The 60,948-nt window shown below is 34.2% G+C and overlaps 2 protein-coding genes and 1 long non-coding RNA gene across 5 annotated transcripts; all 3 read right to left on the bottom strand.

Moving 5' to 3' along the window:
* Positions 1 to 1,032: 1,032 nt before the first annotated feature.
* Positions 1,033 to 11,441, bottom strand: LOC128035988 (uncharacterized). Of its 2 annotated transcripts, XR_008192706.1 has the most exons (6): positions 7,950 to 11,441; positions 7,425 to 7,509; positions 1,818 to 1,961; positions 1,489 to 1,733; positions 1,207 to 1,407; positions 1,033 to 1,126 (listed from the first exon to the last, which is right to left on the bottom strand). It is a non-coding gene; the product is annotated as an uncharacterized LOC128035988 (long non-coding RNA). The 2 variants fall into 2 exon arrangements; XR_008192707.1 differs by lacking the exons at positions 1,033 to 1,126; positions 1,207 to 1,407; positions 1,489 to 1,733; positions 1,818 to 1,961 and having other exon boundaries at positions 6,986 to 7,509; positions 7,950 to 8,035; positions 8,122 to 11,441.
* Positions 11,442 to 16,057: 4,616 nt separating this feature from the next.
* On the bottom strand, positions 16,058 to 18,554 carry LOC105784054 (probable aminotransferase TAT2). Its single transcript, XM_012609831.2, has 7 exons — positions 18,124 to 18,554; positions 17,627 to 17,966; positions 17,329 to 17,547; positions 17,116 to 17,175; positions 16,679 to 16,834; positions 16,503 to 16,599; positions 16,058 to 16,316 (listed from the first exon to the last, which is right to left on the bottom strand). Exons 1-7 carry the CDS (start codon positions 18,387 to 18,389, stop codon positions 16,198 to 16,200), a joined length of 1,257 nt encoding a protein of 418 aa, XP_012465285.1. The 5' UTR covers positions 18,390 to 18,554; the 3' UTR covers positions 16,058 to 16,197.
* Positions 18,555 to 23,603: 5,049 nt separating this feature from the next.
* Positions 23,604 to 28,446, bottom strand: LOC105784230 (mitotic checkpoint serine/threonine-protein kinase BUB1). 2 transcript variants are annotated; one of them, XM_052626174.1, is made up of 14 exons: positions 28,278 to 28,446; positions 28,042 to 28,189; positions 27,472 to 27,629; positions 27,281 to 27,371; positions 26,652 to 26,762; positions 26,472 to 26,559; positions 25,925 to 26,028; positions 25,777 to 25,848; positions 25,594 to 25,683; positions 25,362 to 25,519; positions 24,748 to 24,802; positions 24,526 to 24,664; positions 24,321 to 24,435; positions 23,604 to 24,127 (listed from the first exon to the last, which is right to left on the bottom strand). In XM_052626174.1, the coding sequence occupies exons 1-14, from the start codon at positions 28,343 to 28,345 to the stop codon at positions 23,938 to 23,940; spliced, it is 1,587 nt and encodes a 528-aa protein (XP_052482134.1). In that variant the 5' UTR covers positions 28,346 to 28,446; the 3' UTR covers positions 23,604 to 23,937. The 2 variants fall into 2 exon arrangements, with proteins under 2 accessions (XP_052482134.1, XP_052482135.1); XM_052626175.1 differs by lacking the exon at positions 28,042 to 28,189 and having other exon boundaries at positions 28,278 to 28,417.
* Between the last annotated feature and the right edge of the window lie 32,502 nt (positions 28,447 to 60,948).

Raw genomic sequence — 60,948 nt, 5'->3', positions numbered from 1 at the left:
TTTTTTTAAAATAAAATTTTCTGTTTTTTTCAGCCCTCCTGCAACAACAAATCAAAAGCAACCAGATCTAAACTAACCAAAAACAATAAATTTATATAATATTTCAAATTAAATGACTAAAATAATATTAATATCAATAGATAAAAGTGAATTCATACTTTTCTTTACAACAGCGTTAAAAGTTAAAATGATAAAAATATTTATGCAATATACACTATGACGACGGAAGTTGCGACTGCTGAAACATCTTCATCATAATCTGAAGTTGCTGTTGAAGTTCGTCGTACTTTTTGCTCTGCTCTGCTTCTCTCGATGCCGCATCTGCTTGAAGTCGTAGGTGTAGTTGTTCATATTTCTTTTGAACCTCTGCTTCTCTCGCTGCGTCCTCTGCTTTTCTCGCTGCAGCCTCTGCTTCCCTCGCTGCCGCCTTCATATTTCCTTTGAACCTCAAATGTGGTCGCTTGCATCTGAGCCATCTGGTATTTTAACCTCTGAAATTCAGCTTGAGATTGACTCCCCGAAGCCATGTATTGGTGCGAGCTGGATCCAAAATATTAGATTGGGCTGATAAAAGATTCTTGAAATCGAACCCGACCATACCTTTCAGGACCCAAAACTTCAGTAATAATCCGGTTATCAATGTCTTCAAGATGAACAGAACTATCACTAGAAGCAATCGCTTCAGACTCAATCTTTTATCCTTTAGTTTTTCCTAATAAATAAATCACATAGTTAGGAACGCAATATATATTAAAAAAACAAATGCAATATAACAATAGTCGCATTACAAGAAATAAATTAAACCACTAGAAAATAAACACTATAAATAACTAAAACAAGTCAAATCGTATTAAGTAAACGTACCATAATTTCACCACTTCAGAGTCATAGCAGATCCATCTTTCTTATGTGTAATTTCAAAAGTTGAAGGCGTCCAACTTTTGACCGATTTACCGTTCCTACAATATAGTAGTAAAAATATTATTTAATAGAAAGTTATACATATTTGAGAATATTAAAAAATTAAAAATACCTCCGCCTCAGCTACACATGCAAAACTTCTCGACCCGGCTGTGTGAGTGAATTTTTGTTGTTGCCGGATGCTTTTTCCAACTCGTTCACGATCCTACGTTATAAAATTTTTAGTACGTAAATAGTAAATACTATAAAACAAAATAATTACAATAGTTTGGAAGTACGTCGTACCTCGCCTTTCTTCGAATGCCAAAATCTAACCGCATCTTCCCATTGGTACCTCAACATACCTGGTGGGACATTTTGCAATTTCTCATCGAGGGTTGTTTTTGTCTTATAATAATTTTTCTTCAAAGTACTTTTATTATCTCTCCATCTTTTTTCCAATGCCTTCTTTACATAAGCATCCGAGACCTCTAAAGCAAACCTCGCCTACAAAAAACACAAGTTAATAAAGTAAATATAAATGAAACTATTTCCCAAGCATTACAGATGACATTAACATTTTGTTACCTTAATATTACCGAGGGCTTGGTTTTTGTTGCTATCAGGCATTTGATGCCATGACTCGTAGTTGATAGGCAACATATTCGCATTTCGTGCTAAAATGCCCATGTATCTTGCTAAAAGTCGAGCTTCTGATCCAACAGGCTGACCAAAACTGTTTCTACATACCTTAACACGCTCGACTGGATCTAACTCGTATAACTCTCTAAGTATCGTACGTCCTCGACCTTTGCGCGTCCCACCATTTTCAGCTACAAATGGTATATTATAATATAAGAATTTGAAAAATAAATCAATTATAAGTCAACACGCATGTAAATTAAATGTAAAATTACTTTGAACTTCCGTAGGATCCTCAGGTGAAATCGGAACATTCGAAGATCCAATTGCTGTCTATTGTTCAGTACTATTTGTTTCTGTCGAGTTTGGATCATTTTGAACAATGCTTTCCCTTAGAATTTTTCTTCTAGGCATTTTATCTGCAATACACATAAAATGTAAGTAAACTTAATAACTAATTACAACAATAACAACACATATAAAATAGTTGAAATATATAATAAGACCAAGATTTAAATTATGATATTACATATAATTAAACAATCGTAAAATCTTACTACATCATTATTCGTAAATATCTTCATCCGTATCCTGACGAACCCATTGAAATTGTGCACTAGTACTAGGAATATTATCGTTTAAGTTTTGTTCTGGAAAGGGCAAAGTTTCTGATCTGTCGTCGATGTTATCTCTACTTCCACTGCCCATGTCAAACAAGTCTCTAGGGATGTTACAGAGTACAACGTACCAACCCTCATTAGTTGGATCTTTTGAGTAAAAAACTTGTTTGACTTGAGATGAGAATACATACGGCTCATCTATCAGTTGTTGTCCTATGTGAATCAATCGGTCAAAGTTCACCATTGTAAAACCAAATTGATCTTGCTTAATTCCACGAGCTGTATTAACATCGGCCCAATCACCTCGAAATAAGACAACTTTCCATTTGCCATAATAATCCAACTCAATTATGTCAGTAAGATGTCCGAAATATTCCACATTTCCCTCGACAGGATTATTGTCCCTAGCACTAGCATAACTTGTAACTGCAGAATTAACAACTATTCCACAATTTTGCGTTCTCCTCAACCTCTCGCGATATTTTGTATGAAATCTGAATCCGTTGATGAGGAACGCACTATATCTTTTAACCACTCGATTTGGACCTTGAGAGAGCCATTTAACTTCGTCGTCTACGTTCTTCCCACTCCAAACCTATTGAATGGAAAGTAAACTGAGTAATTAAAAATGTTATGAAAAATATTATTATTTTTAAGCGGAAGCTCTAACTGTGTACCGTTTGGCTTAACCATTCATAAAAAGATTCTGTAAACAACTTATTGATATCTCGATGTTGTGTTCTTCGGAAGCGCGAACGAGATGTCAATATTTGTTTGTACTTACTGTGTTAAAAAAATGTAAGTTTGTTAGAAGATAAACAATTATTAGTTTGATAAATATTTACAAAATTTGTAGAACTTACTTCCGTAAAGGTTCCAATGATTCGTGGTGAAACAGAACATATCGATGTGCTTGTACCCACGATAAATGATCTAATTCTACAATTTCAACTTTGCCGATTGGTTCTCCAAAACTTTGGAACAAATAAGTATCGGCTAAGTTATGGTCCGCGAGTCCAGCATTCCTATTTGGTCTTTTCAACCTTGTTTCCACATCTTCCAAATATCTTGAGCAGAAGGTCATACATTCCTCGCTAAGTAGCCTTCAAAGAATCGATCCTTCGGATATCGCATTGCGGCGAAGAAGACTTTAATTTGGATAGGAACCTAAACACAATATACAACATTATCAATAGTTGTAACTAAAGGCATAGAGGTGAATGAAGGAAAATTTTAAAAATTTTAATTAACACCTTTCTATGGGATACATCCATCGATAGAAAACGGGCCCGCCAAGAATTGCTTCATGCGGGAGATGGATTATCAAGTGAACTATAATGGTGAAGAAGGAAGGTGGGAAGATTTTCTCCATGTTGCATAAAGTCAAAATGGCTCGATCCTGTACCTTCTGAAGTTCTTGAACATCCAAAACTTTGCCACAAATGGTTTCATTATATTGGATAGTTCAATTATACAAGACGTCACCTTCTTGGACATACAACATCGTACAACAACTGTCAGTAAATCTTGCATTAAGATGTAATAGTCATGTGATTTCAGCGAATATAATCTTCGATCTTTAACACTAACACATCGAGATATATTTGATGCATACGCATCTGGAACCTTTATATCCTTCAGCACCATGCAAAACAGTTCTTTCTCCATCTTGGACATTGAGAAAATAGAAGGCGGCAACCGATATTTCCCATTCGGAAGTGGATTGGGATGAAGATCAGGCCGAATTCCCATTTGGACTAAATCAAGTCGACCCTGAAGATTGTCTTTTGATTTTTCGTCGACATTCAAAATTGTACCCACAATGTTCTCGCAGAAATTTTTCTCAATGTGCATAACATTAAGATTGTGTCGTAAAAGGTGATGCTCCTAATAAGACAACTGAAAAAAATACTTCTTTTTTTCCACAAGTCCGTCTCATTAGGATCGTCCTCTTCATCGGAGTCATCATCAGCTTCATCATTTAATCTTCTGTTTCTTTGCGTGTTTGGCGGTTGGTTCAGCTTCCCATAAATGAAATTCATATCTTCCAACGTGAACAAGATTTCAGAGCCACTGGTCTGTGAAGGAGCTTCTCTGAACTCTTCAGTACCGTCAAATACAGAACTCTAAAATCTAAATCTATGATTTTCCGGTAACCAGCGATGATGCCCCATGTAAGAGAACTTCTTCCCATTGTACAACCATTGCGAGCATGTTTGTGCAACACAACAAGGACACGCATAACGACCCTTAGTACTCCAACCGGATAAATTGGCATAAGTAGGAAAGTCATTAATGGTCCACATCAAAGCTGCACGTAAATTAAAGTTCTCCTTTCTCAGCACATCGTATGTCTCGACACCAGCCCATAATTGTTTTAACTCTTCAATAAGTGGCTGTAAATAAATGTCGATATCATTTCCGGGCCCTTTCTCTCCAGGGATAATCATAGATAAGGTAAGGGAAGATTGCTTCATGCAAATCCACGGAGGCAGATTGTAAGGAACAAGCACTCATCGCCAAGCAATCGTAGGCAGTGCTCATGATCTTGAAAGGATTAAATCCATCAGATGCTAGCCCAAGCCTCACACTCCTAGGATCGCTTGCAAAGCTTGGAAATTTATTGTCAAATGCTTTCCAAGCTAAAGAATCTGTCGGATGCCTTAGTAATCCATCATCGGTTCGTCCATCATGGTGCCACGTCATTGACTCTGCTATTTTCGACGACATGAAAAGCCTTTGAAGCCTTGGTATCAACGGAAAGTACCGCAAAATCTTAACTGGCTTCTTCCTCGACTGTTCATCATTTTCATCGTCGTTCCCATCTTCTGTGTTTCTATTTATCCAATGGGATTGGCCGCATACATGACAGCACTGTTGGTTTTTTCGATCGCCCCAATACAACATGCAGTCATTTGGGCAACTCTGGATTTTGTTGTACCCAAGGCCTAAATCTTTTATCATTTTCTTCATATCTTTGCATGACTGAGAGATTTTTGCAAACGGAAGCATTTCTCTCAAAAACTCTAATAGCATTGTCAACGAGTTTCCGGTCCACCCTCCCAAACATTTTAACTAAAAAAGACGAACACAGAAGGACATTTTTGAAAATTTTGATCCATCATACAGTTCTTCGTTCATGTCATTAAGTAGAGCGTAGAACTTCGCCGCTTCTCCATTTGGCTCTTCATGAGGTACACTACTTCCCGGTTCGGTAAAAGCAGTTCCACCAATATTACAATCATCAGATGCCATAAAATCCCCTGGGAACGATTGCACACCATGATTGTGCATATTAAATGCATCCCGCAACATACCTTCCATGTCATCCCCTCTATCAGACTGATGGTAAGCAGTACCAGGATAAGATACATCCATCGTTGAAGAGGAAGTACTAGGCGGGCATTCTCCGTGAAAAAGCCATTGCTTATAACCCCGAACAAACCCATCAACAATTAGATACTCGTATATAACCTCACGATAATGCCAGTTTATGTTGACACACTTCTTACATGGGCAAAGAATCATGTTCTCTTGGCTTGCATATTGAAATGCAAAATTTAGAAAACTCTGCACCCCATTTCGATAACCGTTGCTAACCCTTGACAAATTCATCCAAGACCGGTCCATTTCTTAATTCTTGAAGTCTGACGTTGACAATAATTTGCACGGGTTAGTCAAAACGCCAGTTATAACTATAAATGAGTTATGTAAGTTATGTACTAAGTTGTGTATTGAACAATAATGTAAGTTAGGAAGGTTATGTATTATGTAATTTATGTAAGTTATGTAAGATATGTAAGTTATGTAAGTTATTTAAGTTATGTAAGTTATTTAATTTATGTAAGCAATTTAGAAAAAAAATATGTAAGTTATGTACTAAGTTATGTATTATGTAAATAATGTAAGTTAGGAAAGTTATGTATTATGTAAGTTATTTAAGTTATGTAAGTTATATAAGTTATTTAAGTTATGTAAGTTATGTAAGTTATTTAATTTATGTAAGTTATGTAAGTTATGTAAGTTATTTAATTTATGTAAGTTATGTAATTTATATAAGTTATGCAAGTTTATATATAAGTTTATGTATTGTATGTTATTTAAGTTATGTATTATGAAAGTTTATATATAAGTTATGATATGATTGAAAAATTTGAGTTATGTAAGTTATGCTATGATTGATAAATTTTGAAAAAATATAGATTTTAAAAATATATATTAAAATGTATATAAATATTTATAAGTTATGTAAGTTATATAATTTATGTAAGTTATATAATTTAAAAATTGTTTACTAATAAATTTGAAATATAGGTTATATATCCAATTTACATTTATTCGATAAATTATAAAATTTATTATTAATAAAATTGGAATATAGGTTATATGTCCATATTAATATATGTTATATATTAAAAATATTTTGTCTTATAATATATGAGTAATATTTGTGTCCCAAATTGATTGCGTTTTTTGCACGAAAGGTTGCGTACATGGTTCAAATTCAAGTAAAGGAAAATATTTTCAGCGAAGAAAACCAAACCTCAACAAGTAGTACAATTTCAGATTTAAGCAAAGTCTAAATTCGGTATCCGTAGATGGTTGATTTAGCAGCAAAAAACAATAAAATGTACCATCTTAGCAGCAAAAACAGATGAGAAGGTACAATCTAATTAGCTGCGAAAGCCAATTAAAATCCTTTATATCCTAAATCCAAAACCATTTAAATTACAAAACCTAAATAATGTTTTGTAAACTTATGCATTATTTAATCATTAGAAATATATAATTACAACGAACCCAAATCAAATCTGAACCTGAAACAAATTTACATGAACTAAAAACTTTAAATCAATTGAGTTCACAATTGCAATTATATTTGATTTCAATTTGGATCTTTACAAACCATGGGAATACTGTATAATAGTTGCAATTATATTCCATAACAGAAATTAATTCAAACACTTAGTAGAAAGATGGAGCAAAAAACATCTTCAAGACCAGAACAATAACTAGAAATAAATACAATAAGCAGCAACATTAACCACAATGTGCAGCAAAAAAAGAACTCAATTGATTTTAATCCCTAACATTAATCAGCAACATTAAGCAGAACTTCCAGCAAAAAAGAACTTACAGCCGCATTAACCAAATACCAAATTATAACAGTCCCAACTACAAATATACCAATTATAAAAACAGTCCAAAATCACATGTCAATTTATAAAACAAAAAAACGAATAAGATAAAGGATCAACTTACCTTCTGGTTATCTACCCTTTCTATGTATTGTTTCAAACCAGTGAGAGGTACCAAATTTGCAGACTAGATTGCCAAAACTAAAATGCTGCAACCGAAGGAAAGAAAAAATTAACTAAGGAAAAACTAAACTTGTTCAACTTCATAACTAAAACAAATTTACATGAACTTAAGTGAAAAATCAACATCAAATTATCTAAATCAAAATATTATAACAACATTTTATATATAAAATTTTCTTAAATTTTATACTGATTAAACCTAAATAGAAAGACTTCACAAACGTCCTGACTCCTTTAAACAAAAACAATTAGAAATACAAAACAAGGTTTACAATATGCTACAAAATCGTTTTTAATTAATCAATTAACTTTAATCACAAACAAATTAAAAAAATATATACATACAAAAATTACTTAGGCATTCGAAAGCATACCATTCCTCTGTCAAAATGTAAGACAGTTACTGCTTAAAACCCTAAACAAAATAAATCCGTAAAGCTAGATTTAAGAGAGCCGAATTTCATACCTAAACGAAGACGGAGAGAAAGTAAATCGGGCCGGATGTGATTCCACCGTACTAAAAAATGACACTGTTTTATGTGTTCGGCAACCCTAAATCCATGGACGAAATGGATTGTTAACGATATTGAACCCTAAACACGAAAAAAAAGAGGGAAATCAAACCGGTTCATGCTTACCCCAAAAACTATTCCACTGTTCGTCTTCCTCTAAATGCTATGAAGAATTGAACGCACTATACCGACGAAATGAAGAACCGAATAAACTAAATGACTCCGTCAATTTCTGGAATTAGAGGAGTGGAGGAGATTTCGAAAGGAAATTAGGGATTTGGAAGGGGAAGGGGAAGGAAGCTGAGTTTAGGGGCTGGGTACGGGTTTTAGGGTTCGAAAGGGGAAAAATATGTGACGCCAAGCAGAACGACGACGTTCTGAATAACAGAATTGTTCCTCAACCGAAACGGCGACGTTCTGAACATTTTGTAATACACATTTGTGGCGTTTTCATACTAAACGCCGCTAAAGCTTATAGTTGCGGCGTTTTAAATACAAACGCCACTAACGAGTTCAAATCATTTAAGAAAACGACGCTGTTTTTGTTCACAAAAACATATATGGATTTGCGACGTTTCTATAAAAACGCCACTACTGTATACCTTCTGTGGCGTTTTTCATAAAAACGCCACTAAAATTCAAATTCATGTAACGAAACGGTGACGTTCTGAACATTTTGTAATACACATTTGTGGCGTTTCCATATCAAACACCGCTAAAGATCACAGTTTGCGGAATTTTAAATAAAAACGCCAGTAAGGAGTTCAAATCATTTAAGAAAACGACGCCGTTTTTGTACAGACAAACATTTATGGATTTGCGGCGTTTCAATATAAAACGCCACTATAGCATACCTTCAGTGGCGTTTTTATGAAAAAAGCCACTAAAATTCAAATTCCTGTAGCCAAACGGCGCCGTTTTACGTAATTTTAAACACATTTTTGCGGCGTTTCTGGCCGAAACGCCACTAGCGTAAATAATTTCCAAATATTTAATAATTTAAAAAAATGAAATATCATACAACAATATGACAATATTATTTTTAATTCTATTAAATGGGAAATTTGATTTTTAGTGATGGTTTTTTATTAAAATTTAAGGTAGGAACTTAATCCGTAGATAGTGTTTGTATTTTTCTAAAACATCAATTTAAAAATTAAATTCGGTAAAGTCAAGTTGTAATTTTCAAAAATACTAAATAACCTAGACCGTAAACCACAACCTCTATCCCCTAAACCCTAAATCGTAAACTCTATTTCTTAAACCTTAAACCTTAAACCTTAAACCCTTAACCCTTAACACTAAACACTTAACCCTTAACCCTAAATTAACCTAAACCCTCTTATCCCTTCAACCCTAAATTTTAAACCTATAAATCATAAACCATGACCCTTAACCCCTTAACACCTACACCCTAAGCCCCAACCTCAAATGATAAACCACAAACCATAATACATATATAACCTTAACCATATCCCCTAAACCTTCAATCATAAAACATTAACTATAAACCCCTAACCCTTAACCCCTAACCCCTAACCTTTAACCCTAAACACTTAAACCTTAGACCCTAACCATTGCACCATAATCCCTAAACCCCTAACTCAGCCATATTCCTTAAACCCTGAACCATAGAACATATAAACCCTAAATCATAAAACATATATAAACTATAAACCTTAAACCTTAAACCTCAACCCTTAAACAATAAACAATAAACCGTAAGGCCTAAATCCATAATCCCTAAACCGCCAATGCATTGAAAGCTCAACAAAAAAATATTGTTTTGCTTAACAATTTGCGGCGCTTCCCCAAAACGCGCCACTAATGTCTCTAAACCTCCACCAGAAAATGACACCGTTTGCTTAAATCTTTTTGCGGCGCTTACAACAAAGTGCCGCTAATGCTTAACTTATGCGGCGTTTTTAAAAGTTGCGCCGCTAATGTACCTAAACCTATACAACAAAACGACGTCGTTTTAATTAAAATTATTGAACATTGTGGCATTTTTAGCTAAGCGCCACTAATATCTCTAAAATCTGAAAAAAAAACCATTGTCGTTTGGCTAAAACTATTACCGCTAATGCTTGACATTTGCGGCGTTTTTAGCAAACCGCCACTAATGTTCCTAAGCACAACAGAAAACGACGGCGTATGCTTAAAACTTATTGCGGCGCTTAATTGGAAGCGCCGCTAATGATTGACTTCAGCGGCGATTTCTTTAAAGCGCCACCATAGTGTATAAAACTCAACACGAAAACGATGTCGTTCGGTAAAATCTTTTGTGGCGTTCCAGTAAAGCGCTGCTACTATTGTCCCTAAGACGGCGTATGCTTGAAACATTTTCCGGCGCTTCCGTTTTTGCGCCGCTAATGATTGGCTTCAGCGGCGCTTCATTTAAAACGCCACTATTTCTGTCTAAAATTTAACAAGAAAACGGCGTCGTTCGGTGAAAAACTTTGTGGCGCTTCGCGAAAACGCCACTAATGTCATCAAACGTAAATCAAACAAGTCGTCGTCTGTTAATCAGATTTGCGGCGCTTTTGTGAACGCGCCGCGAATACATGATCTTTTTCGGCGTTTACTTATAAACGCCACTAATGTCATCAAACGTAAATTAATACGGCATCGTCTGTTAATCACTTTTGCGGCGTTTTCTTTAAAGCGCCACTAATGTCTTTGAATCTGACCATGAAAACGGTACCGTTTACCTAACTCATTTGCGGCGCTTTTGGGTAATCGCCGCTGTTTCTTGTAATTGCCGGCGTTTTTTAACACTCGCCGCTATTGCTCGGTTTTTTGTGGCGTTTTGCTTTAAAACGCCGCTATATGCGCCGCTAAAGGCCTCTTTTGGTGTAATGAGCTCTTTAGACGAAAGGAATATCAGATAAAATTTTGCTAATGTTCTTGCAGGTTGGTCAACTAAACAATATCAGATAAAATTTTAGTAAATAGTAAGCAAAATAGAATACTAGCATTAGGGAAACACTCATGCAATAATCCAAAAGAACAATTAATTAATATAGCACAAATGAGAATACTGACTAGATAACATTCTACGATACTTAATTAGTAGAAAAACGATTAAACAATTCAAGTCATAGTTTTAACAATGAGAGATACTCATGGAAAAAGATGCATATGTAGGTGCCAAAATAGCAATCAATGTGTGTCGCGCTCAAATATGACACCCAAAGCATAAACAAGTCCTATTATGATTTAACCAGATCGATCTAAAACTCATATTGGACAACCTAAAATATGTAAAGTTGCCAACCACCGTAACATTTTTCACTAAATTAAGCAACCAAAGCTATAACAAAACCCCGCTATCCATATGAATAAGAAGTCAATATTCTGAAATGAACACCATATACTCTACTAAAAGAGATGAATCCACGCAGCCACAAAAGAATATTTGATAGGCTCATCAGAAACAAACATGGTTTTTCTTCTTTTACCTCTTCTCCCTCAATGTAACCAGTTTGTCGTAGGACGTACAATTGACTAGGAATGCAACTTTGTCTGCTATTGGAGCACTAGGATGAAATACGGTTAAAGAACACAAAAACTCTCCAAATTCAATAACCCCATTGTGTTTAACATCGAATAAATCAAATACTCTATCTGCAAAAAAGATTTTGCTTATTGTTGTTTCTAAAAACTGCATGTTGGAATTCCTCCTTTTGAATAAGACCATAATCAATTATGGAGCTGCTTACCCTCTTGAACAGATCATAAAGAGCTTTTACTTCATTCACAGTAACTCTTAAATTATAAGAAATAATGCTTTTTTTTCTTGGATCTTAGACAATTAAATTAAATACCCAAATAATAGAATCAACAAAATATTTGCAGATGCTATATTCAATCAGATATAAAATATAAAGGAAAAACCAACTTACAAGGTGTTTCAGATGCAAGAACGGCTGGATCTTTATACCCAGATTTGTTTTTAACTTTCTGTTTCCAATAAACTTTTTGCATGTTTTATACACTTTTTTTAGCTTGTAATTGATCTTGCAAAGACTGCTCCATGTCTTTTAAAACTTCTAGTGTTTTCTGATTTTCTTCTACTAAACTGTGTTGTTTCATCTCCACTATCTCTTCCACTTTTTCATCAATTTAATCCCTCTAAATTTTATAGCAGATGACACTCAACATCAGAGAAAATGGTGAATTCTGAAGGTGACAGGTTGGTTTCACACTCATAACACCAATTGTTGATAGAGTTGTGGTCCAAGAGAGGAGAGGAAGAAGATAATCAGTTTTTTTCCTATACCATCCCTCGTTTGAGTGTTTGGGACTATTTAAACCAAAATATTATCGATAGAATCTTGGGTTAGACCCCGGGTCAGGTTATTATATATTTTATTATAATTGTATAACAATATTATATACTACCATGCTCATTTATTCAGAGTTCTACTTATTATCCCCATATTGACTAATCGTATACCCTTTTTTATTTTGTTTTTACTCCTTGGTTGCTTTGACTTTATTTATACTATGAATGATACACTTAACCCCATACTTTTACTCATTGACTACTTTTGACTTGTTTTTTCTCCTACTACATTGTAATTTATGTTTTGCTTTGTAAATGTATAAAGTGATGTATGACTTTTCACTAAATAATTAACTATCTATTGACTTGCTATTGCAAAACATTTTGCTTTCAAGACCCTAAAATACTAAGATCTTCGAACCTCAATCTTATTAAGATCTCAAACCTAATAACACATAACACTTGGTTTGGGGACTCGGACTATTGATCACTTGACCTAGAAAATCAATCCAAGCCTCAAACCTCATACCCTCAAAAATCAAACCTCAAGACCTTAGGCTTGGCCCTTGGTCCTAGAACCTCACATTAACCTTAAACCCGAGGTTGTGGTCCTCAATTGTTGGAAACTTTTCTCTGGAATTTGATCCCAAATAGAGAATAGGAGATTACTTGATCTTGTTAGTCTTGATCAACCCAAGGAGAAGGAAAGCTTGATGTTGTACCTCGGCTAGTTCACCTATCTCAAGAACCCCCGATAAAAGAAACTTAAACCCAAGACCTTTAATCTTAAGAAAATGTGAATGAATGAAAAAATAATGGAGTCAATAGATCATCTTAACCCTAATCTCCAACCATAATACCTTAAAATTTGAACCTCAGAATCATTAATATATATTTTAAGATATTTTCAATATTTTGATGGTAAAACCAAGGAATTTACTTGTAACACCCTAAAATTTTTATATTTTAAAAGCAATTATAAATCGAGATAATGTACAATTGATTTCTCGATAAAATAAAATAAGGAAACGAAAGTGATAAAAGAGAAGGTTGAGGAGTATTAAAGAAATTTAAATTGAAAAGTATGTTGTAATATACTAAATTAAAGTAAGAATTAAATCGTAAAGATGTAAAAAGTTTTGATGTTTAAGTATAATTATTTGAAATTTGGAGGAATGAAATATAAAATGAGAAAAATTGAAGGAAAAAAGAAAATAATCCAAATTTCTTATGTCATGAAATTAGTGTGTAGGGACCAAATTGAATAAGTGAAGAAACATGAAGAACTAAATTGTAATTTTACCAAAAGTGAATAGTGACTTAAAGATGGAGTTTTGAAGAAACATGAAGGATAAAATGGTCATTACTCAAATTAGATAATTATATGGTGTAAAAATTAAGAAAGAAAAGTGTTAAATTATGATTGGTTGAATATTTTATTATTTTATAAGATATTTTATTATTTAATTAATAAATTAAATAAGATATTTGTATGGAAACATGAAGAAAATTCTTCATGCTTCCAACGCCACTTACATATACATGGAAGGGGACTTTCATTTCTTTACAAATTGGTCCCTTACCATGAAATCTCACTTTTTCTCCTAAATTCCTTGAAAATTTCTTTTACCACCCAAAAGGAGAAGTGAAGTAGAGATACTAGAGAGTTATAATATCATCTTGAAAGAAAGAAATTGTAAGTGGAAGTGGAGAAAGTTGTGGAAAAAATGAAGAGACTAAAGAGACAAGGTAAGTACTTCAAGGATTTTATTTTATTTTATTTTAATCAAGTGTAGGTTATGCTAAATAGTTGAACTAATTATAAATAAGCTAATATTATGTAATGAGTTGATTTGATATATTTAAATAATAGTAAAAGGACTAAATTATAATGTGTACAAAAAATATGATTTAAATAAGGTATTAAGATAAAGAGTTTAAATGATGTGTTAGGTGTTAGTGAATTATTTACAAAGTGATGTTAAAGTGAAATTATGGTAAATATTGAATTTTCATGATGCTAAGGACTAAATTGTAAACTTTAGAAACTTAAAATTAAAAATGATTGAAGTGAAGTCCATAAAATCAAATATGTGAAGTAAGAAATTATAATAAATCATTTGATTAAGGTGTTATGTGATAGTGAAATTGAATGAGAAGTGAAGTTAGCGAACAATTATAATAATTATTGAGTTTTATAATGTTAAGGACTAGATTGCAAAATAATGTAAATATTGTAAACTGTGAAAAGAAAGTGATATGAATTATAATATGGAAAGTGATAATGTAATTAAGTTTACATGTAAGCTTTAAGGGACTAAATCGAATAATAATCAAAAGTATAATGTTATGTACAATCAAATGATCTTGTATAATAATCTAATAGTTTGATAAATGAAATAAGTGTTAAATGTTGATATGAGTGATAATAAGTAAAATTTTCACTAAAATAGTTTTAGACAACAGAGTAGTTCAATTTTGAAAATTCACCAAAATTGTAGAGATCGATTTATAGGTTGAATTAAAAATTGAATTAAAATTTATTGAGTCTAGTTTAGCATAAAAGAAACGGTGTAAGTAAATGATTAGTATATTATGAGGTATATGATTTTTGAGAGACAATGTCGAATGATTTTGGGTTACCTTGTTTTGACTTTGAAAATTATCTCAAATTGTAAATAAAAAAATGTTTAGGAGATGAAACTTATATGCTTAAAATACTTGATGAGTCTATTCATAAGGAAATAAATTGAAACATTATACGAGTAGGGTCTTGAAAGATACTTAATTTTAGTGAGTCAAAGTTGTCTAGCAACAAAACAAGAGAAAACTAAAACAATTTATTGTATTAATTGACATAAGAAAAATTCTGAAATTTTTATGGTAAAAAGTTATTGAGTCTAGATTAAAAACAATAAGCATATCTTAATTTGGGATGTTGTAGACTAAGATATAAATGATTTAGTGACTGCTATTCAAGTGGACAATTTTGCTAAAATTATGTAAATAGTAAAATTGAAATTAATGTTGCATATAGGCATTCAATACTAAAAGCCATAAATTCTCGTATAATTACATCTACATAAATGATGAGGAATGGAGAGGAGGAGGAAAAATAATGAAGAGTTATAATCTTAAGAAATTGTTGCAAATGATGGATTTGCTAATATATAAGAGAAGTTCAAATGTATTTTTGAGGTACTAGGTAGGTGATTGTTATAAAATGAATTAAGAAAGTCTTAAATGATAAATTGGTATATATTAGCAATAGTTATGGTATGTAGAAGGATTAAGTCCTCTAAAGGACTTATTTGTAAAACTTTGATAATTACGTTAATTTTATAAACCTTGTTATCTTTTATCGAATAGCATGTTATATTATATGGACTTGATGTGAAATGAATTTGATCAGTTAAATTTTAATTTATGTATGGGGATTTAAGTGAAAAAATGTTGAAAAGTGGAAAAAAATTTTGAGATGGGGAGCGCGTCGCGACGACAGGAGAACCACGTGGAACCCCCGACGTTACAATGTTACCCCAAAAATTTTCAGAATTTGCATTTCAGTCCTTGTTCAACCGTAGATTGTGTAGAAAGCTATTATAAACCATATAAGACTTGGAAATAAATATGAAACATCTATTGACCTAAATTTGATTATGTAGACACTCAAAATAAATTGAATTAAATTGTAATCACTCTAACAACGGAGGTAGCATCTTGGTATCTGGACCCAGAGATCGGATCACATACAAATCAGACCTAGCGATGGTATCAGGTTCAAAGGTGTTATACTGAGATTCATATTGAGCGATATTATCCATGGTTTGCACTTTGTACAGTATGTTGGTATAATCAAATAGAGAAAAGTAAGACAATGTTGTTTCATCTGCCATTCCAACCACAAATAAATCTTACTGTTTCCTCACATGCCTTTGGTGAAATGCTTTTATCCTTCTTAGGCCGTCTTCAAGAGCTGAGATTTCACAAGCAAAAGTTATACGAAGCCAATTCTTCATTCCAAAAGCCATCCCTGTATAATTTTGTGGCACTTTTGTCATGAGATTTACACAAGCATAGAATCATGATCATCGAAATCCATCACCTTGAGCCTCAATTCTTTCAATTGTTCTTTACAACAATATTTTGATTTTGCACCAAATAAATGTAATTAGAAACCTACATTTTGTTAAAGAAACTTGAAATTTTCTTATCTTACCAGCTGGGACAATAATGACGGACTCCTCTTTAGCCAGCTTCATGCAGAAATCCAGGTCATCACTAATGTCTTCCAGTAGTGAAACATTCAGCTTCACCTGCAAAATATGTAGATATCTAGCCATATATACATGTCCTCTATCTTCTGCAGACAAATCGTAAGATTTATGGCCTCACCATTACAAACATTGATCCTTCTGGTTTCTTTGGGCAAGTAAGACAAGGTACCTCCCTAATTCCATCAAAGCATTTATCGGCAGCCTCCTTTAGTGTCACAATCACTTTTGAAAAGAAATCATCCTTTGTATTCTCCAGGATTTGGGGAATCGCTCCCTAATGCATAAAATACAATTATATATAACCAAGAGAGAAAAAACAGGAGAATTAAGAATAAAAAAATAACTCCCTTACATTCAAACCCAAGCTTATGAAATATTTTTCTCCAGTGTTAACATTAAAGCTATATAGTAAGGTGCTGGAGAATGATGCACCATAAACTGACAGTATTTAATGTCTTTTTAGCGTGAAAATTGCGATGCATTGACTTAAATTTGTTCTTGCTCTTTGAAAGTTGATGTATTTTTCGGACTAGAAAAGCATTTTGCATCACGAACCTGAATGAAGGTTGCAGGATCAGTGGAGATATTGAGAAAGCCTGTTATTGACTCCACAATCTGAGAGTGATGGAACAAGAACATTAACACCATTGATTATTATCTTATGATTTCTGTTTAGATACTTGAATAATGATAGAACTTCAAATTAAACATGTCCTTCTAATTGTCATAAGCCAGAGAGATGGTCAGAAAAAAAAAATGAAGGCTAACCCCAGACTTTTGAAGGATGCCATTAGGATCACTAGTTACTAGCCAACCAAGTCGCCAACCAGGAACAACCCATCTCTTTGATATAGACCCAAGAGAGAGAACTGGCACAATTGATCCAAATATTCCCATTGGCACAAAGGGAGTGCTTCCAAATGTAAGATGGCCATAAACTTCATCAGCAATAACCAAAATTCCAAGCTTTCTTGCTGTCTCTGCAACCTAATTCAAATAATCTTCAATTTTTATAAAATAATAGTAATAAAAGAAAAAAAAAATTCTAACCATTTGGATAATTTACCATTTTCAGATGGTCATAGCTATAGACACTTCCACAAGGATTGCCAGGGTTTATAATAACTATGGCAACGGTGTTGTCATCCGCTAGATCTTCAATGGCATCAACATCAACTTCCCAACCCCTATCAGGAAGGAGATCAAAATGACGGACTTGGAGATGTTCATATGCAGCTCGGGATTCATAGAATGTAAAGCCTGGTCTTGGGAGCAAAATGTTGGCACCAGGGCGGTTAATGGCTGCTAATGCAACTTCAATTGCTTGTAAGCATCCACTTGTAACATAAATATCATCCGCAGATAACTTATATGGAAGGTCACGATTAAGATAATTTGCAATAGCCCTGTTAGAATCTTGGAAGTATTATTATTATTTTTTAAATACATATAAAACAGACCATTCTTGATATTTTCTTAGCAAGAACAGGATTTTTTTTTTTTTGAATGAATATGGAAAATGTAAATATATAGAAACCGGAGTTAAGTGTCAATAAATATTACCTTCTGGCAGAGAGAACTCCAACAGTAGGTGCATAACCATTGTACTTGGCTGAATGGACGGCATCAACTATGGCCTCTTCCGCTGTTGTGGAAGTCCTAAAGCATGCAAATTGAGAGGGATCGCCGTTGCCAAGGGGAATGGTGGGTCTCGGATCATCGGTGCTGAGATTTCCAATTACCAGATCAAGAACTCCTCGCACACTGATTGCTGATGCCGAGTTCAGCCTTTTGTTCCCGAAACGCCATTGCTTTGAACTATTTTCCATCTTGCTTGTTACTGCCTCGAGTTGAGTAGTGGTCTGCAGCGCACTATCCAGGCTTTGCAGTTAACAACAAATAAGATAGCCAGATATAAAAGCTACATTACCCCCACTTACCAAAAGAAACGAAAAGAACAGACAACTGATATTGTCGAGCACTATTATTTGGATAAGAACATAGATATTTTTCCAACAAATGGAGGAGGGTAGCGCCTTTTGTTTTTTTTGTAGTCAAATGGAGTGGGGCTGAGCCCTACAAAACTGCAAATCAATCAACATGGCATTACGTAAGAAACATGATTGGGATCGTCTACTAAGAATCTACACATTTCCAGCGATAGATGTGTAAATCTTTTTATTTGGAAAATCTTGGGCAGGTCATAAAAAAGACTCATTTTACAGTTTTTATTGAATTCAAATGAAATATGGAAACTTAACTAAAACATAATAAAAATGTTTATATTCAAGCTCTTTTTAAGTATGAAAACTAGTTTAATCTGCTACATCAAATTACGATAGATCACCCTATTCGTTAAAAAGGTTATTCCTTTCTCATATGGTGCTACATATTTAAGGAGAGTAATAGGAATTAAAAAACTATCCATTGATTAGGCTCTTCCATCAAAGGTGAATACATTTAGGAAAAAAGTAGTTTTGAAAACTGCAAATCAGAGGAATTTGGCATTTTCAAATATTAACAAGGTCAATTACACTTTATAAGACAAAACAATAAATTTGTGAAGTAAAAACAAAAGTTAAACACAAAACGTGTGTGTAAGACCTTTGCCGAGCAACTATGCATGATACAAAACAGACAAATGGCTTACTTATAAACACAACTCTGGTGCAATCCCCCCTATGGATCTTCCTTTACTACTCAATTGCTTGAGAAAGAAAGGCAACAAAATAAGTTCATTTGAACTTAGTGAGTTCCCAATAGACACGACATGAATATCAGGTTACCCCTGATTGAATCAAAGATAAAGACATTTTTCAAACTCTGCCCTACAATAACATTAAACTAATCTGCCAATTTAGTTTACTAGCGCACACATCGTAATCATAACACAAAAAATCCTCAGTGGACACATGCCAATATTCAGACATACTTCTCTCAATCATGTATGTTTACCTGTGACCCAACCTCGTGCTAGCCTCAGACCCATAATTCATAAATAAAAATCGCACATCAGTCAAAATCATAGTATTATTCATTTTCCTTGTCATATTGAACACATGTTCTCCCGCAAGGTCGAACCATGGTCTGTTAGTTTGGTTTGTAATAAAGCTGCCCTCTAGAGGCATCAAAAAATAAAAATTATTTTCACATATCGCAGGTAGTTTAGTACTGAGCTAGCACACAATGTGGGTATTAACTGTGGCCATGGCCATGTACACACAACACTGACTCATTAATACATAACATATAAACATATTTTCAGTAGAGACAACTTACCTTACACAACTCCATATCATAGAGTTTTAAAAACCCAAAGGAAGCGAAAAAGAACTCACCAGAACCTTCAGGATAGAATCTACTCTATAGTCTATCATCCACTTAGGATTTAGATATGCCACACTATGAACGCCGCAAGTGAATAAATCCGTAAACGGATTCAGGATCTATTCTTCATGGGTCCTGTTTGATGTACTGTCAGTCAAATTAGTCATATCTATCTCTCTATCTTCTGGGAGTCATCCGTTCTGATGCCCAATACAAAGTATTTCCATAATTGGACTTGATAGACGACATATTAGTTTTTCAATCGGTTTGATCGTTTCCAATTAGACTAAGGACATGTTTAGGTTCATCTACTAATACAAGCTATCTTTTAGTATTACAATCCGACCGCATAATACCCCTTAGTATTAGTTTAAACGTTAGACAACCAATGAGAAACATTTACTTCCATTTTACTTTGCATGCAAGAACCATATGAGGACATTATACAAAGTATTAATGTAAATCATGAATGATTTTATTAATCAATTTGTTCAAAAAAATTACAAGTGTAAATTGAGGAAAATACTACACTTATGGCACCATATCCAACACTTCCAACCAATTATACAATAATGTTAGGAATTTCAGGCACAAAATGAGTTCATTTGGACTCAGATCCAGAATTACAAACGAAAAGAAACCCAAAAGAATGAAGAGCGAATCAAGGAAGAAGAAAATATGGTTCACAGTCAATGGTAGTCCCTAACCTAACAACATGACACCTACTCAGGAGAGCATTTGAACCATCACTTTGCCCAATAGAGGAATGACGAAGCCTTGATTGAGTGTTGCAATTATCATCACCTAAAACATTTAAAAGAAGTATTGCCCTAATAATGTGCTTAATTGACATGTTTTTTATGGTTCACCCTATTTATTAACTATTTTTTATGTAAGTGCAACACATGTCTAAAGTGTTAAAATATGAAAAGAAACATGAATTACTTGGAAGATTTGGCATGGGAGCAAAAATTGGCTAACAAGATTTATTCGATTTTAGAATTATTTTATTTTAATAGTTATTTTTATTTGTTTGTAAAGATATTTTATTAAGGGAGATTGATTTTAGGTCTATTATTTTATAGGTCAAATGTTCAAATTAGGGCCCAACCTTTTAGGGGTTGCTCACATAAGGATCAAACTTTTTAAAATGTTTAAAATGATCATATAAGGGTCTAACATTTACAAAAATGCTCAAATAAAATATTTTCACGCACTTCTATGAAGTTTGCAGTAAAAATTAGGTGAATGCTAACAAATTTAGAATAAAACATATAATAACTGAATCAAATATTGCTTGAAAAGAAAAAAAAATTATAATTTGAAATCTAATATACGACATTTGAGAAGCCCTTATTTGAGCAATTTCAAAAAGTCGTGTCTTTATTTGAGCACTTTCAAGAAGATTTGGCTCTTATTTGACCATTTTGAAAGCTTTGACTTTCATTTAAGCCTATTTTTGTAAATATTAAACCCTTATATGATTATTTTGAAAGGCTTGGGCTCAAATTTGAATATTTATAATACTTTGGTAGGGTGTGGGAACTGGGAAGGAGAGGAAGGCACATGGAGCCACCATGGTTGTTTTTTAGTTCTATTTTTTTTCAATAAAAATTTTCTTTTGATGATTATTTTTTCATGAGTGTTTATACCATTATTCTAGCTTTAGATTGATTATTAATTCAATGTTAAAATCATGAGATTTGGAATCGCACTTGCACTTTATACTTTGGTATTTGTTAATTTTTCAGTTTAGGAGGTAGACTCGTCATTTTAGCTTTTTAAATTAAAAAGGGTGTCCCTCGAATCAATGTTGGGCGACATGTTGTTGGTGATTAAAAACAATTTGTAATTGTTGTATTTGTTCCATTGAATCTTCCACTAAATAACAAATTGACATGATCAATTGAGTGAGTAGTTGGATCTGTTAAAGGATTTAACAATCAAGTTTGAACCACCCGCACAATTGATAATGTTGATTTGAGTCGAGTTCTTCTAAATCACAAGGATGCCAAGGAATTAAATTGTGGACGCTACTTTCAAGGTTATTTAGTTGGTGAGGGTAAACTGACAAGTTGTTCCCGCAATTAATTTACATGCATAAGGGTTGGTAGTTTGACCCAAGGGCGAAGCTAGAAAATTTTTTAAAGGGCAAAATTAAATTGTATATTTTTATGATAGTAAAAATGCAATTTCACCATTTTAATAGCTTATATATTTATAATTTTTAAAATATTAAATCATTATTTAGGGGAAAAGTGCAATTTTACCATTATTAATTTAAAATTTTATAAATTATAAAGGACCTAAATGAAAATTTTTCTATTTCAAGGAGGTTAGGGACCCTGCCAACCCCCTGGCTTCACCACTAGTTTGACATTGCTCCTTGATCACTATAACGACTTATTGGTTGGAAGAGAAAATCTGTTATTCAAGATCAGTTTGAAATCAAAATCAAAATCGCGCCTGAAGCTAGAGCTTTCGTATTATTGGTTAATTCATATTTAATTTTGATTTGTTTAAAAATCGCCTGCAAAACATCCTAATTATAACGAATTACAAATTTGGATAGATCAGTTCTCCTGAGATTCCTTATATATTGTGAATTTATATTCTGTTTAAGCATAGAATTTTTTTTTTGTGGATTTGGCACCCATCACGCTCACTCTTTCACCACTACACTCCTCTAAACAACTGGCAAGAAAAAATCTTTAGTAGAAACAAAAGAATATTAGGAACTTCATCGCTTGTACAATTCAACTCTAAGGGAATCCATGACAAAACACCTAAATCACGATGATACAAGACATGCCACCAAAGATTTGCCTTAGCATAAAAGACGCTATTGGGAAAGCTTTAAGAAAGGGACAATGGAAGAACTCGTAGAAAAGACACTACACTATGACCATTTTAAAATGTTTGATCCTTATGTGAATAACCTCTAAAGGGATATCGAAATATAATTGGTTGTTTTTTTATATGTAATGTGAGTTAAAATCTAAAATAATTCTAAAACTCATTACCAATATTAAAAGCTTCAATAAAATATCCAAAATTAAAAAAACTCAAAACAAAGCAAACAGAAAACATTTTAAAAAATATTAAAATCTTATTTAGAAATTAAAAAAACTTTTAAAATTTTGAAAAATTACAAATATTCAAAATATTCACCAAAAATCAAAAATATAAAAAGCTTCTCCCCAAAAAGTCATTAAAAACTATAAAATACTCGTATATATATAATATTAAAAATTCTTAAAAACATTAAATTACACAATTTCAGAAAACAAATTAGAGTTTTCCACTTTTTGAAAAAATGTACAAAAAATTCTATAAAGAAAAGTTTTTTGATAATTTTTTCGTTAACGGTATGATATCGAAATTTTAATAAAATCATCAAAACATATAAAATAGCATTTAAAATCCAAAATTAATCTAGAAAAGAAATGAAAATTTTCAAAAGAATATTAAAAATCATATAGTAATTAAAATTTCCAAAGTTTCAAAAATTTCAAATAAAAATAATTATATATTGGAAACTTAGAAATTTTAAATTATTTTATGTTCTTTATTTTTATAATAATATTTATAAAATGTTAATATTAATTAGATAGGACGAGCATAAGCACATGAATTATAGAAAAAATAATATCAATATTAATTACAAAAAAAAAAAGACATCATTTGGCTTGTCTTTATATCTGCATGGGCATGAATAACTACCAAAACTATAATATTAATTAGCATAAGGAGTTTAGTAGCAGTTCATTCTCAGAAATTTCAGCTGGATAGCTTGCAATACGTATCAGGAAATCAATTCTCTTGTAAGGTTTCCCTGGAAAGAGAGTTTTGCTATCAACTATATCCACCAGACTGTAAATTCTTCTAGTATACTAGTATATTACAGTAATACAACACTAAACTAAGTTGGATTTTATGCTCTGTACATAGATTATATAGTGAAATCAAGAGATTTCACAATTTAAAACTGTTCTGGGTTGCAACTATTGTTGCGAAATTTGTGCACGAATAATGATGATGAGAGGTGCACTAAGCCGAGCACAGGGTACCCCGTTGTTTCACTAGCAACCCTTTTAATTTCTTTATAAGAAGGGGATTGTCATGCATGTAGTCTAGGAATGACTTCCTCAAGCTACGCAACAACTCTATGTCATTGTTGCCTGGCTTAACATTAAGCAGCTTTGTAAACAGGGCCTTCCATAGCTCAACATTCCAATATCTGAAAGCAATTGTGCAAAATTATAATGGAAGTTCAGAGATGGCACCACCAAGTAAAAGAATAAAAAGGAAATACCGCTCTTGATTTATTTGTGAATTTCTAAGTACCGTTGCCAATGGATCAAAAGAAATTAATTAAGAAATCCGCGCCAGAACTAAAGTACAATGAATATGCAGTGATGAAAGAACAATACCGTTTAAAAGATGATTTTGGTAGATAAATGTAGCCACCATCTGAGGTTTTTCTTTCAACTTCCATGTAAGTATTATGCAGCATCATATGGACAGCAACACATAGGCCATATGTGTCTGTCTGTTGACAAATTACACAGTAAGGTCAAGGTAATCATTCTGGGGAAATTAAAGACACAAATTTCTAATCGTTCATGAAACAGAGACTTGCCTGGAAGGTCCATGGTTTTTTCTCTTGCATTTCAATACAACAAAACCCAGAAGTTCGACAATCACCGGTAAATTCTGTGTTCTTGGGAAAAAGTTGCAGATCAATCCCCCTCCCCCAATCGACAAGGTAAAGACCCTGCCAAATAGAACTTTTAAGTACAAGGTCTAATTGTCTAGTGCTAACTATAAAATTCCATAGTTTATATTCACACAGTAAACCTGATCAAGCCAAGAGTCAGTTCGATCTTTAAACCCTTCTTCTGAGAGGTCATCCCTGGAAAATGTTAGAAATCCATGTATTACATGTCAAACCCCAAAGTTAAATAAGTAAATAAAAATGCTCAAATGAATTCCATATTGTAACTAAATAATGTTAACAATCACTTTGAAGCCAGCTTTGGACTTTAGAAAATAAGTATTGAAAATGTTTTGCCTTTCTAAAAAATATATATATTTGAAAGGTGAAAAGCAGTGGCACAGCATAAATATCTCCATGACTTTTATGAACAGTTACAAATGGCTTATACATTAGTGCGTGGTCCGCTTACATGTAAATCGCCAGGCTACTCCCATTTAAGGCTTCTTAATAACATCAAGTGCAATGTCATTAACTTTTAACCATCAGGAATGCAGTGTTTACTGTGGTAGACTTAAAACTCAGACTAGAAAATAACAGTTCATACATTGTCATTAAGGTCATTAGTTTTCCTTTTATAAACGTCATTATTGTATTTACTGATTTTACAGAATACATCAAATACCAAGCTACAGTTACAAGAAGGCTGCACAAGATATTCAGTCATGACCTATAGTAATGAAAAGGAAACACTTACTTAGAATAGCGAATGAGAAGATTATCAGGCTTGAAATCACCATGAATGATGCCAACGCTATGCAGAGTTTCCAACATGTAAAGCATCTCTGTAGTGTAATAAATGCACAATACCTCTTCCATGAACTTGCCAGTAACTACATAAGAATTAATGGCATCCTGTACAACACAATGGCAAATGTTAGAGAAGCCTCCTTTGGCTTGGCTGGAGCTGTAGCAGGACATAAACCTACCTGAAGTGTCCCATGAGCTAGATAGTCACATATGAGTATGCTACAATCAGAATAGATATGAATTTTATGAGCAAAACCAAAGCTTGATCTCTGATACAATGAAATTAGAAAAACCAGAAAAGCTCATCAGGCCAGAATACACTGATAATGATGTATAATCATAAGCAACTATAATTGTTGGACCTGTTTGCCTGAGATGCGTTCATCAAGTTGACGGTACATATAGAATTCCCAAGGGAAAGCAGGCCTTTGTATCTGCAAGAAGAGTTTTGTAATGTTAGAACAGAGTCCAATATGTGAAACTGTGATCTTTATCAAAGGAGAAATTGACCTTTAATGCAACAGCATCATCAGGATTGCTATCGACATACGCTTTAAATACTTGAGCAAAGCCACCCTGACCAGCACACCCCTTGATCTGATACTTCTTTCCGCCTTTCGAAAATATAGATAAAAGAATAACACATACAGAGGAAAAAAGAATCCAAGAGATATATTAATTTTCCAAAAATAAAAAAGGCTTGCTTCGTCACTATGATACAGATTCTCTTCAATATTTCACAACTTGCATCAATTTTTAGAAGGGGTAAGCAAAAGACTAAGGAATATGACAAAATAGGTAATGATATGAAGCTAAGATAACCAAGAAAAGGTGAAGGAAGTTGCTTGTAAATATAGTCACGGTGTTAAGCAAAACAATAAATCAGTGTTGGCAGCAAATTTTGATCTCATAGTTTACTGTGAACCTTTTTCTCACCTTTAATCTCACTAATTATTCACATAGATCTGGTTTGACAATTATGGTTAGAAAATTTTCACACGACACAATGAGCTCAAAGCATCAAGCTAGAATCATATTGCAGCATCACAGTAATTACCTATCTCAATAATTTTATTCCTTGATGATTTCTTCAAAGAAGATAAGGCCACTTTTCCAGAGTAAGCTTTCTTACTCAGGTGGTATCCCTGAAATAAATGTCAAAAAGGCTAGAATAAGACTAACCAGGAATAAGACTAAAAAGTGAAGAAACATACAACAAATCTAAGCAAACTCTCACATCATATTTTGTGATTCGTGGATGTATCTTCTTTAAAAGCTCTTCAAGGATGAAGGCAGACCATGGATTAATAAGTTTCATGCCAACCTCAACTTGTTCACCTCCGTCAACCTGCAGCACGTGTATGTGAACAAACTCAAGGAAAAAAGAAATGGAAAGAAAACAAGGGTTTACCCAGGCAGGCTTTTTAATTCTAAATTCAAACGAAGAGCACTTTGTGATGTAATGTAAGACTCTTTTATTAGTGAAATGTTTATCAATGATTCCCCATTAGGCACCTGTAAAAAGGGTTAAAGGGAAAAGGCTGTTGTTGAAACCTTAGGCAGTCATTTAGAAAAGATGCAAAAGACTGAACGCCTATTAATCCATGAAACTCTCAGAAAAAATAACTACATAACTTCAAACTTCATCTTATGAGGAAAAACTTCAAAATTATCATACATAAGAGGAAATTATTTTGCATTAGCCTGATATTTCCAGAAAATCATACAAGGTGATGGTGAACTGTCATCAACAATTTGAAGTGTATAAATTATAAAAGAAAGTCAAATTCTGCACCTACTGTACATGTACACATGCATCTACTGTCATAAATGTGATGGTAACATTCAAGGTTAAGCTTTAATTACCTTCCCAAGTGAGAAAGTATTAAGCCTTTCAGACATTCTTTTGACAAATAAGGATTGTGCCCACTTTAGCTTCTCAATTGGCTCAGCTTTTCTATTCTCCAAACATAATAGAAGTATCAATAATCAAAACATCAATACCCCCAAAAAAAGGCTATTATAATTCACATAAAGAGGAAAAAAAAATACAAAACCTTGAAATGCCTATATGATAAATGATGTGTGCTTCCTTCCACTTCCCTTTGGCTTCAAGAAAATATGCGTACCACTCATAAAGTAGAGAATGTCCAATACATATCTCATTCTCCTCCATTTCTCTAAAAATATTTTCGTAATCTTTACTTCCTTCTAACTGAGAGAGAAACACACACAAAAAAATTTGAGTTAATGCAATATTTAGACCCCAATAAGCTTATGCATCAAAGGTACCAAATCGACGAACATAATCGAAGGATTACTTGTAGCAAGTAAAAAAAAATTTCTTAAATCTACGTTAAAATTCAAGCAATGCTGGGAAAAGAACTCAATGAAGTTATCTGAACCCTCAAAAACACCCACCATAAACGTGCACGTTGAGAAATTTTCTAATTCACTCTCTCTATGTAAAAGCATATAAGCTCGAAACTATATAAAATTATACAAAACGCGAAAAACCAAATCAAACCATTAAATAATTGGCTATCAACCTCAACCAATCGTAACAACTAGCATCTTGAAAATTCGAAAACCAAAACTAAACCGCAAGAGTAAGCAGATATAATTACATAAAGGAACCAAATCTTAAGAAATCTAAGGTCGTTTCTGTATTGGGCATTGTTCTTGAAAGTGGAGATACAATCTGATAAAAGATTGTCGAGATCTCCACCAGAGCGGTTCCCTGAATACCAGTCGTCCAATTCCTTTTCTATCGACCTGGATTTGCAGCAAGTTAGTGAAAAATATTTATAGCAAACAATTTATAGAAACTTAAATTGTAAGAAAACAAAAGAGAGAAGAATACAGTAGCCATGGGTAGAGAGGGTCGTTAGCGTAGGAGGAATTGTTCAAATCTGTCGGGATCATAACCATAGCTTCTTTTTCCCCAGGAAAAGATGGACTGAAGAATGAGAGGGAAATCTTTGCTTTTCAAATTGGTTTCATCACACGGTTCGGCGCTGTTGGAAGTTGAATTTCTGTTTTTTTAAAATAATTTTTTTAGCTTTAATGCATAATTTAATACTTCAATTTATACCTTTTTTAATATGGTACATGTATTATGTTTTGATTCAATGCGGTTCCAGTATTTAATAAAAGTTAAACATTTTGGTTCTTTTAGTGTTTAATTTGATGAAAATTAATAATTAGCTAATAATAATGGCAATTAACTTTCAACATATTAGCCCTAAAACTCGAATTAAATTACATCTATCAAATTAAATTTAACACATGAAATACAAAATTAAACAAATTCACAATTAACACTAATTTTATTCTATTAACAAAATCATGAAAATTTCAAACCTAATAATATTAGCAATTAACTTTTAGCAAACCAATCATAAAACCTAAACTAAACACTAAAAATTTAACATTGCTACTTTTAGGTACCAAAATATATAAGTTTTGTAACATTCCCAAAACCCCTTGGTTGAAATAATATGAGATAGGTTTTTAGTGAAATAAGATATAAAGAAAGTAAATGATAAGAGATGTTAGAGAAAAATGAAATAAGAAGTACGTTGTGAAATATTAATTGAGTTAGGGACTAAATCATAAAAATATGAAAATTTTTATGGTTCAAGAGTAAATATTTAAAATATGAGGGCTAAAGTGTAAATATAGAAAATTTAAAGGGCCAATAGTGCAACTATCTTAAGGGTGGAAGGGTTTAGAAGGACCAAATTGAACAAATGAAGAAATAAGAAGGATTAAATTGTAAATTTTACCAAGAAAATATCATAAAAAGAATGGAATTATAGAGAAAGTATAAGGGTAAAATAGACATTTCTTAAATAAGATAATTATGGGAAATATCTTTTGTTATGGATAAATGTGAGGCATTAGATTAAATTGAAAAGTAAGAAGAAATTATGACCATTGGATTGAAATCATGATTAATAGATTTTTATAATATTTTAATATCAATTAATTAAGAGATTTTTTTATGGAAACATGAAGAAAATTATTCATGCTTCATCAGCCCACCATCCACCACTAGTATAACTAGTGGGAGTTTTGAAGAATAAACTGTATTAATTGGCTTAAGTAAAAATTTTGAAATTTTTATGGTAAAAATTTCATCGAGCCTAGTTTCAAGAACAAAAGGCGGATCTTAATTTCAAATCCTGTAGGCCGAGATATAAATATTTTAGTGACTACCACTCAAATGGACTATCTTGATAAGAGTATGTATGTATGATTAGATCATCCTTAATTAATATCACACATAGGCCTGATATGTTAAGACTCAAAGATTTATGTATATATAAAAATATTAAGGATGTTGATTGGAGAGGAGGAGGAAAATAATTGAAGATTTATAATGTTGGAAATTGTTACAAAGGATGATTTTCCTAATACATAAAAGAAGTGAAAATGTTTTATTGAAATACTAAGTGGTGATATGAAATGAATTAAGGAGGCCCTAATTGACAAATTAATTGGTAAATGTTAATAATAATAATAATAATAATAATAATAATAATAATAATAATAATAATAATAATAATAATAATAATGTCATGTAGAGAGGATAAACTATTTTTAGAGTAAGTCCTCTAAATGACTTATTTATAAAATGTCGATAATTGTGTTAAATTTATAAATTTGGAATTAATGGCATATTCATAAGGTTCATTACAAAACATCATATGTTTAAGCAATAAATGATTGGGTAATGATTTTGATAATAAATTTGATATGTTTTAAGACTAAAAAGAAAAATTGACTTAATTGTAAAACTTGATATTTGCTTAAAATTATATGAGATAATTATGAGCTTATGAATTGGTACATGAAATTAGGAATAAAGGATGTTTATAGATAATTTGATATATGGATTGATATGGTTAAAGTTGACAACTAAACATGGGCTAAAAATGGGTAAAAAATGAAGGACTAAGGTGGTAAATTAACCCTGACATAAAATAAAGCATTGAATGACATTTTGGTATTGATATCAAGCTCAAAGCATCAATATTCTAAAGGAAGTATCGATATTTCTTGAATTTTTCAACTTCGAAGCTCAAAACGGTATCGATACAGCACAGGGGTATCGATACTTAAGCGCAGGTATAGATACATTAGTGCTAGTATCAATACTTTGGGCCTTGTTCTGCATCTAAATGAGTCAAAATGAATTTTTACTTAAAAGTTTCACTCGGTTTTAAGTTGTACACTGAAAATATGTTAAACACATGTTCGTAAGGTTAAAATATAATCGGAAAAGGGTTCAGATAATTGAATTTAGTTAGGATTACTAAAACGGCCCATTTTTTAGTGGTGTCAGAAATAGTGGTTTCAGGGCCACAATTCTAATGAGTGAGTATGTAAATATTGTCTTTATTTATTGTTATTCTGATAGTTTTTTTTAATTGGATAATTAGTTAAGTACTAGTGGTTCGAACCTAAAGTTAAGTGGTTTGAAAAATGAGGTATTGAGACCTCATTTTCATAAATTGAGTTCATAAATAGGAGCTATTTTATAGTGGCTTGAAGTTTAGTCTAGAAATTTTGATATTTGAGTTAATTAAGGAAAAAGAACTAAATTGTAAAAGATGTAAACTTTCATTAATATTGATTATTATTAGAAAATGTATAATTAAAGTTTTTTATGGATTTAAAAGGTAATTAGAACTTTTTAATGGAAAGTGGACTATTGTACATGTAAATAGGTGAAAAACTAGTTTAATATAATATTAATTTAAAAATAAAATAAGTTAAAGATAATAAAACCAAAAGAAGACATCATCTTCATTAGTTCATGAAACGAAAAATTCCATTGAAAGAGCATGAGGTTCTTCAAAGCAAAAATACATGATGTAAGTGATTTATTTACCCGTTTTTAGTAAATTTTATATTTTCGAGATCGTTGCAACTAGGTTTAGCTAACCCGTATCTCTGTTTTCAAAATTGTTAAATGTTTTAAAAGTTATCATTGATGAATTTTAGATGTTTTTGATAGAAACTGTAGATTTGGAAGTTATGAAATGTTTAAGGACTATTTGATAAAGTAAATTTTGTTAATTTTGTATTTAGAGACTAAATTGTGAATATGTCAAAAGTGACATTAAATTTCTGTAAAATTGGATTTTTGAGGGCTGTAAAAGGACATAATTGAAATTGGAATGAAAAATGAAGCTTAATTGTGAAAGTTATATTTTTTTCGGTTTTAGGGGCTAAATTGAATAAAATGTAAAATTTTAAGAAATTATGTAAAATGAAATTAAAAGATTATAAGCATGAATTTGAAGGTTAGTATTGAGATTGGTATTGATATGTTGAATCTTAAATATTATATAGATCAAGTTGCTGACCTAAGCGAAAAGGGAAAACTGTCGAATAGTCCCTGGTATTTAAAGCGTTACTATTTTGTTAGGTAAGTTCATACAGTTTAAATATGTTTAATTTGATGTTGAGTTTTATCTATATGTTCATTAATGTTTATTAATAATTTGAGTTGGCTACAAATTAGTACCTAAACTGGTAACTAAATCAAATTGAAATGGATTATTGCAAAATGGTATATGTAAGGTTAAATCTTGATGAAAGTAGTAAAAGTCTCGTATACGAGGTTATGAGTTTTGCCTAGGTTTTGAGCTTTTGCATATGTTGCTGACTCAAGAAAATAAGAATAGGTTCCAAGATCTTGCATATGTTGCGGACTCGAGAATACAAGAATAGGTTTTGAGCTTATCCTATTTCCATTCTAGAATTTCCAAGGGATACAATTTACCTAAAGGAACTTGATGTTCAACCTTAACTCTCTGACAAGTTAAACAAGTTGAGACATACTCTACAATTTCTCTTTTCATGCCAGGCCACCAATAGGAGCCCTTCAAATCTCTATACATTTTGATACTTCCAGGATGAAGTGAAAAAGGTCATTGGTGAGCTTCCTTAAGTAACTTTTTTCGCAGTCCATTCCCCACTGGCACAAACATTCTGTTCATGTACATTAGCTCGCCATCTTTTCCTATACTGAAGTTTGTTGCTTTTCCAGACATCATTCTTTGCTTGAACCAATCACACTGAATGTCTTTCATCTGTTCCCCTAATATCCATGAGAGATGGGTTGGTTTTACAACTAATTCTACCAATAAGGCTCCATTATCTGACACGGTCACCTTAGCTTGAAGAGATAGCAAGGCTACCACAGTTTTCCGATTCAATTCATCTGCCACTATATTTGCTTTTCCTGGATTATACTCAATGGTTAAGTCATAATCCTTTAACAACTCTAACCATCTCCTTTGGTGTAGATTCAAGTCTTTCTGAGTTATCAAGTACTTTAGAATTTTTTGATAAAAAAAATATATAACATTTCTCACCATACAGATAATGTCTCCATAATTTCAATGCTAAAGCCACTGCTGCCAATTCTAGATCATGTGTAGGATAGTTTCTTTCATGAGGTTTCAACTGGCGCAACGCATAAACTATGACCTATCCCCCATACAATTTTTTCTTTCTTTTTTAGCAACCTAGTGTGAAGTGATGCTATCATCAAGAAACCCTTCACAAACCTCCTGTAGTACCTAGCTAACCTTAGAAAGTTGTGAACTTCATAAATGTCTTTAGGCGAGTTTCACTCAAGAACTGCCTAAACCTTAATAGGATCCACCCTAATACAATCAGCTGAGATGATATGCCCCAGAAAATGCGCTTATTTCAGCCAAAACTCACATTTACTAAACTTTACATACAACTAATTATCACAAAGGGTTATCAATAAAATTCTTAAATGCTCTTCATGATTAATCTCATTCTTAGAATAAACTAATATATGATCAATAAAGACCACTAAAAATTGATCTAAACAAAGTTGAAACACCCTGTTCATTAAATCCATGAATACAATTAGCGTATTTGTCAACCCAAAAGGCATTACAAAAAATTCATAATGGCCATACCTTGACCGAAAGGCTGTCTTAGACACACCATCACCTTTAATCTTTATTTGATAATATCTAGACCTTAGATCTATCTTTGATAAAATCCTAGCCTTACTTAACTGATCAAATAAATTTTCAATCATTGGAAGAGGGTATTTATTCTTTATCGTAACATTGTTTAGTTAGCGCATAGATCCATCCTTCTTCTTAGCAAAAAAAATTGGTGCACCCCATGGCAACACACTAGGCTACTAAAACCCTTACTCAACAGGTCTTGCAACTATTCTTTTAATTCTTTAAACTCCAATAGTGCCATCCTGTAGGGAGTATATGATATAGGAGTTGCCCCAGGTTCCAACTCAATTGAGAACTCCATCTCTCTCTTAGGAGGCAGTCCAATAAGTTCCTCAAGAAACACATCTAAAAACTCTCTCACCACAGAAACTTGACTAATCTCACTCTTAGACTCAAGTGTATCCATGATGTACGCTAGATAAGCATCTGCGCCCTGAACAATCATTTTCTTGGCAGATATTGCAGAAATAATTTTGTTTGCCAATTCTGACTGTTTACTAGGCATCAATATCTCTTTAGCCTCAACACTCACTAGGTGTACACTTCTAGTTCAATAGTCAAACATAACATTATGTCTAGTAAGCCAATATAATCTCAAAATGACATGAGACTCGTGAAAATTCAGCAATAACAAGTCCTCAAAAGATACGTGCTCACCAAAAGACAATGGACAATTCTTGATCAACTTATTCACTACAGTACTTTGACCCAAATGATTCGTTACCAACGCATTCATTTAAGAGTATTCTATCTCAAGACTAAGACCCTCTATGACCTTAGTACAGATGTAAGAATGAGTAGAACTAGGATCAATCAAAGCATAAATATTATTGCCAAGAAAAGAAAAATTACCAGTTATAACCTCAAGTAAATCCACATCTTCCTTAACCTTCATCACATAGGATCGAGCTAATGCGTTGGAACTTGTCTTACTAAAATTCTTTCTCTGTGATCCCTGTATTGAGCTAGATTTAGTTGCCATATTAGATTTATTCTCATGTTCAAACTTTTGTGGGCTTCTAATTGATTGCTCAATGCTAAAATCAGACTTAGATGGGCAATCCTTAACCAAGTGGCCCCTAGACCCACGACCAAAGTAGGCTCCCAATTTCTTCCTGCATTCACCACTATGACTCCTACCATAGTAATCACATTCACCTTTTACCATTCTAGAACTACCTGAACTTGACATAGACATAGTTGGCTTGCTAAACCCTTCATGTCTGTAGCTTGTGAACTGTGAATCTTTCCTTGAAACTGAAAAAGTTTGGTCCTTCAATTTCTTAAAATTGGATAGAAGTGGAGGACTTGCTCTTCCTTTTTTCATTCATTCTTTCTCAAAGTTCTTACTTCTATCCTTGATAATTGATTCCATTTTGTGGGCATTGGCTTTCATCTTTGCCAGAGTCTTGCATTTTGAAACTATCACTAAAGCATGAATTTCATCTCCGAGTCTCTTCTCAAACTTATCACACATCTCTTTCTTTTTTCTGAAACATATTTTTGGCATATCGACTGAGCCGGAGGAATTCAGGTTCATGCTCCATAACAGACATTCTTCCTTGTTTCAAATACAAAAAATTCTTTCTTCATCTACTCAATGAACATTTGATTGACATATCATTCTTTAAACTTTTCTAGGAAGAAATCCCAATAAATCATTGGCTCTAGGGTGACACTAAATAAGGTTTCCCACCATTAGTAAGCTTCACCCTCTAACAATAGTACAACAAATCTGAGACTATATCTAGAGGTCCACTTTAGTTCTTTAATAACCATACACAATCGAGATAACCACTACTTAGCTACAGTGGGGTCATTTTTTTATCACCAAGGAAATCTTTGGTGCCTCTTTTCAAAATCTCTCAAACGTGTTTAGTCTTAAGGGGAGCCGTAACAAGTATAGGTGGAGTAGGCTGAGCCGGGTGAATCACTTTAGGTTGGTTGAGGAGGGTGTTGTAGTTGTTGAGGTTGTTGTTCTTGATCATTTCTCATAAATTGATCAAACAACTGAGTTATCATTACGAAGAACATATTTCTAAATGTACTTCCTGCATTTCCCACATTATTGCTAGCAGTAGTAGCCTGTTCTTGAGTGGGGACATGACTTTCCATTTCCTCATCGGCGGCTTCTCTGGAACTATAAGACATTTTCTTATCTCACTACAAAAGAAGAGTTATCTTAGTACAAAATATTAAAGACTAAGCTAGAGGTATACTCTACATGATAGGGGTGTGACACTATCTTTAGTTTTCTAAGAATCGGCTAAACCTCAACTTTGATACCAAACTTGTAACACTCCAAACCCGATCCTTTAGGAGGATCCGAGAATCTCGCGTCATTAAAATAAAATTAATACTTTTAAAACCCATATTTTGCTTAAACCAACTTAAACTGTAGTTTAATTTAATATAGAATGTAAATAGTTTATCATTCAAGGCTAGATAAAATGGTACACTTTAAGAACCATAAAAACTTCACTGAAATTTCATGGAAATTATAGTTTCATGAATACAAGTTTAAAAAAAATTTCATTCTTTAAAATGTAAGCACCTTGACACCACCCCATGCCATGCATAGTACACAATACTAGAAGTCTCACGGCAATGATTTTCCTCTGGTGTAGTTTTCAGAAATTCCTTTACTTTGTCAGCATGCTTGAGAAGGAAAGGTAACTAAGTAAGTTCAAAGAACTTAGTGAATTCCAGAATTAGACATTACATTGGTTATACATGATTCAAACAAAACCTTTCCAACTCAACTTAGACACACAGTTCAGTGATCGCCTCTGGATCTACTGACATCCAGAGTGTAAATACTATAATAAAATATAAAATTACGAGGCAATTTTCGCAAGTATATGGGTCTAGTTGTAATATAGGTTTACAACGGAGTGGGCGAGTACTCCAAGGATTATACCCAAGAAAGGCGAGTGTTAGATCAATTTTAACCTAAACATTAAAAGATCTAATTAGTAGTTAGATTCAATTATAGTACGAAGAGTATAAAATAAAAGATTTTTGGGGGTTTTATAATGATAAAAATAAAACAACATAAAAAAGATAAAATTTAAAAGATTAAAAAGGAAGCATAAATAAAATCTGATTATGGGTGATTAGCTTGCTTCGGCAATCTCCATCAACTGTCACTTCGGGTTCGTCTTCAATCAACTAGTTGTTACCCTAGCAGGATCTTCCAATTTTCTACTAACATAACGAGTCAACAAGAACTATTTATATTCTGACCTCAAAATCCAAACTGGTTTGGGGTTAAGGTGTTTAAGGATGGGCAATACCAATTTTAGGTTAATTCTAAACTTGTTGACTTCCCGAGGTTGTCAGGCCTGGGGTTTGTTTAACGTTCTTCCTTTCCCAAATAGTTGATCCATTGAGTAGCCCTACAAAACATTTAACAGATCATACCTCCACTCGCTAATCCCCCGTAGAAGGATTAGTTCCTCATGGTGTTCATAAACAATATATAATCGATGTGAAAAGAAAGTATGCTAATTAAATCGAGAAGATAAACTAAATGAAAAAGCTTGATTGTATTGATATTAAGCATAAATCCACATAGTTGAATGATTCTACAATTTAGATCCCTTAAAAGAAAATAACGAATAAACTAAAATATAGAAAACTAAGAAATGAAGAAAACAAAACTAAATTTAACGGAATAAACTAGGTTAATGCCAATGTGTTTTTGTCATGTGCCAAGGGAGCATATTTATAGCCTTTAGGTGACCGTCGTCCTTAACCCTAGGTCAGCTAATGTTCCCAAGTTTTAAGTTTGATAGTGCAGACCAAAACATCCCTACTTTGTATCTAATTTTTGTCCCAGAGTCGATGTCGTGACACACCAGGACCTGTGTCACAACATTACAACCATTATACCCCTCTATAGCCATCTTCAGGGGTATGTCACGACACCTTTAGTTTATGTCACGACATCGAAGGAAGACTTGAGTTTTCTTTATTTTGTTCCCCATGTTGTGACATCAACCCTCCTGTGTTGTGACATAGTGTCCAGTATCATCCTAAAATGCCTTATAATGGTCTCCGACACACTTACACAGTACGCTAGCTCTCCCTTAGGCCTTATTCAGCCCTTAAGGTCAATAAAAGACTTAATTTGCACATTTTATGGAATTTAAGTAAAACTAAAGCAGCTTAACTAAATTGCAATGAAAATTCTTGTATTTAGGTTCCTTAAGTGTGAAAACTAGTTTAATCTGTTACACCAAATTTTGACAGATCATTCACCAGTTAGCGGGTACCAATCATAGACAAACAATACATCGAATATTATTCCCTTTGGTGTATACATCATGCCCATGTGACCATATAAACAACCTTATTCATGTTAGCCACATACCCTAGTCCATAGTCAAGCTATATCATTCATTTTATTCATATTCATTTGTCATGATTTGCCAATCTGGTTTACAAGATAATTTCTACCCTATTAGAGGCTAAATAGCCATTTTCAGGTATCACGATCTGCCAGTTCAATGCTTATTCCATTAAAGGAAACACCATGAACTCATTTCCATTTTCTAGTCCATATTATCCTTCTTAGAAGAAAAGGGTAGTGGCTTAAACACGAAAAAAGGTTTTTACACCTCTAACACAGACAAGCCAAACTAAACTAACAACTATGAACATCCATCGCTTAGGTGCAAAGATTTCATCTTTACAAAATATGAATACTTACATTAAAAAAATATAAACAAGACATTACACACATATGGAAGTAAGAAAGAACTCACCAGAAAACAAAGTATGTCTAAACAGTATGACCTTTGCCCTTATCACGAAAACCTTCAAGAATGTATTGAGCTATAATATAAATAGTTAAGCTTATCATATCGTTATACTAGAAAACTAAACAAGCTTGCAAGAAAAATCATCACAAAACCCAGATTCAGGAAGTTTCCTTTCTTACACCCTAAACTGACAGTAAAGCATGCAACTCTAAGGTCACGTAAATAACCATGAAAATAACCTAAGGTTCATCGATAATTACCAGGTGCTAAAAGAACGAAGGAGTTGGCTGAGTAAGCAAACCCAAATCTTCAAGAAGATTTCTAGTTTAAGGTCTTTCGAGAGAAAGTGCAGAGAAAATTTAAAAGGAAGAATGTATGCAAAGAAAATTGTAAAACTTGCCCAAGAAGCCAATACTAACTTTAAACAACTAAAGATTGAAGCTAAGTTTAGTGGATAAGTCAAATTATCCAACTAACCTCATCGATTCTCGTGACTAAGAACTTTCTCTCTCATCATAAATATGAGTGTTATCGACTATGGCAACTTAGTTCCATTCTAACTAATTCTCCTCAGACCAACTAAGTTATCCAACCAAAGTAATAAAATAATAAATATTCCTTTCAAACTAAGGACTTAACCCAAACTCCTAGAAATTGGGGTGACGTGTTCTTTACAGTGGAGTCCACCCAACCACCAAGCTCGTTAGGCATGGACCTGGCCATAGGCTCAATCACAGACTTACATACCTAGCCATAATTAATACTTTACTCACTCAAAATATACTCTTCATACCATACTTCGATAAATAGTAACTGAACATTAAGAATTCACCAGCGAGATGTTACAGTTTGATAGTGGTTTGAATTCAAATTTTGTATGTGATTATATATATGTATAGTTAACATGATTAATTGAAGTAATTTTGAAAATGGAAGATAACGGATTCAATTGTAATGTATAGCATTGTACATGATTGTATTGATATATGTTATTCTAAGGGATATATGTGATCAAGTTGATCATGATATAAGTTAAGGCTCGTGTGAACTCAGTGAATAGCTAGGATACAAATGACATGTAATTAGGGTGTTCCAGGCATTAGGTGTCGGTGATTACAGTTTCCAAGTACTATGTACCAGTGTTACAATTTCTTGACACTCTATCTTAGTGATATATTTCTAGGTACTATGTATCGGTGGTTGATACCATACCCATGGTTGGAATCTAGCATTTGTTGTATATTCTCGTTAGCTTGTGTGAGCAGCATTGTGTAATGGTGGTTAATGTCCCGATGATCAGCTCGTGTGAGCATTATTTCCCTCGTATCTATAGTTAATTTACTATAGTTCTCCAGGCAAAACAATTAATAAAAGGAATGGAAATGAAATCATCTAACATAAAGAGCTATGTTTATGTTGGTTATGATTTAATATGTGAACTTTGATATCTTGTGATCTTAATGATATTATATGTTCATAGCGAACCATTTGATATTTTAGGAATTATGAAACATGGCAAGGAAAGCTAATTCGATGTTATGTATGATTTGTATACTTAAAATGGTAGGTATGTGATGTTATATTCTACTAACTTACTAAGCTTATTGTAAGATTACCTTGTTTCATTTTCTTCCTTGTAGATAGTTAGATTCAAGCTGTCGATTGGATCGTCTCTGGAGATCACACTATCTATCAACTCTTTCAGTAGCTATTTTTTCATTTTGGTCTGCTGTAAGTGGCATGTAAATAGGGATTTTGGTATATGTATGTTTATGACCATTTTGTTATGTTTTGTGCCATTTGATATGTGAATTAATGCATAAGTTTATATAAGCTATAATAGTTGTTTTGATGGTTGGTGATGGTATAAACCTATTTGGTATTTAACTATGTTATCTTGGCTATGAAATGTCTTTTAAGTTTTGGTTGGTTGATGATCTTTGGTTGATGAACATAGTCATGATAAAATGAAGTGTATTTGATGGTTGAATGAGCATGAAATTTTAAGTAGTTTGAGCTTGAAAGGTTCATTTTTTAATGTTTGAATTATGGTGCCAATGATGGCATATTGGTTAGCACTTAGGTTGAATATTATTTGGTATGTTTTTGGCAAGATTTGGTGTATTATAGTTAGGTATAATGGATGGTAATTGCATGTCTTGTAATATAAGAAATTATAGGTAAAATGACTTGGTTTTGAAGGCATGTTTAGGTGCACACTGCCTGCCACACAGTCGTGTGTCACACACAATTGCATGACACAGCATATTGGTTAGACACTTAGGTTTAATGTTATTTGGTATGTTTTGGCAAGATTTGGTGTATTTTAGGTAGGTATAATCGATAGTAAGTGCATGGATTTTAATCTAAGAAATTATAGGTAAAATGACTTCGTTTTGAATACAGGTTTAGGTGTACACGGTCGTGTGTCACACATGGTTGCATGACGTGGCCATGTGGGCTATTTAATTTTGGTGCAGGTTTGTTCACATCATATTAGTCTATTCCACGGCTTGGCAACACGACCGTGTGACCCATGATTAAACAACATCAGTTTTTACACGGTTAGGCAACATGACCATGTGTTGAGACCACACGACCTTAGCCTTTTCAAATGGCTTGGTCACATGTTCGTGTGACCTTTGTTTACACTTTACCTGAATTTTTGTAAAAGTTTCAGATTAGTCTAGATTTGTTACCAGATTGTTTTAGTAGCTTTTTATGCTCGATTAAGGCTCAATTATGATTGATTATCATTGAATGTTTATAATTATATTATGTTATGAATTGAGTGATCATTTATGTCGAAATAGTGAATAATGTTAATGTTTTAAAGTTGTAATACCTTATAGCTCAAGTTAGGTGATCAAACAGGGTATAAGGTGTTACATACGAGGATACGTATGATCTTATAGAGAACATGGAGATGAATTCCTGCCAGTGGCCAAACGAAAGATTCACTTATGGCCAAAGACCATCCGCAGTGAAAGCTATTTAGGAGGACGATAGATATCAATTGAATTTGGACAGACTCAATCGGATAAAGTCAACATCTAGTGGATCTTCAATATTTAGAGGAAATAAAATTCTTAGCCAATATTTTGATAATCCAGATGAGAACGTGAATTACATAGGGAATAGGCATGGAAATCCCTATTCAGATACTTATGATCCCAACTAGAGAGGTCACCCAAATCTGAGATGGGGCAGAAATTAGGGAGGAGGTAATAATTCTAACCCTGTTAAGCAAAATGCTATTTACCAACCTCATACTTATAGAAACCTTAAGAAAGGGTCAACCCAAATGACGATACTATATGTGGTCAATGACTGGATCGAATCGAAGGAGGAATGTAGTCAATGCAGACCAAAGTGAAACATGTGCAGTTTGAGTGCACCCAAACAACTAAAACATTTACTAAACTTGAAGATCAAATGAGCCAATTAATGAGCATGATGAGATATATCAAAAGGTAAATTGGCACCGAGATCCCAAGGAATACTGAGAATATCCTCAAAAAGAAGGGAAGGATCATGTTAAATCAATTGTACTCTACTCGGGTAAAGTAATGAGTAACCCAGAGAACCTAACTCAAGAGGAGGACAAGGAGGATGCTGATGATCTTTAAGAAGAAGCTTCTCGAAATGACGATGCTGAATTAGAACCAGAGAAGGTAGCCAAGTTGGCAGTTGAGCCGGTAGTTGCTCCAAACAAAGAACCCACACCAACCAAGGTACCATTCCTCTCGTGATTAGAAGATAAGCGGAAATGGGGTGAAGTGAAATTCGTAAGTTTTCTAAATTAATTCAAATCGCATAATGCTAACTTACCTTTAATTTAATTAATTGAAAAAGTTCCTAAATATGCTAAGTATTTAAAATAAATAATGTCTAGGTGTAGGAAAATTAAAACAGGAGAGAAAATTAATATAAACATATCTTGTAGTGCGATAATTTCTAATAAAATGCCCCCAAAATTAAAAGTCCCGAGGAGTTTTACAATTCCTATAGAGATAGGAGATATTAATTTTAGTAAGGCCCTATGTGATCTAAGAGCCAGTATAAGTTTGATGCCTTTATCTATATACAAGAAACTCGAGTTAGGGGAACTTAAAAAACACATATATTACACTACAATTAGATGAAAGGTCTTCAGTACAACCGAAAGGAGTACTTGAAGATGTGTTAGTTAAGGTACATAACTTTATCATCCACTCAACTTTGTAATTTTGGATTTTTACAAAGATCGTGAGATACCTATCATGTAAGTTAGACCATTTTTAGCCATGTCTAGGTCCACCATTGATCTAGAAAATAATGAATTAATCATGAAAATCAATGGTGAGACTGAAATATTTAAATGTGGTCACCAAAAAAATGAGGGAAGTAAGGAAAAGTTAGGGAAAACATGTTTTTTAAAAATCTAAAAAAAATCCCTAATTACCTTGAGCCAGAAAAGTATTTTCTGTGATAAGTGCAGGTTGAAATATCATATTCAATGAGCGGGACAAATGAAGCAAGATGGAGTGGCATGATAGATGCTGGACCAATACGTATAGAAAGATAACCAAAAGTGCATCCATGTATATGCTAATACACAAATCCGACATCAATACTTGATATTTTCAAATTGAGTTAAAATTTTGTATATTATTGTATGTTAATAGACTTACGGGTAGTTTAGGAATGAATTTTATTTAAACTACTTAAAAATTTATTTTGAACACTTTGAAATTCGAGATGAGGGAATGAAACATAGATAGTGTCGCAACATGGGACCTTTATTTTACAACATCGATCATAAGTTCATGGAATCGAGCAGTTCAGCTCGATGTCGCGACATAGCACCCTTGTATCGTGACAAAGAAACTAGTTTACCTCAAAGCCTAAAAATTTCATGGTGTATTGCGACATTGAACCCCAATATCACGACATTGGTCGCCTACTAGGGGTGTTGCTGCATGGAACCCATGTATTATGAAATCACTGCAATTTTCTACAGGTTCGACCCAACTCGCTTTGCAACCCATCAGTTTTAACTCTTATTTAACCCGATTTTTAACCTAAAAACACCCATGTTTTAAAATTTAAACACTTTTAACCTATTTCTAAATTCCTTTAATCCTAAAACCTCCCAAATACTTCACAACTCCAAAATCTCCCTTTTTCTTTTTCCTTCTATTTTTTTCCTTTTCCTTTCTTTTCTCGCATTGTACATTATGCAGGGACAAAAACATCACACCAACAAGGAAAGTGCAACGAATCTTAGCAAAGAATCACAAGCTTTATAACAAGATTAAGCGTTCCAACTATAATTTTAATGTTCCATTGCATTAGTCATTAATTACTTTGAAATATTTATTTGATTTCGATTAACTTTTTAGTTATAAGATTATTGAAAATGCCTCCAGGAAAATATAGGGATCAAGAACCATCAATGGTTACAAATCCCATAAATTTTCCAAACCTGAAAATAGAAAAATTCTTTTTGGAACTTTAAGGAAAGAAATTTATACAAGAACGGGGGTTTAAACCATCGATGATTTTATGTAAGGAAAGTTTGTTGTTGGTTCAATACCATAGGTGGGAACGCTTTTGCATAACCTCTAGAGATCCTGTTATAGTCCGAGTAGTACAAGAATTTTATATATCTTTTAAGGACTAATAGTCAAGGAAACCATATGCGACTATTTGGGATACTATACCAGTATGAGGGAAAGTGGTGCTCATCACCCCTAGAGAAATTTGTAAGTTTTATAATGCTTTGTATTATGAATCCAATTTTTTGGAAGAAAGTGACTTAGAATATTTTATAGATATTAATATGGATAACATTATAAACTATCTAACAGAAGGTAGGGGTGAATGGAATCATCGCCCAAGTACTGATATTCCTACTTCCTTTAATCAAGCAATTATGTTTCCAATTGCTAAAATGTGGATGCAATTTTTGCTCCTGCTTTGAACGTATCTAACGTTAATACTTTTCGAGAGGTTTTGCTATATGTTGTTTTGTAGAAGAAACAAGTGCGCATCGGGACATGGATTTATCATTATATGAAGTGATGCATTAGTGGCCAAAAATTTAGGGTTTTCTTCCCCATTTAGTGACGACTTTGTGCAAGAAGGTCGGAGTTCTAATGAAAACCACTAAACAATTCATGAAGCCATATAGGAGCCTCATTAGATACTCATTATACACAAAGTATAAGTATCTTCAATGAAAGTAAATAAGGGATTGGAACAAATGCCAAAAGAAAAAGATGGACGTCCCAACTTCACTAAAATAGAAAACAAAATTGACATCTCAAAAAGAGGTAGGCGAAAGCAGCATTCTAGACACAGAATGGATGATACTATGGATGCAAGAGATGGGCCCAGTTTTTCAAGAATTTGTATTGAAAAATAGTATGAGAATACCAAATTTACTGCCAAAGAAATATGACCCAATGGAATCCCATCATAGATTAGAGGAGCAAAAAAGTAAAGAAAAGGAAGGAAGTGATGACGAGGAAACTGAAGATGAGGAGGATGTCATGGAATAAGACGTTAGTATATCCAGAGGCGATCATAATGTCATATCCCAAATCTGTCGAATCTAAAAGTAAGGCATATAGTGTTGAAGGTTATTTATTTTGGCACACTCTAATAGTAAGTCCGCCAATTGTTAAGGCTCTAGTGAAGTGATGTTTGGCGCATAGGGTATTCACCTAGAGAAGTATGTCAAGATTTAGTTCTCATAGCAATCTCTATCTAAGAAGGAATAAGATGAGTGAAGAGTATGCCTCAGAGTTTTAGTTAAATATTAAACGCCATATATGAGTTATCGCCAAATGTATAGTACGTCCAATTTGCTTGAGCACTGTGCTAAATGGATTTTTCAAATGTGATTTAGTTGGAAGCCAATGAGTTGACTGGTCAAATAGCATGTTCAAGACTCTCATTTATATTTCTTCCAATCCTTGTAAGCCAATTAAAGGACAATTACTGTATACAATTAACACTTGTCAAGGTCCACTAAGAGAAGATGAGTATGTATATATGGTGAGAAGAGAAAGTTGAAGATTGTTTTCATTTCCTTTAATACTACTTTCTAGTTCTTCTTTTTAAAATTAATCTAGTTCTTCTTTTTAAAATTAAATGTTCTCTTTTCTTTGTTAAAATGAAAGCTAAGGATTTTGGGTTAATTAGTGAGTGTTTCAATCTTTTGGTAAGTCTAGCATCTCTGCATGTTTAGTTTTTGAAAGAGTACAGATGTTAGAAAGCAATAGTAAGTTATAAGTAAGAAGTATTTCACGGGGGTCATTTGTAGTTGTGTTGTTAGCAATCTGTTTATAAATGAATTTTTTATAATGGTTCTATGTCCTTGAAGTAATTGTTGCTGATGGTTCGAGAAGGATGTTCTAATTTTGAATTCCAAGCTTCGATAAAAATGAGTAACAAGTGAGTCCCTAGCCTTGACTCCTATAATCATTCCATAAAGTCTTTATGGTTGATGTTCCTGTAGCAATTTATGAGCCTTTGAGTGACTGTTGAACGTGTATATGTGATCTTTGTATAAAATATGTGAGAGTTAAGTGTGTAATGTGTTGTATGTATGAGTGCATGTGATTCTGTAAACTAAAAATATGTGTGTACAAGAACGTATACTGTGATACAATAATGTGTATTTATGTAGATGTACGATGCATGGCTAAAAATGTTGAGGAAATTGGGTTTAACGAAGGGTTAGGAGGTTATATGATGTGATTTTTGACACCGCGATGGTATTCGTAGAAGTCCGTCGGAATAGTAAACATGAATTTTGGTACGGCAATTCTAAGGAAAGACCATGACCATCACACATTTTGGAAAGGAACATTTATCTACTGGGGTTTCTGCATGACCAAGGGCAATGATGGAACCTCACACGATGGTGAGTTTAGGAAAATCCATATCGCAAACATGACAGTTCATGTGGTGCCTTAGTAGCATCAACACTAAGCCTTGGTGGCATTCTATTTGGCCTTTGTGGCGCATTCTATTTAGCCTTTGTGGCAGATTCTGTTTTGCCTTTGTGGCATTCGGTTTAGCCTTTGTGGTGTATTCTGTATTACCTTTATGGCTAATCATGAAATGTGTTTATGTGGCATACTCAAGAATGCCTACGTGGCAGAATCTGGTTATTCGAATATATGGTAAATCTAGGTAAAGCTCTGAGATCTCTTTGCAGGATAATTCTATTATAAGGATCTGATAATTTGATATTAACTTGGTTTGGTTAGTCTTGTGATGGATTTGAATAAATTTAAGGGACAATTATTGAATGAAAGTATGTATATGTAATTTTGAAGAGGGAATTTGCCATAGTAATCTGTCAGCATAGGGTATGGGGGTATTCATATTTATGAAAAGTATAATTATTAGTTGGTCTGAGTTTGTCTATTGATCTGTTGTAATTCGTTATAGCAGATTAAACTAGTTTTCATAATTAAAGATCTTGAATACAAGCAATTCTATTATGTTTTAGTTACTTTTTCTATTTTAGTTTCAATTTATTTTGAGTCGTTTTATGACTTTAGGGGCCGAACGAGGCCTAAGGGAGGACTAACATACCTAATGAGTGTGCAAGCCACCATTCAACGGTATGAGAGCTCGAGGCTAGTCGCCATGCTGCAACACGAGAGTCCAATGTAAGAATATAGTGAACAAAGTGCCAAAATTCCAAGACTGCCTTTGGTGTTGTGACGAATCCAGTCGATGTCATGACACACCCTTGAAGCTGAACTTGAGCCAAACAAACTACCTTCGATGTCATGACACATGAATTGGATGTCACGACACCTACCCTGTACGGGAAGAAATACTAGCGAAAGAAGTTATGGTTTGTACAATGGAAATTAATATAAAAACATCAGCCGACCTAGGGCTAAGGATGACGGCCAACCCTAACACTATAAATAGACTTATAAGACACTTGAGAAAGGACTGCTTTTGTAACTTGGAATTTTATTTTTAGTTTAGTTTTCAGTTTCTAGTTCTTTTTAGACTTAGGATTTCTTTTTAGTTATTTCCATTCATTTTCATCGAAAGATCTGATTTTTAGATTCAATGCAAACTTCGTGGATTTCTGCACTTCAAATATTCAATACAATTAGGATTTCTTCTTAAACTCTTATTCTTGATTTGTTCATAATGTTTATTTATTTTATCAAGTTTACATTGCTTATGAAATCTATGAGGAACTAATCCTCCTATGGGGGATTAGCAAGTGAAAGTATGATTAATTAATTTCCATGTAGGGTTATTAGTTGACCAACTATTTGGGATGGGAAGAACTTAAACCCTAGGCCTGACAACCCTAGGAATTCATCTAGGTGGGGATTAACCCAAAATTGATAATGCCTATCCGTGAACTCCTTCCCCCAATCTGGTATGGACTGTAAGGTCAAGAGATAAGTAATTCTTGCCGATTTGTTAGTTTAGTGGAAGATCAAGAGGTCCTGCTAGGGTAACAACTAGTTGATTTAGTAGAAACCTGTAATAGGAATTAGTTATGACCATTGAAACGAGCTAATCACCCATAGATTTGGTTGATTTACACATTAGTTTATTGTGTTCACTCTATTTTGCATGTTTATTTATTTTCTTATAAAACCCAAACTATTTTTTGTTTTATGTCTTCTTGTAATATAATTTATCTAAAGCACTAATTAGTTTTACTTAAGTTTAGGTTAATATTAATTTAGTACTCGCCTCCCTTTGGTACGATCATCAGAACACTCTCCTACTTTGTTCTAAAAACTATATTATAACCTGACCCATATATTTGCAAACACCGTCTCAATTTCATATCTTTAGTTGTAGTATTTACACTCTAGAAATTAGTACATCTAGAGGTGGTCAAGTTGTTGGCACCATTGCCGGGGAGGCAACGTTACTAGATTAATTATAATTTTTGCGTTTTAGGGAATAATTAGGAACTTTTATTTTATTATAGATACGAATTTAACTCTAATTATCTTTTTTTTGTTGATTTTAGTATTATTAATATTATTATATGTATTACTAACAATTTGTTTCTGTTGGTAACAGGGATTGTCGAAAGTCATGAATATAGAGTACAAAGACATTTATAAGGGAAGTTTATATATAATTCTTAACATTTTTCATATAATATATCCTATTTAACTTTTAACACGATGGTGTAGGTACTAGGGGTATTTCCCTTTGATATGAACTGGTTATGACCCAATATTACTCGACCTGTTATTCAAATTCCTCATTTTGAACTGAACCCTGAGTTGCTAACATGGATTTCTTCAAACATCAGGTTTGATAGTTATAATAAAAAGGGTCCCATAGGTTTTCTTCAGCAGTTCAAACATATATGCAACACCATTGTATACGATGGTGTTTCAACAGAGGCTATTAAATTGTTATTAATCTCATTCGCCTTAAAAGTTCAAGCAAAAGCTTGGCTAGATGCACTTCCTCCAGATAGGATTACAACCTGGGCTGAATTTGTGCAATTATTCTTACAACAAGTTGTGCCTATGACCAATGTAATTAGCACATATGAAAAGTTATTCAAATTTAAGCAAGATGTTGCTGAAACATTGGGATAGGCACGAGAAATATTTAAAATGATAATTCAATCAATATTGGGAGGAGGCATTAACTTTGCAATACAACTAGAACATTTCTAGGATGGGTTGGATGGGTAGAGCAAGCGATGATTTGATATTATAGCCGGAGGGAGTATTTAATCGAAAATAGGCAGAGAAAGAATTGACATTTTGGAAATAGTTAGTGGGAACGAGCTTACATGAGGAATAAACCGAGAAATAGACCATGCTAACTTAGTAGAATGCACACCACCAAAGCAGACACCTGATAATCTGGAACTAGCAATGTTAGTAATTCAAATGAGGATGAACCAGAGGAGGAAAGCATGAACGATGTAGAACAAGAAAATAACGAACTAGCCTTTCAGCTTGACTGGTGGCGCACAAGCAGAGAAAAATCAGAACAGGTAACTCCGACTACAACTAAAATGGTTCATTCTATTATTAAACCACCTAAATTGGAATTGAAACCATTACCTGAACATCTAAAGTATGAATATTTGGGAGACCAAAATACTTTGCCAGTAATTATAGCAGTAGGACTAACTTCTAAGCATGAAGGGGCATTATTGAGAGTATTAAAGGAACACAAAAAAGCAATTGGATGGACTATCACAAATATTAAAGGAATTAAGCTACATTGTGTCAACATAAGATTAGACTAGAGGAAGGAAAGAAACCAGTGGTGGACGCACAACGCCATTTAAATCCAGCCATAAAAGAAGTAGTGAAGAATTGCTTAACTGGTTGTGTAATACCAAAATTTTTACCCGGCCCATAATAAACAAATAAAGTCTAGTTTTTACAAGCCCAATTACAAGACAAAATACATGGCCCGATTTCAAACGGTGGCCCAGTTACAAACGCGGCCCAAAATAGATGAAGAAACCCTAGGGTTTCTAATCTTCAACAGCGCCGCAAGACAAGTCCTCCGAATCTCCGCGATCTTCACCTGCAAGGAAACAAACAACAAATGGAAAGAGAATAAAAAATTTGCAGATCAAACAGATTTTCTTTAGATTTCTTTTTATTCTTATTTCAGCTATAAAAAGCCATTAAGAACACTGTACCAGGACCGGGGAAATTCGGAAATCAAATAAAAATAGAGACTTTTATTTTCGCAATACAGAGAGAATAATCGGTTAAAGGTTGATACTTGTATCCCTATTTTATTTTTTCCTGTTATATGTGTTTATTTTTATTGTTTATATACATATAAATAATATAAGAGGGAAGAAATAACCTGGTTTTTAAGCCCTGATCACCGTGAACGGCTGAGGAACCGTCTCCGAGGAAAGACGGTTGGAGATCGAAAGGTCTCTCGGGCTTTTGAGGTGTTTCTACGAATACTTTGAGGGTTTTGAGCCTGGATTTGCTTTTAGAGGTTTCGGAGGGACAGGATCTGAGATTCTCCCTTTTTCGGCCACCGCATACGGCGGTGCCGGCCCTAGAAATCAGCGACAGATGCGGTGGCCGACGACCGACCGATGACCAAACCAGAGGCCGGTGCCTGGAGAAAAGGGGAGAGGTTGAGAGCCTTTTTTTTGAAAAATTTTCTGTTTTTTTAAAAAGGAATTAAAAAATGAAATTTTTCTTAATAATTTTGGCTTAAATAGGTAAGTGAAAACGACACCGTTTGAAGGAGGGAGATCTGCGCGTCGACCCGACCGGGATCCAGGATCCCCGTGTTTTTCATGCGGAGGGGCAAATTGCGCTTTTAGCCCCTCCGCCTTTTAATATATTTCCAATTAGGTTTTTTTTTAAATCCGTCCTTTAATTTATTTTAAATTTCAATTTAACCCTTTTGAACGACGCCGTTTTAGAGGAGAAGGGAAAATTGCCCTTCTAGCCCCTTTATGTAATTCGCGCATTCAATTTAGTCCTCCAGACTTTATTTATTTGCGGATTTAGCCCAGATTTTTTTTTACTTGCAATCCAATTTAGTCTTTTTTTATATTTTTCTTAAAATCAATTAATTTTGATAATGTAATTATTTTTTTATTTTATAATTTTCTTATGTAATTATTATTACATATATATATATTTATTCTTACTTACATATTTATACCCTTTTTTTAAAACTAATATTTTCCGCATATATACACTTGTTTCATTTATTTAATTAATTTTGATATTATTTTAATTATTTCAAACCTATATATTTTTTATGTGTACATGTATACATCTTTTTTTGTTTATTTCAATCATTTGTTTATCAATTTATGTTTGCATATTTTTATTATCTTGCCCATTTATATGGTATTTTGCATGTCATTATCTTTATTTGTTTATTCATTTATTCATATTATTTCTATGCCATCGTAATATTTATTATTGCATTGTATATTTAATGTAGCATCACATCATTTTTTTTTGATTTCAAAATTTTCAAAATTGAGATAATGCTTGTATTTAGGATTTTCAAGGAAATTGAGCCCTAACGTATTGGGTTCCGATTTTCTTCGTTAAATCTAACAATCGAGCATTTCTATTTAATCAAAAAATAAGAACTCATTATTGGGAATTCAACACGTTGTGTCCTAACGTATTGGATGTGACACATTGATTTCTCGAAATGAAGATTTTTTCTAAAAAATAATAAAGGAAATATTCGAAGTTTGGGATTTTGGAGGAATTGTGCCCTAACGTATTGGGCCGCGATTTCTTAAATCTTGAATAAATGGATATTTTTTTAAATTTTATTACACGAGTATTCTGGCCTAATTCATTTTTTAGGAAATTAGAATGCCGTGCCCTAACACATTGGGTGTGGCATTTTCTTTCTCTGAAATGATAAGGGTCTTAATACGTAACGTTTTTAAGTTTTTGCTAAGGATTATATTTTTAAAATTTTCGACATTAAGACATTAATTAACTAACTAGGTACCAATTTTTGGGCGTAATGAAGGTGCTAATCCTTCCTCATACATAACCGACTCCCGGACCCGTTTTTCTAAAATTCGTAGACCAAAGTCGTTTTTAGGTGACCCAATCACACCTTAATAAAAGATTGGTGGCGACTCCCAATTTATTTTTTAAAGGTCGACAACTAATTTTTGTTTTTTCAAAAAAATGGTTTCGACAGCTTGGCGAATCCGCTGGGGACATTTTTTTTATAATAAGAGAGTCGAGCCGCAAAGTTGATTAATTTTTGTCTTATAGTAGAAAAAATGAAATTCATTTTAAAAAAAATCCTCTTGCATTCATGCTTAATTGATTTAAGTACTTTAAATTATTTTGCATTGTACATTACAGGTACTGGATAATTTTACCCTCTAAGTGGAAGTGAGAAGCTATTCCTTCATGAGGTTTTCACCTTCGTATAGGATAGTGGATCACTTTCGAGAGACATCGGTACCTATGCTTTCGTGAGATTTTCATCTCCGTATAGTCATAGGGAAAATGTGTCCCCCTAAACTGAACTTGATCTATATGAGCCTAAAATGGGTGAAGATCAATGAATCTGCTGGTTTGGGTACCTTTACTTTAGAGCCAAATCGCATATAATGAGCCTTAGGAGCTTGCCTTAGGTAGAACTACACTAAACCCTAGTAGATGTCCTAATAGACGTTTTACTTTTCCTTGATTATATGCTTATATTTGATTCTGACTTTTGTGTTTTATTTTGATTGCATGACATGGCATTTCATTTCATCATAAAAGGCGTTAGTTCAGATTCAGTTGCTAGATAGAAAGCTTGTCATGGAAAAAGGGTTTCTTGATAAAGTGGAGGACAATGCGGCTGTCCGAACTTGGTCTGAAACAACACATCAAGAAAAGGGTGATAGCCTGGCTGATGGGTATGTTTCGAAATTATGGGATTTTACTCGCATCAGTGTAACTCAAAAAATTTGCAAGAGTTGAAGGAAATTTGGGATCAGTGGAATAATGAGGTTAGACAATTATTTTATGACAATTATGGGGATTTGCCTTATTTGCTTGACGTGAAGGTAGAGAAGCATTTGTTTTGAGCCCTCGCCCAGTTTTGGAATCCTGCTTACAGCTGCTTCACGTTTGGGAAGGTCGATTTGGTACCTACGATAGAAGAATATGTGGCTTTACTCTAATGTTCAAAGTTTCAAGTGGACAGGGTTTACTCGAGAGCGGTAAATGTGCCAACCTTTTCAAAGAAGCTGATGGGTATAACAGGGATGAGTGAGTAGTGGGTTGCTGCATGGATTAAGCAAAAGGGGGATAATAAATGCGTTCTTTGGAGAAGTTTGAAAGATGCAATTCTAACGCACCCAGACGTGAGAAAGAGGTTAGATGTCTTTGCTTTAAGTATATATGGCATGGTTGTCTTCCTCAAGGCCTTGGGGCATGTGGATGAAGCAGTCACCGATTTATTTAACCGGCTTGATAAGAAGGTTACACCGATTTTGGCAATTTTGGCAGAAACCTTCAGATCATTGAGTGCATGCTGAAAAACAGGTGATGACAGATTTATTGGATGTGCACAGCTTCTACTTGTATGGTTTCACAGTCACTTTTGGAAGGTGGATAATGTTTCGTATCGGGTTTTCTCTAGAAATTATTCACCACTAAGGGAGATAGTAGCTACGCCGAGGAGAGACGACATTCGGAGGAGAAGTAGATGGCAATTCTTCAAAATCTTCAGGAGGAAGACGTTGAGTGGAGAGCTCCTTGGTTGCTTCCAGATGAGATCCTGTATAGGTGTGGTAATTTCGATTGGGTTCCATTACTTGGGATTTGGGGAGCTATTGGATATGCCCTGTTATTGGTGCTGAGACAGTATAGGTCAAGACAATTTATACCTGCGACCCAAAGGATAGCTGGTTGTGAATTTTCGTACAAAGATGATGGTTATAGAAAGAATATTCAAGAAATGTCTAGTGCGTGGAAACAAATTCTTCGAATGAAAGGGTTAGCTGTGGGTCCGATAACAACTTCTGAGTATAATGAATGGTGGGGTAAGAGAATCAACGACAATATACCTAAGGTAAGTCAGGAAGGCAAGTTATCCCTTCTGAGTTGGAAATCATAAGACAAGATTTTGAGAGAAGAAATGCAGATTTAGAAAAGAAGATAGAGCAAATGGAGGAGGAAAAAATGAACTTGAGATTGGACATAGATGTTCAGAAGCTTGAAACTGAGAAATTAAGGAAAGAGAAAAACAAGGCTGAGGAGGAGCTGGTTAGTCTGAAGACGGATTATAAAAAAGTTACGTCTGTCAATGAGAATTGCCGGGCTAGGAAAAACATCAGAACAGTGGCAAGAAGAAATTCGGGAAGAAAAGGACAAAGTTGATAGATGGGAACAGAAATTCCAAGAAATGCAGAGGCGAAACGAGGCTTTAGAAAAGAGTTTGTCAGAAAGCCAAAAAGAAAAGGTCGAGTTAAAGGATAGGGTGATCGTGTTGGAAGGATCTCTTCGTCAGTATCGAAATCGAAATTCCGCAATATAGTTGAAAGCAAGCTTGAGCAAGATTGAGGAAATGAAGCAAATAACCGAAGAGCTAGAAGCGGCGTTGCAAAATTGTGAAAATCGTATCAAGCACTTGGAAGCAAATGAAAATCGTAATAAGGAACAGCTACACTACTTTCAGAACCAAGTTAGGAGCAGAGATCATATTATGGAGGAAGCTGTGGTCCAGATCCGAGAAGTAGCTGATCATGTACAAGCTTTGGCAGTACAAGCAGACATGCTGAGTGTGAAGTATGGATTAGAATCAGATCGGGGACAAGAGTTAGCTGTGTTACTTAGGAAGATTAGACTGCTGAGCAATAGGGCAAAGCTTTATTTGTAATTCACTTTATGTAAAGAAATTTGCTTTCTAGTAAAGTTTTCTTAAATGGAATTGAATCAAAATTGACGCCTTTTTTGCATTCATGCATTGCATTACTTCATATGTATTTAAAAATATTAAAAGATTCTAATTAATTTAAATCACTCCTCAATTAATCTGGAAACCAACCAGCCTACTAAACATCGCTACGGTACTTAATCAAAAACTAAGGACATGGATCAAAGAATGGAAAGGCTAGAACAGTCCCAAAAGGAAATGCAGGAGAAGCTTCAAAAGCAAATGAATGAACAGCAAAAAATGATAGACAAAATGATGGAATCTCAAGGGAGTATGATGGCTCAGTTAACTCAATGGTTGAATAAGGGAACTGATAAAGGAAAAGGCCCTATGCTCAATGTTGAAGAAGGAGACAATGAGGGACCTGTCTATCATCCAGACTTTACCCCCCAGCAAGTTGAGATATACCCGCGTAAATCCTCTGTTACCATTAGGCCTCAGCAATTTCAGGACGACGCTGCAACGCTAATGAATCGTCAGGCAGGATCAGGCTCTAACCCCGGAGTCAACCTTGTTAATCCTGCTATCCCTGACTTCGATGAAACGGCTGGGAAGGAGAAAATGAATGATGAATTGCCAAAACAGCTAGAGGAAAAGTACAAATGGCTGAAAGAGAAATTTAGAGCGATGGAATGGGCGGAAAGCTACTATGGGATGGATGCTAAAGAATTGAACTTGGTTCCGGATTTAGTACTCCCTTACAAATTCAAATGCCAGAGTTTGAGAAGTACAATGGAACTAGTAGCCCCGAAGCTCATATTACCATGTTTTGTAGACAAATGACTGGTTATGTCAATAATGACCAACTCGTGATACATTGCTTCCAGGATAGCCTCACAGGGGCAGCATCCAAGTGGTACAATCGATTGACCCGTACCCAGATTAATTCATGGAGAGATCTAGCACACGCGTTCATAAAGCAGTACAACCATGTGATTGACATGATACCTGATAGGATCACGCTGCAGAACATGAAAAAGAAACCCAGCGAGAGTTTTAGGCAATATGCACAGAGATGGAGGGAGGTTGTTGTCTAGGTTCAGCTATCTCTTCTAGAAAGAGAGATGACGATGCTTTTCGTAAACACATTGAAGGCTCCTTTTACTACACATATGTTAGGAAGTGCTACTAAAAGCTTTTCTAACATAGTTATGAATGGCGAAATGATAGAAAATGCTATCAGAAGCGGGAAGATAGATGCTGAAGAAAGTAGTAGAAGGTCGGCCTCGAAGAAGAAGGAAAATGAGGTCAACAACACAAGTTCATATTCAAAGACGATTACGGTGAATCAACCGAGAAAAATGGTTGTTAACCAGCAAGGATCATCAAAACGAGGATCCGACACAAGGCAAAATACGGAGAAGCTTCAATTTACGTCGATTTTTATGTCGTATAGGGAACTATATCAAAATCTATTCAATGCACACGTGATTTCCCCTTACCACTTGAAACCTTTGCAGCCTCCGTACCCCAAGTGGTATGATGCAAACGCACAATGCGATTATCACGTAGGAGTCGTGGGGCATTCCATAGAACATTGTACGGCGTTCAAGAAGCTGGTAAAAAGACTCATAAGCATGGGTGTTGTTAAAGTAGATGATTCGCCAAGTACAGAGAATCCGTTATCTAATCACAATGAAAATGGAGTAAACATGATAGGAGGTAACATGGGAAGGTAAATCAAAGAAGATATCGCAGAAGTGAAGATCCCTTTAAGATGGATCTGGAAGAAGATGGTAGAAAGAGGGTTGCTTGTATTGGATTCAGAAAGAAGCTTTAAAGAGGTGGAAAACTACTGTGAGTTCCATCATGAGGAGGGACATGAGATTCAAGAATGCACAGAATTCAAAGCCTTGGTTCAAGGCTTGATGGATAACAAGGAAATGGAGTTTTATGAAGAAGCTAAGGAGGAGGGGAGTATTTGTACATCCGAATCCACAAAGGTTCCAAGAGTAACTCAGCCTGTGGTCATCATCTTACGACCAAGGAATAATGAAGTGAGAGCGCCAGTAATGCCAAGAATCATAATAAAGAAACCTGCAACCTTTTCTTACCAAGATAGTAGGAAGGTTCCGTGGAACTATGAGTGCAATACAACTGTCCCTAGAATGGAGACTACAAAGGATCAGGATGTGAGTGCCGATCCAGAACATGTGAAAGGAAGGGCCATAATAGTGGAACAAGAGGGGAAAATAGCTAAGCCTGTGTTGTCTATCAACGAGCCAGTGAAGGAGCAAGAAGCCGTGGAATTCTTTAAATTATTGAAGCACAACGAGTACAATGTTGTCGAACAGTTGCATAAACAATCGGCTCCCATATTCGTACTAACCTTGCTCTTGAATTCAGAAGTACACAGAAATGCGTTGATGAGGATGCTAAATGAGACCTATGTGGCCAATGATATTTCTGTCAGCAAGTTAGATCGGTTGGTCAATAATATCAGTGCTGATAACTTCATATTCTTCAATGATGATGAAATACCTCCTGGGGGCGTGGGATCTACTAAGGCTTTGCATATCACTGCACAATTCAAAGGGCATATTTTGCCAGGAGTGTTGATTGACAATGGATCAGCTTTGAACGTGTTGCCATTATTCACACTCAACAGGCTTCCCATAAACAGTTCGTACATGAAAACATGCCAAAATATGGTAAGGGCGTTTGACGGTACAGAAAGAAATGTCATAATTGAGATACCCCTACTGATTGGCCCAACAGTTTATGAGGTAGATTTTATTGTGATGGATATCAAACCTTCCTACAATTGTTTATCAGGAAGACCATGGATACATTCGGCGGGGGCAGTACCGTCATCATTACATCAGAAGCTGAAGTTAGTGTCAGAAGGTCGGCTAGTGACAATCAACGCCGAAGAGGATATAATAGCAGCTGTATCCAATGAGATACCGTACGTGGAGACTAATGATGAGTTAGTAGAATGCTCATCTCGATCTTTGGAGTTTGTAAACGTGGCATTTGTTCCTGAAGGAAGCAAAATTTTGGTGCCTAAATTATCCAAAACTACAGAAATGGGTTTGCAGCTGTTGGTAGGAAAAGGAGCTTTACTTGGAAAAGGGCTGGGGAGATATCTTCAAGGGAGGATTGAGGTGCCAGTACTGAAAGGGAAGCAAGATCACTTTGGCTTAGGAAACAAGCCAGACAGAAGACAGAGAAAGAAGGAGCTAGAAAAAAGGCAGGAAAGAAGAAGGGCGTGTCTAAGTGGGGAGGAAACCAAATGGGAGCCAATGATAATTCCACACGTATCCAAAACCTTTGTATCTAGAGGAGTTATTCATGCTGAGAGAAAGATACCAGTTGAGGAAAGCATTGGAGAGACGTTGGGAAATATGCACATCAATGCCATTCATGAGCATGAGAATAAAGAGAGGAGCTGGTTAGATATTCGTCCTTATGAGCCTAGGAGTGTTCTAGACAATTGGACTGCGGAAGAAATACCTAAAGTCTTTAGAACTGTCTCAGAGTAATATTCAGAACAAACTTGTTGTTTTAGCCTAGAAATAACAAGAGCTCTTTTGTGAAATAGGCTTATGTTTGAATATCATTATTTTAATAAAACATCTTTGCAATCGTTTCGAACAAATATTCTTTCATTCTTTCCATACAAGTAAATATATTCTTTCATTTATAATCATTGCACAAGTAATTGTACATAAATTCATACATTCTTTTGTAACCATATTAGGTCCCTGTATATCAACGACGTGAATGATGCCGCTACGAACTCAGAGTGTCCTTCTGAACGAAACATGTGTTTAGAGGGATCGCACGAGTTTGAAGGTGATAAAGTTTGTGGTTTATCTCTGGACTTGTTCAGGATGGTAGAACAAGGGGAAAAATAAATCCTACCTCACAAAGAATCAGTAGAAGTTGTGAGCTTGGAAGAAGGAAAAGAGGTGAAAATTGGAACTGAGATTTCTGCAAAGACAAGACGAGACCTCATTGAATTACTCCTAGAGTTCAAAGATGTCTTCGCATGGTCATACCAGGATATGCCTGGATTGAGCACTGACATCGTGGTACATCGCCTACCTATAAAGGAGGATTGTAAGCCAGTTCAGCAGAAACTGAGAAGAATGAGGCCCGATATTGTGCTTAAAATAAAGGAGGAAGTCAAGAAACAGTTTGATGCGGGGTTTTTACAAGAGGTCAAATATTCTGAATGGGTAGCCAACATTGTTCTAGTTCCTAAAAAAAGATGGAAAAGTACGAATGTGCATGGATTACAGAGATCTGAACAAAGCAAGCCCAAAAGACAATTTCCCACTGCCGCGTATCGATACTTTGGTTGACAATACGGCGGGATATTCATTGCTTTCCTTCATGGATGGTTTCTCAGGATACAATCAGATAAAGATGCACCTTGAAGATATGGGAAAGACTACATTTATTACTTTGTAGGGAACATTCTGTTACAAAGTAATGCCATTCGGATTAAAGAATGCGGGAGCAATATATCATAGAGCCATGGTAGCCTTGTTCCACGACATGATGCATAAAGAGATTGAGGTTTATGTTGATGATATGATTGCCAAATCCAGAACAGAGGATAAGCATGTGCAGGTCTTGAGAAAATTGTTCTTAAGGCTAAGAAAGTTTCAGCTCAAACTCAATCCAACAAAATGCACTTTTGGAGCCATGTCAGGAAAGCTGTTGGGCTTCGTGGTTAGTGAGAAAGGGATCGAGATTGACCCAGACAAGGTTAGGGTAATACGGGATTTACCGCCACCGCGTACTCAGAAAAAAGTTCGAGGTTTTTTAGGAAGTTTGAATTATATTGCTCGGTTTATTTCACAGTTGACCGAGAAATGTGACCCCATATTTTTCCTTTTAAAGAAACATAATCCTAATGTCTGGAATGAAGAATGCCAGAAAGCCTTTGAAAAGATAAAGCAATACTTATCCAATACTCCAGTGCTGTCACCACCTAGCCCAGATAGACCCTTGATTTTGTATTTGACGGTGTTCGATAACTCCATGGGATGCGTGTTGGGTCAACATGACGTGACTGGAAAGAAGGAAAAGGTGATATACTATCTCAATAAGAAATTCACTGATTGTGAAATGAGATATTCGTCTATCGAAAAACTATGTTGCGCCTTGATTTGGACAACCAAGAGGTTGAGGCAATACTTACTCTATCACATGACTTGGCTAATTTCAAAATTAGACCCTTTAAAGTATATGATGGAATCAACGGCGTTGACGGGAAGAATGGCTAGATGGCAAATCTTCTTTCTGAGTTTGATATAGTATATGTAAGCCAGAAGTCCATTAAAGGGAGTGCGATAGCAGATTTCTTGGCTAGCAGAGCTCTAGAAGATTATGAGCCTTTGGACTTTGATTTCCCGAATGAAGATTTGATGTATGTGGCAAATGCTGAAGATGATCCCCAAGAAAATCATTCTTGGAGATTAAACTTTGACGGAGCATCAAATGCACTAGGATTGGGGCAGTCCTGGTGTCTCCGAATAGAGATTATCATCCTTTCACCAGTAAATTAGACTTTGATTGCACTAATAACATGGCTGAGTATAAAGCTTGCATCATGGGTATACGGGCAGCTATAGAGCGAAAAATCAAGACATTAGAAGTGTATGGAGACTCAGCATTGGTAATATACCAACTAAGAGGGGAATGGGAGACAAGAGACCCTAAGTTGATCCATTATCGGAGATTGGTTCTGGAATTGATTGAAGAGTTTGACAACATTACCTTCTGTTATCTTCCACGGGAAGAAAATCAGATGGTTGATGCTCTTGCTACTTTAGCTTCCATGATTAAAGTGAATCAGTTGGAGGACATGAAGCCCATTCAAATTAGTATTTATGAGATCCTGCCCCCTGTTACAACATTGAAGAAATAGAGAATGATAATCGTCCCTGGTACCAAGATATATTACTATATGTGAAAAATCGCGAATATCCTGATCAGGCAACGGAGAATGATAAGAGGACATTGAGGAGATTAGCTATTGACTATGTCCTAGATGGAGAGATCCTATACAAAAGGGGAAAGGATCGAGTACTGTTGAGATGCGTGGACACTGTAGAGGCTAAGGAAATTCTAGAAGAAGTCTATGAGGGTGTTTGTGGAACGCACGCCAATGGATTCACAATGGCTAGACAGATCATGAGATTTGGATATTACTGGGCCACCATGGAAAGAGATTGCATCAATCATGCCAAGAAATGCCATAAATGCCAAATTTATGGGGATAAAATGCATGCGCCTCCTTCACCTCTTCATGTTATGACTTCTCCAGGTCCTTTCTCTATGTGGGGTATGG

The sequence above is a fragment of the Gossypium raimondii genome, chromosome 13 (assembly GCF_025698545.1).
Source record: "Gossypium raimondii isolate GPD5lz chromosome 13, ASM2569854v1, whole genome shotgun sequence".
Lineage (NCBI taxonomy): Eukaryota > Viridiplantae > Streptophyta > Magnoliopsida > Malvales > Malvaceae > Gossypium > Gossypium raimondii.
The sequence above is the reverse complement of the archived record's forward strand: the minus strand, read 5'-3'. Positions and strand labels throughout refer to the sequence as shown.

Bases quoted from the DNA above. Each gene is read 5' to 3' on its own strand.
- LOC105784054 (XM_012609831.2), bottom strand. From the start codon at position 18,389: ATGGAAAATAGTTCAAAGCAATGGCGTTTCGGGAACAAAAGGCTGAAC. The intron at 17,967-18,123 runs GTAATATTTATT...AGATTCTAACAG, and splicing joins GGAGTTCTCTCTGCCAGAAG to GGCTATTGCAAATTATCTTA. The intron at 16,317-16,502 runs GTAAGATAAGAA...AAAATTATACAG, and splicing joins CGTCATTATTGTCCCAGCTG to GGATGGCTTTTGGAATGAAG.
- LOC105784230 (XM_052626174.1), bottom strand. From the start codon at position 28,345: ATGGTTATGATCCCGACAGATTTGAACAATTCCTCCTACGCTAACGAC. The intron at 26,763-27,280 runs GTAATTAAAGCT...CACGTGCTGCAG, and splicing joins ATACTTTCTCACTTGGGAAG to GTTGACGGAGGTGAACAAGT. The intron at 26,029-26,471 runs GTAATTACTGTG...TATTTTCGAAAG, and splicing joins GAATAAAATTATTGAGATAG to GCGGAAAGAAGTATCAGATC.